General features: G+C 33.1%; 1 long non-coding RNA gene across 1 annotated transcript; it reads left to right on the top strand.

The window, feature by feature from the left end:
* Positions 1-17,142: 17,142 nt before the first annotated feature.
* Positions 17,143-63,767, top strand: LOC134474221 (uncharacterized). The gene is made up of 3 exons (XR_010044922.1): positions 17,143-17,270; positions 19,259-19,295; positions 63,191-63,767. It is a non-coding gene; the product is annotated as an uncharacterized LOC134474221 (long non-coding RNA).
* The last annotated feature ends 8,322 nt before the right edge of the window (positions 63,768-72,089 follow it).

The raw sequence follows: 72,089 nt of genomic DNA, 5'->3' as shown, positions 1-72,089 counted from the left end.
ACACTGATTCTATGCTCAGGGGAGTGTGAGTCAGAAGTCCTAGTAAAGGAGAAAAGAAATTTCATTCATACCATATTCTTGAAATTTTTGCTCTACTGTCTTTGGTGAAGTGACTTCTGTTGTATTAACATATTCAGTTATTTTAAATGTCTAGCAATATGCAGAATAAAATGAAGTTTTTAGCACTGTGAAATTCCAGAACATGAACTGGAAGAAAAATCTGTTCAACTGGTTGAACCGAAATGCAGGTGGCAATTGGGATACTTCCATTGACAAAACTGTGTTGGTCAGCAAAACAGAGCTCAGTTTAGACAGGGTATAATTAGGGATAAATGCATTCCTGTCTTAAGCAGGCACAGATGTGTGCTTCTACCAGCAAACTCAGTATGGAGACTTTCATCCCTGCAAATAATACTATAATATTTACCTCACATACACACCATTTTTCTTAGCTGTTAACTTGATCTCTGACCTAAGAGACATTATTGCAGATATCAAATTAGTGTTGCTGTAGGTTTTGCTGTCTGTTTAGTTATTTCATTCATACATGATTGTTTTCTTTCTTTCTTCCTTCTTCCATAATGTATCCTAAAGATAATTTTTACTTCATTAATTCCTAAGTAACTTGTCATTGTATAAATTAAAAAAGAAATATATTGTATACTGAATTTCTTCATTTTGATATTGTACACATTCGATTTAGGATCTAAATTACAAATTTTTGACAAATCAATGAGCACATAGATTATCTCCCATTATGATAACTTCAAAAAAATGGCAAGGCTTCAGGAGGAAAATCATTAACTTCTCTGGCATCCTCTGAATTCTGTAATTCCGTTGCCCTATGTTCTGTGAATAACAGAACTTTCATCTCCTTTGAACAAATTTCAAACACTCTTTCATCCCCTCATACCAGGTTGAGTATAAATATTAGTGTAATACTAGTGATTCTATTTTTATTTTTATTTATTAACTATCCATTCAAAAATATCTAATTTCCATCAGGCCAAGGAATTCTTCAATTTTGCTTATTGCTACTCTCCTATAATACAGAACAGCATCAGACAAATAATCAGCACATAGTAAATTTTTTATTTCAATATATTGTTTATTATGTGTCTTTTCCATAAGTAGTTCAGGCAATTCCCTTATGCTATTTATAACTTTTTCAAATTTCCACAAATGTTTAAAATAACTGTTTTTCACAAAAGATAACTTTTCCTCTCTTTTTAAGGTTCCTAGCACATTTTTCCGTTCTATTGTGAATTAATCCCCTTGTCACATTCTCCATGAAATGATGCACTAGCTTTACCCGTGGAAATTGTTTGCCAAAAATAAGCAGTCCAAAATTCGAGTTTTAATCCCGTAACATTTTAGCTGTGTATATTTATGGTCATAACCGCTGCAAACTTTAGCTATAAAATGAGATTAAGTGATATTTAACTTACAGATACAGTATGAGATTTAGAGACACCCATATTCACAGAAACTGGCCATGTGCCAGAGAGTCAAAGCAAGAAAAGAATAGTTATTGTCATATATTTTATTATCCAGAAACATCTAAACGCTCTTGGTAAGAATAGTATTGAAATAATTGTCAATAATTACCTGTACAACTCACAGTATTTTTTTTAGGCTCTTTAACATTTTTACTTTTGCTTGTGGAAAGCATCTAGGGTAAAGACAGATCATTTCAATCTCACTTGCTTTGTTAGAGAGTGTTAGTCAATGTCGGAACTGGGTCCTCTCTGCTCTCTAAGGCTGGAACATCAAGGTGTCAAGTAAACTAGTGATACTTACTACAAATTTTATGCCATATTGTGTCTGAAACTTCAAATTTTGTTTCCCTCAGTTACCAACCTCCCTACGTCACTTCCAGCCTCTAGACTCCCACTTAAGAATTAAGAAATACCTCACACGGAAAGATAAACTGATGTTGAGTATTGTTTTAGTCACTTTTGTGACACTGGGACAAATTACTGACATCCACAACTTAAAGAAGGAGAGGTTTAGTTGGGTTAAGAGTTTCAAAAGTCTCATTCCATTCACGACTAGCCAATTCCAAAGGAGAAATGGCCAGGTGTGGCAGCATGGCACTGGAAATCTACTCAACCCTTATCAGCCAGGAAGCAGAGACAGAGGAGGAGGAGCCAGCAACAAGAACACATGCTTCCATGTCACCTTAGCGGGGTGCTCTTCTGACCAGGCCCTACCTCTTAGTAAAACATCAACTATGAACTCATGAGCTCATTAATCCACTAATGAGTATGGCCTCCCCTTGAAACAATCACCCGCAAGAGGCCCACTTTTGAATACTTGAGACACTGGGAGCAAATTTTAGGTCTAAATCATAGCAAATGTGTACACACATTCTCTTTCTCTGCAAGATCTCAACTTCTCAAGTCCTGGTGGACTTGATTTACTTATATTCTTTTAGAAAATTTTTGTAAAGAACATTCCCATAAGTCTTTTTTTTTTTTTTTCCTCAGTTGGAGAGAAAAGTTTATCTCTCACAGAAAGAAATTTATAATGAAGATAATTTAGAAATGATATTTTACATATCATCTCAAATTTAATGTTTTAGTAAATACTAAAACACATTTAACTTGTAATTTGGTAAATTTTACATAGCATAATCTAAGACTACTCGCCTGTTAACCTGAATGATTGTCACCAGTTATGATCCAAGCAATAAAATCTCCCCACAGTGTTATTATAATTGAATTTCAATTTCCATTTGCTGTAAAATATTCCATACTCTGCACAGGCTTGTTGAAAAATAAGAGAACATGGCAAGTGAATATAGGAAGGTTTGCAATAACACTCACCAGGTCATAGCTGAGGTTGGTGCAGAACAGAAAGTAGCTCTAACTTGATATTAGGTTGAAAGGCATCTTGTGGACAGGCTACTTTTAGTGCAGAACTACTTTGCCTGAATTACTTTGTTTACTTAATATGGCTGGCTGACCATGGTGCTGGGATTTCAGTCTCCATTAGCATGCACATGCATATAAAATTAGTCAACAGACCTAGCAACTTGCAAGATTGTCCGCTGAGAGACTGGGGTTAAACATCTGTCTGTAGTGCTGTTTCCTGAAAAGCTTATATAATAGCCAGTGGAGCTCAGAGTGGGTACTTAGTGGGAAGAGAGAGCAAGGCAGTCACTTGAGGGGAAGTGCTGGATTTCAGAGAACTGACAGCCTCACCATCCTATCCAGAGGTCACAACCTCACACTCAAAAAGCTTTTAAGGCTTCTTCCATCTGTGTTGCCTGACTGCCTTTTGAATTAAGCACTCATGACCAGGATGTTCTCAGCATATATTTTCCACAAAGTTTCTTTAATGCAGATGAAAGTCTCTCGTTCTTTCAGAAATATCCATCCCATTGATAACAACTCTAATTTTATTACACTGGGCTGACCTATTTGATTGGTTCACATTTTACTACTATTCAATTGAACCAGCAGAGGTTACATGTATATTCAGGATGAATGAAACCCGAGAGACCCCTCCCCTCCCTTTTACAATTTTGTAGTGTGTTAACAGGTAACAAGGAAACATTGAAAGAAGGTGAGCCCTGGATTCACTTCTGAACTATACTATGCAACTAACTGTGTGGCCGAATCTATTTCTTTGTCACTAATATACCACAATCTAGAGATGTCACTTTAGGTTTGTTGTTGGGATTATGTGGATTGTGTTCTATCTGGAAATAGTTATATAGAAGCTTCAAGAAATCAGTCTTAGTTTTTTTTTTTAATCATAACTAATATTCTTAAAGAAATTGAATTAACTGAATACATAAATAATTGATAGTAGGGAAAATAAACCTTTTAAAGGGGCCTAAATAACTTCCTCCATATGTCTTTTAAATGCTGCTCAGAAATTGTAGCAAAATGATAATCAGGCCATCTTAAGGCAGGTTATCTAGAATAGCAAAGATTTAGAGAGTTTCCCTGGAGTGAACAGATGTATCGCCAAGTATCAGTCATTTGGAAGTGAGTAATAGTCTGCTCTTATGGAGTCAAGTAGCAAGCTTTTTGTTCAACACAATCTATGCACCGAATGCTTAATGATGTTGTATTAGGGAAATAAAGAAGAGTGATCATGCTTTTATATACTAAGTTAATTTGTTATTAAATAATGGGCACATTTTTACCCTTAAAATTATGTCATATTATGTATGATATCAACAGAGTCTTTTTCTGGGAAATGAAAGTATATGAAGTCATGAACTTTAAATATTAGCAGTATTATGTTCCTGTCACTCATCCACCTTAGGCACATTAATGAAATCCTCAGAATATGTGTCATGTCATGCTTAAAATGAAAATTACAAGAGGAATTAACTTTGCAAAATAACTGCTTTCTCAAAGAAGGTACGAGAGATGGCACAATGTTCTGACAAATTTTTAACTTAGAAGTAAAGTAGCTAATTGGAATTAGGGGAGGCAGTCACAGTCAGGCATGATTGTGGATCTCCAGAATGACAGTGGATTCTGTAAACATGCACCCATAGTAGGCAGGATAATGTTCACCTGATGTATGCAAGTGAAAATCCCTAGGACCTGTGAATTTGTTTCTTCCCATGAATTTTGCAGATGCGATTAACCTAAAATTTTCTTCTGGAGGGAATTCCCTGGATTATCCATGAAATGATATAGGCAGAATATGTAGTGATATTATAATGGCTAGATGCATCTTTACTGACTGAATAGATAGGAGAAAGACCATAAACTAAGGAGTAAGAGAGGCTTCCATAAACTTAAAAACACAAGGCATTTACCACAAATAATGGAATGCAGCCATCATCTTAATTTTAGTCCATGAAATCATGTCGCTCTTGTAACCTACTGAATGATACGTTAATTAGTTTGGAATATTTTAAGCCATTGAATTTGTGGCTGTTTATTAGAGCAATAATAGAAAACTAATCCAATAGCTAACATGATTACCAACTTGCAAAGGATTTTTATAACTGTAGAAAGTTTTAAATTTATTGTATAAATGAATGAATGAATAATGAATGAAGGAATTACTGAAACCATTCCTATGAAGATTTCCAAGGAAAACACCTAAATGGCCCTGGCCTGTCACTCAGGACTGTGTCATCTTGAACACATAATTTAAATCACAACTATATTCTTTTTGGAGAATATTTATGTCACCGTTAACAGCTTACTTCTCTCCCATAACGTATTAGCACATTTTCTGTAGCAGAGATGTAATTCCAATACTGGCTTGCAAAAATAGCTTCTTATATGGAAAATGTATCAAAGTATTTTTTAATTTAAAATATTTTACCTTTGCTTCTATCTCGTAATACCCAGCACAGAGCGATGCCCAGATAGAAATACAGCAGATGGTGGGGGAAGGAATGAACAGAATGAAAGATAGAAACCAAAAGTTGACTGTGAGTTCCATTTGTCACTTCTGAATCAAATCCCTTTGTAAACTGAAACATATTTTCATACTGCAAAGAGTGAGGGAATGTTGGAGATTGCCAAACCCGCTGCTTTTCTATCCCTTCCTTTCCAAGTTATTTCTCTTTGTCTCATGACAGTATTTTCTCCTTGGTTGAACATACATGTATTGGAGTATATTAATACTATGTGAAATGATGCCTAAAACTCTACAGCTTTATGTGTCTAATATCTTTTCTGTTGTATGCTATAATCATCTGAAGCTTTTCCTTGGGATTGGCTTCCCATCAAGGATGATTTTTTTAGTAATAAGAATGAAGCTACACCCAGATACACCTCAGTGTATCTCCTCATGGTCATGGTGAAAACAATGTCTCACTTCTTTTCTTTATCCTGTTTGTGTTCCTGCTCCTCTATGTAGAGGTAACAGTCAGGGACAATGTGTCAGTATAGAGAAAATATACAAGACTTGACTACATGCTTACCCATGAGAGACACTAACACAACTCATATTTTATTATGAATCACTAATACAATAACTTGCTAAAATAGCTGGGCTTTGAAATTGTAGTTTACCTTTGTTCAAACAAGTTTATCTTGTTTAAACATACTACATCAACATGTTGATATTTTCCTAACTTTTCCCTAAATTCATCTTAATCTTATGCCCAAATGTAGAACACCATAAGTCCATCCCCAGGGGAGAAAACCTAAGGTCCTGTCTAGTACCAGTATCTACTCAAAATCCAACACCTTCTAGACTTGAATGACCCCCTTGACTTGGTCTGAATTGGGTTCCCTGTTTTCTGTTGAAACATAAAATAAGCAAGCAAAGTATTCCACCATAGACACAGTCTACAATATTGGGGTAAGAAAAGAGAAAAAACAATACTCACAAGCATTAATAAAGAAAGAGTAGATCTCTCCACAATTTTTCCTCTGTAGCAATTCTGAATTCCCATTGGGAAGATACGTGAAGACCTCGGGACTGAGGAGAACAGAAATTGTATTTTTGATCCTGACTCTACCCTTAATAAATTGTGTCTTATTTTTAATGATTCATGGAAATATTTGAGGCAAGAGTATGTCATCAGAGACTATACCATTAAACCAGCTCCTTGCACACAGTGGCGGACCAAAGAATATAGCACATATCAAATGTCAAATAGTTTTGTGTTAGTATGCCTAGATATTAGTAATTGTACATAAATTGCTAAACATAGTCACAATAGCACATTTTTCTTTCCTCCACTTTGTGTTTCTATCTTTTAATTATAGCTATGTTGAAGCTTTGAAGATTCAGTGGAAAAGCAATACAAGCAATAGTAAAGGAAAATACAAGTGATGATCTTTGTTGCAAAGTTGCATTTTCAGTTGTACATTGATACATTTGCTATATAATCAAATTTATCAAATTTGTCTATGCAGTCTGGTATTTACAGCTAATATACCACTCTGAAATCTCTGTCCTAATTTTCTGGCACACTGAAAACTTTCACCATGCATCTTTATAAAAACAGGAGTTTTTATCCTTGTTCCAGGAAACTGCTGGTCAGTTTTCTGACACTAGTATCCACTTCTCTTTTTCATTTTCTGTTTTATTTTAGAGAGAATAAAAGAAAAGAAAACAGAACAAAGTAGATCAGAAGAAAACAATGCAAGCAACATGGGATTTCAAAACAAGACAACAGGAAATTAACAGCGGCTACAACAATGTCTCCCCAGAATAGTTGTCCATATCTTTACACACAATGAATTCAAATAAAACAAAATAAAAGAATGAAAACATAACAGACCTTCAAAACAAGACAACACGGAAATCAACAATGGCTACCATATTGTCTCTTGGGCTCCTCAAAACAGCTGTCCATACCTTCACACATACTGAAATCCAGTAATAGAAAACAGACTGAAACCAATAAAAACAAAGAATAACAGCGTTATTGGACTTCAAAAAAAGATGACAGAAAATAAGCAAAGGCTACTATAATGTCTTATTTTCTTAAGAGTAGCTGTTCATATCATCCATCACACATAATAAAGTAAATCCTTGTAAATTCTTTAGAAGCTCTAGGCATGTATAAGCCTATGCATGTTCTTTTATCCTTTCTGTATTAGAGGGAGAACACAAGAAAAACAAAAAAAGAGGCAAATAAGTAACAATAACAAAGAGTTTCAAACAGTAATAACATAAGCTTTCAAAACAAGTTGGTTGGAACATAACTAATTTTTATTTTGTATAGTTATCTTTAAAAGTTAATCATGTTACCAGATATAAACACACAAAATTGATCTAGTCTTATGAATGTTAACTGTTTTGTTCCAAGAACTAATACAATCAGTAGCACAATTATGTTAGCTATCTTGTGTGTATATACAAATTTGTATCATTTTTCTTTTTCCTTCTTTTTTTTCTTCTTTTCCCTAAATTATTTTTTCACCAGTTTCTTACCCTTTTAAAATATTTATTGAAGATTTTGTAAATTATTTACTCGTTTTGCTTCTTATAATAGGGAGACAATGCAACATTTACACAAGTGAGTTTGATTTATTTCATTTATAAGTATGGTCTCAAGTCGCATCCATTTATCTATAAAAGCCTCAATGTGATCCTTCTTTATAGCTGAGTAGTATTCCATTGTATAAAATATTTTTATCCATTCCTCAGTTGATGGGCAAAAGGTTGTTTCCAAAATTTGGCTGTTACAAATTACATGGGTGCACATAAATCACTGTGGTATGATGTTTTCAGTTCTTCTGGGAATATGTCCAGAAGTGGAATAGTTTAGTGAAGTGGGACTTCCATTCCGAGCATTTTGAGGAACCTCCAGGCTGATTTCCACATCGCTTGCACCGGCCTACACTCCCACCAACAGTGCAGGAGATTTCGTTTTTCCCTGCAGCTTCCCCAGCATTTGTTGTTGGTAGTTTTCTTGATCCTGGCCATTCTTTCAGGAGTGAGATGGAATCTAAGTGTGGTTTTAATTTGCATTTCTCTAATAACCAATGATACTGAACATTTTTTCATGTATGATTGGGCCTTTGAATTTCAGGGCTATGATTTTTTAAAATTCTTTATCTGTCCTAGACAGAAATCCTTTGTGTGAGGGAGAGTTTACTAAGATTTTTTTCCCAATTCGTGGTTTTCTTTTCACTCTGTTGAGGAGGTCTTTTGACATGCATAAATTCACTTCTTTTTTTCTAGAATGTCTTATGAAAGAAGTTTCTTTTCTTTCTATTCTTAGACAAGTATGTATTTTGGGCTACCTTAAGCTCACCATATAGATCAGCTTGGCTTCATATCTGTGGCAATCTGCCTGCCTCATCCTCCCAAGTGCTGATATTAGAGGTATGAACCACCACATCTGGTTCGCACTATTTTTATGAACAGTATTTTACCAAACACAGTGAGTTTGAGAGGTATCTTGTGTGTATCAGATACAACAAAGCAGTTCTTAATTTGTTCCTGAACAGTATCTTGTAGTTTGGATATAATCTTTGTTTCCCCACTACCATGATGATGGACATTTGAGTGGTTTCCAGTTTTTGGCTCTCTTGACTATGACCTATGACCACTTGGTTGCAAGATTTTGTGGGAATATCCTTTATTTCTCTTTGATAAATATGGGAGCAATAAATATGGTAAGTGTATGTTTGACTTTACAAGAAACTGCCAACATGATTGTATGATTTTACATTCCCACCAGCAATTTATGAGTTTCAGTTATCCTCTCCAACACGTGATATCATCCATCTTTTTTGATTTCAACTATTCTAGAAAATATGTAGTAATTTTTCCGATGTTTATTTCCTTTCTGTGATGATTACACTATGTCTTTTTATGTGCATATATATCTCCTTTTATAAAGTGTCTCCTTGAATATTTTGTTTATCTGCTTTGTCTTGTTGAATTATAGAGTTCCACATATATACTTTGGGGGAGAAAAGGTCATTTGTCAAATATTTATGTTGCAAATGTTTTCTCTCAGTGAGGAACTTGCCTTTGAGTTCTCATAATGGAGTCCTGTATGGAGCAGAAGTTTTTGATTTAAATATTTCAGTGTATCAGTAAAGCGTTTCAGGACTTTTACTCATGTTTTACCAAAGATATCATTGCTCTTTACAAGGTTTAAAAGATTTTCTCTCATGATTTCACGTAGAAGCATGACTGCATTAGCCCTTATATTTCTGTCAATAGTCTGGTTCAGATTAGTTTGTGTGTGTGTGTACACTGTGTGTGTGTGTGTGTGTGTGTGTGTGTGTGTGTGTGTGTGTGTGTGTTTGGTTGAGAGCTAAGGGTTGACATTCACTATTTTTCATATTTTACATTTTCCTGAAAAGTTTTAAGTAAATTTGTTAAAAATTTTACCAAAAAGAAAAAAAATGTGAAATTTTTGTCAAGATTGCCTTACAGTGCTATTAAAGTTTTGGAATGAAGAAGATTTAGTCTTTCATTTGTTCGATTAATTTTAGTTGCTGAATTTTTAAAATATGTTTTTCAAGAGGGAGACGTTTAGGTGCTTTTTGACCTATAATTTTGACCTGGAAGATACTTTCTTATACTGCCTAGTTTTGAATCAGATTTATAGTGAATGTATATGAATGATAACAAGTTCTGTATCTTCTATTTTCTGGAACAGTTTTTTGTAGAATTGATATATTTCATCTCTACATACTAAATAGAATTTTCAGTGAAGCTGGCTTAATCTAAGATTTTTATTGGGAAGAAGTTTTGGTAGTTGTGTAACTTTCTATTTATTTTTGCCTGATTTCTGAGAGCTTGTTGAAGCAAGTCTTATGCTCCACTTACACTGCCAAACTATAAAAAAATTCTCAATATTTCTTTATTATTGCTTAATTGTTACAACAACTGTGAAGATAACACTTTTCTTTTCTTGAAATTAGTAATTTTTATTTTTCCTTGTTTATTTATCAATTGATAGATTTTCCCAAAGAACTAGATTCTGATTCACTGACTTTCTACATTTTTCATCTGGATATCTTAGCTTCTGTTTTTCAAATTATTTGACAACTCATTGAACAAAATTTGTTTATTTCTAATTTATTAAAGAAGAAAGCTTGATAATTACTTTGGATTCTTCCTTCTTTCTAAATATAAGAATTAAGAATTATAATTATAATCCTATACTTAGGCTTATCAATAGCCCTTATAATTAACAGTTTATTAAAAAAAAACTTTTAAAGTTTTCCTTATGATTTGTTATTTGACTCATGGGCCACTCTGAGATATGTAATTTAATTTACAGAAATATAAGGATTTGTCAGGTATTTATGGTCACAGATGTCTTACTTAATTCTGTTGCAGTCACAGAACAAACTTTTTATGATGTAGTTCCTTTTATCTTTAATGAGACCTTCTTTTTGGTCACAGTAAGGCTTATTTTGATGAAGTACTAATGGTTTATTTTCAGTGAGCACCTAAAATTTGTTCTTTATTGCTAAAAATTCTTACATTATTGGGCAAAATGTTCTATGGATATTATTAAATTAATTTGACTGATATTACATTATTTTAATTCTCTAAAATCTTTTTTATTGTTATTTAAACTCCAACCTTCCTATCTACTGGCAAGAGATGTTTGAATCTCCAATTATAATACTATGAAATACTATAATACAATGAAATAATTTCATTATACTTTTACATTTTTATTAGTTTGCATTCAGTATGTTTCAAAGAACATTTATATTTCTATATTATTTTGAGAAATTGATTGATTTATAAAGGTAAATATGCGTCTTTACATCTAGTCTTAAATTTTGTTTTGTATACTTTCTGAAATTAATCTAATCAATAGCTGCTTTTTGAGTAAGGTCATAGTATATTATATTTCATCATATTTATTGTAATCTTTTTTAGAGGGCTGGCAATGTAGCTTAGCATTATAGCATCTGGAAGGCAAATATGAGGTCCTGAGTTTGATTCTTGGTACAAAAAATTTTTTTAAAAAATTATTTTGTATGTTTAAACTCAAGATGTGTTCTTATAGACAGTACATAGCTGAGTTTAGCTTTAATATTTTTCAAAATTATTCTCGGTCTCATTTAGGTTATTTTTCCAGCTTTTTTCTTCATCTCTAGTTTTTTTTCCACATTTTTTCAGTGTTTTTAAATTCCAGCTTATTAGAACATGTGGGTAGTAGTGCACCATGTTTACATTCTCAATTGTTTGTACATGAACATAGAATAACATAACATAAACTTGACTTTTCTAAACATAACTTTTTAAAAAAATTTTGTGCTCAATTTTTTTTTCCCCTTGCAGGGTTTGAAGGGGCACGTGCTCTTTCTAATACTTCAAAAGATATTGATCCATTGGTTTTCAGGCAGTGAGTCTTAGTTTCTATGTTGTTTTTCAGCTGTGATAACTTATTGTTGAAAGCTAGACAACATTTATTTATACATGAGTTTTGTATGTTGATGTCTTGTTTTAGAACACTGGAGCTTGTCCTGAGATGCAATCAAATCTCTGAGAGTCAGTTAAATTACTTAGAATAATCTTTAAAACTCTTGGTTTTTGTTGGTAGTATCCAGAAAATACTCTTCACCTCAAATATCAGCTTTATCCTCCTCATGAGATATAGACTTCAAAGGTTTCTGTGTGATCCACTTTGCATTATGAGATCTCTGCTTTATGATTAATGGGAATGCAAATTTATTACCAGCCTCATTTTAGGTTCCAAAACGATTTGAGCTCTTTCCTAGTTATTTACCTGGCCTTTGGAAGTTTTCTTCACTCTGGCTCCGGTAAATACTGTGATGGAGACCTACAGTTTGCCTACATACTTCTGACACAGTGCTTGTCTGTTCTTTTGTCTGTCCTGCAAATTCTAGTAACCCCGGACTCTGTTAACTTTAAATTGATCTACTTGACAAAATGTTATGTTGGAGATTCTTTTCAGTGTTACTCATTGGTTTATTTTTCTTGGCATCCACATCTGGATAGTATTTGAAGCCATAATAAGAACGCTGTTTGTAGTGATACCACTCCTTTGTACGTGCTGACCTATTTGCATCTATGAATGTAAAGGTCAATGCATATTCCTTTAATACAATTTGTTCATTTTTCTAATTGCTTTTATAAAAATAAATTGAAAACTTGCTTCATTCTTGTTGGAAGGGATGTTTCTGGCATAGCTGTGTTTTAGTGTGACTTCTTTTATATAAGTCTTTACCATGACACTCACTGTTTCGGGATCAGAAGTACTTTCTGTTCTCACTATGACTTTAAATTTCCATAGACACTTTATTTTCTTTTATTTCTGCTTGCAACTTGAGTGATTCTTGCATTGCTAGCTTTCTTACAATAACTGCACAAAAGTGTGTAACAGTAGCCAACAGACACTAATACTTTCATACTCCTCAACTGCTTCCTCACAGCTGCTAGTTCATTGGACACGTGCTCTTTCTACAGCAAATTGTAGGCATGAGTTTTACCCAGTGCTTTGCTATTTCATAATATGGATCATCATCTCTTCAGGCTCTAATAACAGTTTTATTCTTTCCCTATTTCCTGTACGCTAAACTTTTGTCACATCATCTAGATTTATTTATTTATTTGTTTTCTTACAAAGCCTCTCTGTTGAGTTTCTCCGGGCATTGATAGGCAGTTGGCACTGAGAAACAGAGTGCTGTCGAAGTGCACCAAAAGTAGCACATGAATTCTCTGTCTACGCTACTAGGGAAAATTTATTCCTTCCCATGTTTGCATGCAAATGGTGCTGGAGAATTTCATTTACATGAACAGTCAGAAAATAAAGGCCCATTTGAATGTACTATGATCCCATCTTCATATATTGCTGGATTTCTTTTACTGATGGAGATATTTGCAAGAATACTTGACTTACCCATTCCCAGACTCTCCAGTGTATGGAGTAAATTCACAGCTCTGTTAATTGAGCAGCCAAATACTAGAGGAAAACTGCACTAAAACAAGCTGAAGGTTTTGGATTGGTCTGAATCCATCACAGCTTCTAAATATTTCACAGCTATTAGATTCAATGTTTTAACACCAGCAGATGAGAGTAGTAACAATTGTTTTCTCATAATTATTCAGCAAATCATGTCTCATGCTAAATTTGGTTGTAATGTCAGCATTCTAAAAACAATATTGATGGAGTACACCATACAATGAGGAGAGAGTGAAAGAGTGGCCAGGCTGTGTCATGAATAACCAGTCCCTCTACCCACTACTCATTCAGGGTAGCCTAGAAGCTTTGAAGCCCTGACAAATACATCAATAATGGGAGAAACAGTACATCTGATTGATGTGATTGATGGCTGCATTTGCATACCAGGGAGTGGGTCAGAAATGTTACAGTTGAGTGAATCTATTATTTTTAGGGATTGGTTAATCTTGGTGAGACTGCATCTATGATCAGGGACTAAAAGCAGCAAAAATGCTACTTGGGAACGCAGAATATTCTCTCTGTAGGGATGTTTTGTAATTTCATTGATCTTTGGTCTAGATCCCAGAAAGACTGACAGTTCACATATATAGCTGTTATAACTGCTTTAGTGTTACAGCGCTTTATTTGACTACTCTCTTTTTGAGCATTGTGACTATGAGGTGCGGCTTCTTCCTCAAATGTCAAACACGAATGACTTCAGAGACCTTAAAACCCATAATGAAATAAAGCATGAAGACATCTGAGGATTGTGTGAAGAATGAATATCAAGCATATACTCTGTGAAGAATTAATATCATGATATACTCTACTAAGTTTTCTCCTGGCCTTCCCCAGTGGCCCTTGCAGCTTATCACATGTCTAGTTTTGCATGGAGAAAATGTAATCACTGACATCATTTCTAAGATAAAATTAGACATTAGGTATGAACTATCACTAATAAGTAGAGGCTTAGTACTTTATTGTAGTTCACTGGTGAGAAACATAATTGATTGGTGATTACTTTAACAAACCGAAAGTGAATATCTGATGTGTTGTTTTTGATTTTGCTATGGGTGATGAAGAAAAATGAAAATAAAATCCCCTCACTATTGAAATTACATTCTTTTACACAAAAAGAAATTTCAAATGTAGACATGATTTATTATGTTAAGCATTAAGAAATAGCAAGGTAAACAAGCAAGTATAGAGCATAAAAATATGGTAACACAGAGTCAGGAAGGAGGTTGCAATTATAATAAGGGTAATTATGGTAAAAATCAAGTAAAGCCAGAGAGATGCTGGGGAGCTTTGTCTGTTGGTATCTTTAGGAAAAGAATTATGGGCAGAGAGATGAAGCAATGCAAAAGGCCACCCTCCTGGTGTTCCCTGAGGATATATGAACATGGCTATGTCTGAATCAACGCTGAGAGGGGAAATATTCAATAGTTAGATGTATGAATCAGGAAATAAAAAAAAAAAAAACCTAAAAGAAAGCCAGATGGCCTAATGTACCAACTTGCTTATCATCAGCACAGAGCTTTTATTGTAAGGCATGAAAATGTATGAAATTATCCAAGGCATAGGTCTAACTAACACAGAGAAATGATACTCTTATATCCAGGTTACCTAAGATTAAGGGCCTTCACATTTTCTAAGGTGCTAAGAACTCTGAATAGATCTGACTTGTGTCAGAGAAAGTGGTATGAAAATATGTTATGCAGACTTTTTTCCCCAGTTCCAGAATATATAATTGAAAGACATATAAGCAACTCGCAAAAAATCTCTGTATCAGATTGACACATAGAATAACTAATACGTAAGAACTAAGTTGAAGTCTCCATAGCAAACCCTGCTCCAAACCCAATTAAACAAAAGCAAAGTCCTATGTTGTGGGACAGATATGTCACATATCTTACGCTCAAAACTCAAAATCTGCCATTGGAACTTTAACAAAATTTCATGTAATGCTCTAATTTGGCCAGTGTGAAAAACTTCATAAAATAGTAACAGATTACCAAAAACTTAACAAGATATGTAGTGACACAAGCTCCAGCCATAATCTTAGATGTTGGTACAATGAACACAAAAATCTCTATTACCTGGTTTTCTTATTTTAAAATGAATATTTCATCTGATTAAGGAAAAAAAAAAAACTGCTAAGTGACTTGCTTGCTTTCCTTCCTGAAGGATTTCTTTTCTGCTTTATCTCTGAAATCAGTTTTTCTAATTTGCACCATTTTGGTCCACAGAGATCTTGCTTATCAAACTGAATATCATTATGTCATCCTGGTTTACCATACTGATGACCTCATGGTTACAGGAACTGTAATGGAATCTAAAAGCAACCACAATAAATGCTTTTGTAAGATATTTGCATTAATCCAGATGGGAGGTAAAACCCTTGCATCCAAGAATGCTTCATATGAGATAGCTGTGGCTTTCTTCATTCTATTCTGCTTGTTTGTTGTTACAGAGATCAAAATCAGGGCTTTACACATAGGAGGCTAATGAGCCACCACTGAGACATACACCTAGATGGCAGGTGCACTGTCAAGTATAGCACGTTAGCTAGATTGAATAGTAGAGAGACTAGCTACTCCTTAATAATAGATTAAATATAGATATTCATGTAAATGATATTTTGGGGGGAGGTAAAAGACTAATAGGGCATGATTTTCTGATTTCAAGGACTTAAAACTCAGTTCTAGAAAAATATTCATATCAGGATAATAGTACAGATATACTTCATATATTAAGCAATAAATTCAGTTTGGAGATCAGTAGTATTGACAGGGACAATCAATGAGGAACAACACCTAGAATTAAACTAAAAATTTTGAGACTTTAAAAAACATAGGAATTACTTTATAAGATGCCAAGAAAAAGAGAATGATGAAGTGTGCAGATGAATAATTCTGAATCTTAATATCAAGTCCATGTTGAAAGGAAAATGGGGAAAAAGCTAAATAATGCTAATTGAATTTACATCAGTATAATGATGCCAAAATAGTTTTTTACTTTACAGGCAGAAACTGGGTGTATGTCAAACTTAGAGGCCAAAATAATTTGTCAACTACTAATCTATAAAGCAAGAGAAATTTAAAAGCTCAAGTAATATAAGTTTAAAGAAGACAATGAGTTTTAATTGTTACAGAGACTTGATCTTGTTAAGCAAAATATGTTAATAAAAATAACACCATGGGCCTGGTGGTACTCTCCTGTAATCCCAGCTCAGGAGACTGAAGTAGAAATATAGCCATGAATTTTGGTAGTCTGGATCACGTAGTGAGTTCAAGCCAACCCTGAACTACATAGTGATACCCTGTCTCAAAAAACTAAACCAAACCAAAACAAAGGATAACACAATATAGTGTCACAACATACATATTGTATTTTAAAAACTAGCTACAAGAAAGTTTTTAGGAAGAATAACATTCATTTAGTTATGACAAATTTGCATAATTGTTTTATGTTTACGCATGTTCCATCAGCTTCTGGACCTATGTAATTTTGTTAATTTGAAGAGACTGACACATTTAACCTTATTAAAAACTGAACAAATATATACAAAAGAAAAAATAAAGATTGAACTGAGAATGAGGAGACACCTCAGAGGGCAAAATAGGCCACAGCTGAGGCCACATGAGACTTTCTGGGGATAGTTTTCCTTAATTAGCATCTTCTGGTTCTCCAAGGAGTCCTTGAACACCTCCCAACATCCTGCTCAGGTTTCCTCCATTGTCCACTCAGGTCCTTGCTTGTTCTAATTAAATACGGGCTGCCTAGCATCAGTTGGGCTGGCCTGCAGAGTTGCAGACTCTGCCAAGGATTTCAGTCCTCTTGGAACCCTAAAGATTGTGCCACTTGTCTCATTTCTTTGGGCCTTTGCTGTGCACCCTTTTGGGGGGACTGAGGATCTAGGCACAGACCCCAACAGGTAACAATAAAGATTAAGAAAATAAGATTTAAATGATTTTATCTATATATAAAATGCATAAATGTGCCAGGAAAACACCAGAAATGTGAAAATACCAGCTTGTGTGAATAAAAGAAATTCCAGTATTTTACCTATAAAATCAGATAATACATCTATAATAGTAAAGATAATAAAAAAGATTAGGAAATTAAATAATGTAGAATATATAGTAAAAACAGTAACAATAATGAATGCATATATCTTTTAAAATATAGCCTTGAAATATCTTAGAGGAATTCTAACAAAAGCAAAGACAACTATGATTATACATGATTGCAATTCCTAATTCTATTTTTATTTACTAAGTTTATTTGACCAGCATATTAAGAAAGCACAATGGATAATTTTCACATAAACTTGATTTTCTTGGGGTAATATTAATATATTGACTCATCTGGGCTATGTCAATGTATTGATTGATTAATCCAAAGTAACATTATAGTTAAGTAGACTAGCATTGGAAGGTACATCACAAATAAATTGGCTTCTTAGCAGATTGAACAATTGAAACCAAAGGACTTTGGCTCATGAATTGATAGCAAAATTAAGAGATATTTTAGAGGATATTTGTAGAACATTGTTTTAAGATCCATGTTACAATGTTCAGATTATTCAGAATTTATCATTTTAAGCTAGAAGATACAATGCTTATTAAACTTGAAGGTAATCATATAAAGCTCCAAATCCTTCAATGCTTCATTTATGCTTTCATTAATTCAGCATTAGTTAATGATTACTGTTTAATAGTTTCACCATCCAAGTGATTGAAAACCTGCAAAGATAAAGTTTAGTAAAATTCCTAATATATTTTTATGGCTAAGATCGTACATTAAAATATCATACTATACAACTTAGGAACAATGGCTTATACTATGGTTTGTATCTAGATGTCCCCCAAAGCCTCATGTAGTCATGGGGAGTGGGCTTTTGAGGCAGCTGAATCTAGCGTTTGTTGATTGGTTCATTGTCTCAGTGCTGAGATCGCAAGTGTGAGTGCTACACTCACCCTAGAGTAGGTAGTCTATGTACAATGTAAGGGAGGACAAGAGACTCATTCCTGTCTTTGTTCTTGTTATTTCTGCTGTATTCCACCATTCCACCAGAGGTTGCCCCTCTGTCATGCCACCTTGCCTTTGAGACAGCTAATTATGTACTGGGACCTCCACAAACTGTAAACTAAATAAATCTTACCCATATCAACTTTGATTGTTGGGTATTTTGTCTGAACAATGATAGAAAATAACTAAGACAGCCTAGCAGCCTATTTTTAGAAATGTTAAATGTTGTGACTCTGAACTCAATTTCAACTAATAATCTGTACAGATACTAGAAAACTCCATCTAAGTATAAATTAAATAGATTAAACCGAGAAAAAAAATATCTCTTTATAGGTACATAAAAAGTCAAAAGATAATTATAAAGTGGCAAAATATAATAAAACTCTTACAACTTTTCAAAAATTCAAACATTTCATATAAAATACATAAAATATTCAAAGAATAATTTTTTATTTCATAAACAGTGTCAAATATGTGTCTATATATATGTATAAATTAGTAATAGCCAAAAATAATCCAGAAAAGTTTTTAAATATCATATATAAATTTGAAAGTATTCAATATGTTAAAATATTACTCTGATGATTAACTAGGAAAGGAAGGAAAAATTAATGCATTTATATTTGCAGACCACAGTTAAGTAAAGCAATGTTTTATTAACATTTGCTATTATCCTTATATTTTATCATTGTCATTTGTTTAAAGAACTCATATGAAGTCTACCAAAACAGGTTGTAAGTCATGCTTTGGGAATTCCTAATTATGGGATTGGTAAACAAAAGTGAAGGTATATGTTTTGAAAAATACTTACAAAAATGTTTCCTGGGCTTTACAGTTCAAATCTGTAGCTTTAAGGTTTATTAATAGCTACTTTCCTTCTCCTGTTTTTAGGACAGAAACTCAAGGACTTGGCTTGGTAGCTCTAAAGGTGAGTAAGTTATTAATAGAGAAATATAATTAATAAAATAATGAGAGCTCTGTATACAGTCTGGCTGCATAATGATAAACATCAGGAAATTACTTAAGCATCACATAAAAGACATTTTTACAGGTATACATTATGCTGTATATAATTGATTACACATTATTATACTGATATAAAAGCTCAGGTTATTTTAAAATATCTATAAAACAAAAATATACACCCCTAAAATAAGTCATTATTCTAATTCATGTGTATTTTGCTAAATAATAAATGGATCAGAACATATCCTGGCCTTTTTCAATTTAATGTGGTATTAGAAATTCATGCAATATCTCTTAGGGTTTGAAAGTGTAAATGATACAGTGGAAAACAAAGGAATGAAAACAGTATTTCTGAAGATGATTACCACATGGAAGTCTTGCAGAACACTACAAAAAATGCAAATAATTAAGATTGCACAAATTCAATGTGTAGATAATGACAATGTAGAAGACTGATGGAAATAATAGGAAGAACATTTGCATTAATCTAAAACATAGAGTTACCAAGAACTAGGAATTAATGTAACTGAAAACAGGAAATGTATTTTTTTAAATCTTTTCTTTGTAATCAGAGAGAATAGAAAAAATAAATAATTGATTACACCTATTTTGTCTTTTTCTTTATAAGAGTGGTGATTAAGGCCCTTATAAAGTGTTTTAAATAATTTGACAAGTTGTTAATAAAGTTGAAATTTTACAAGTTTGTTGATTTAATCAAGGATGAACATATTTTAAAATGTCATGACATATTTATTATGTAAACTTTATAAAATGTAAAAGTTTGTAATCATCAAGCTTTAGGAATAATATTAAAAACCTTTAAAATGATCAGAAAAAAAATTAAATTGACTACAAGAATCTCAACTGTGATTAAAAAAATACAGGATTAGATTTGTAGCACAATGGTAAAATAGTGCTTGCCTAGTTTGTAAACAGCCCTGGGTACAATCTTCAACTAAAAAAAAAGAAAATAATGTGAAAAATAATATATGTTCCCATGGGTTCTGTTTAAAGGCTAATTAATTTAGCCATTCTATATTTCACATGATGCAATAAATGACAAGGGACTGCACTTAAATATAATCAGTATGTGAGGTTAAAGAAAAACTACCCAAATGTAATATTTATTCTAAACCCAAAGAAGGCAGAACAGTGATAAATGGAATGATGCCATCAATATTATGATAAATAGATTTACATATATTGTGCATAAATTTTAAACAGTAAAAATTGTTCAGAAGATATGTTCTGAAGCCAGGAAGAGCGAACTTTGCTACAATGACTGAAATAACATTTAATTATCTGAAATGCAAGGCCCTCTGGAGGGTGGCAATCCAGAATTGGCACAGTTCAATAATGATGCCAAGAATATTTCTGAACTCCATTGTCTGCAGGTGGTTGCTTTTTTGATCACAGACCCATCGAAATGCTGTTTCCGGATGGCTGGGACAAATCCATAGTTCATGCCATTCAAAAACAGTAATCATGGATGATGTTCAGGAAATGTGCTTTTTCCTTTAATATTGCTATTGTTCTTTGTGTTTTTATCAGAAATAGAAAATAACGATTCCCTGAAATTTCTTCAAGAAACTCAATTCTAGGCTTCATGACAAGAAATGAGTGATATGACCACTTGCAGTGGCAAAAATCTCACTGAAGTATGCCATCAACTCAGTCATTATTAATCCTTGAAGTGGAGCATAAAAGGTTTCTAAACACAAGCAGCATGTGTTAGCAAGGAAAACAGAGCAGAGTGATTGTAGGTTAGCAACCAGAAGTGTGCAGTTGAAGCCAATAATTTTAACACAGGGCATAGTGAATATTACATGACAACAAGCAAATCAATGGGTAGATATAAGCAAAATCTACCCGCTAAACGTATCCTTTATGGTGGAGTTAAATTACATGCATATGTCCATGTGTATGTTCATTTATTCATTCATGCAGTAATTGAGTTTTCTATACGTTAGTAATCATCTTAGTCTGTTTCTTAAAACTATTATAAAATACACAAGGACACATTGTTTATAAAAGATACAGTATGTGACTTCTGGTTTCTGAAACAAAGTAGTTCTAGGGTATGTGGTACTATCACTCAGGATCTGGTAAGGCCCTTTGTGCTTCATCTTAACATGGTACAGAACATTGTATAGCAAGACACTGCAAGATTGCTAGCTGGGATCTCTTACTCTTGTTAGAAAACCACTGCCATCATCCTAGACAGCACCACACCTGTGACCTCATCTAGTCCACTTACCTTGCAAATACTCCTCTTCCAAATATCATTAGCATTGATTTAGGGATTAATTTTCAAGCATACAAAATTTTAGGGCACACTCTCAAACCACTGCAAAGATTGTACTTAATTGTAGGTATACATATAGTGATTGAAATGATTCCATTCTAATATCTAAAATTTTATGATTATCTAAAAGCACACAACATCTAGGAACTTTAGTCTACTTCTACACTATTGTTGCATGCTATTTAAAATGAATAGACAGGTGTTTCTCAGAGATGAATGCTGCAACATATAGTAATATCTGCAAAACTATAAAGCACATTTTTATGAATTTTTCAATGTTTTTTAAAGTTTTATTTTCTTGAAATGGGTGTGATAGTTTATTGAAACAATGAAGGCACCAAAATATCTGACAGCAAGTGAACGCTAATCAAACTATGCATTCCCCATGCATTGAAATGTAATGTTGTGATTTAAAAAGGTAAGGCTTTGGGGCAATAAGCTCACATAAATTGCATGAAATAATAGGCGAAAAAGCACGTGAAAAGAATATATTGAAATCTGTTACAATCCTTCTTAGCTGTTATAGATCTAAGCTCATCCAGTTGTACTTAAGATATAACCTCTTTCTTCCTGGATCATCAATACTTTATTTTCTGAATAATCTCTTCTCATTTCTTTGGATTTTTCCCCCGTTTAGAATTGGGATTTTAGAATTAATTCTGATGTGACTTATTGTTGTGCTTTATCCGATTAGTCATGTGTGCGTCGATCTCTAGTTTATCAGCAATTTGTAAGGGAAGATACTATGTGTCATTTATGTCTGTCTCTCTTCCTAGGACCTGAGACACAACACATTATTCTTGCGTCCTCAGATATCTGTTAATATGTGTATTGCAAGGAAAATAATCCTGAAACATTTGGCTGAATGAATCTTGTAAACACTTAGTAAACACTGCCTGACACAATAAATGGATCTGTGTAGAACTATAATCATATGATTATAACATTTCATTGTAAGATGTTTAATACAATTTAACATTATTACATATATTTCTCAAATAAAATATACATTTTAATTATTTTACATTGAAGATGCAATTAAAATGTAGAATCAGACTAAATTTTACAAAGCTATGGGAATCTTTCGTATGACAGCTCTCCTTAGTTGATTTATCTGGCCTTCCAAGTGGGATTTACTGAACTCAGTGTCATACTGAACTTAGCATTACTTGATTTAACTAGCAGATAATTTTGAACCCAGGTGCAATCCATGTCACTTATTATTACTAATTAGCACTTCCTTTCTACTCCAGAAGCAACTACTACTTACAATTTTCTTTGTTTCATTTTTTACTTTACTCATCTATTTCCATGAAAATAGGACAAGGATGGAAGATTGTGGTCACACATTAAAGGATAAAGGACAGAGGTTCCAATTTTTTTTTTTTTTTTTTGTACTGGGATCGAACTCATGACTCTAGGCTTGCCAGGAAGGTGCCTATGCCACAGAGCTGAATCCCCGGCTTCAGTGCTATTTTTGCCCTTTTGATTGGTTACTAACAAATTAAGGTTCCCTGCTCCTATGTCTACCTTACAAAAGGAATTATTTTATTTAAATATATGAAAAGCAAATACGCTGAACCTTCTACTTGAGTTAACATCAGGCTTAAAAATAGGAAAGAACACTGAACCACAGAATGTTCAAATAAGAATGTCATTAGTCTTTGAAATATCTGTTCCAAAGTGTTACTCACAAGGCCAGCACACTTCTATTTTTGGTCATTTTGTAGAGTTTTGATATTTTATCTAATGAAGACAGTTATCTAGATTGCCTTAAAAGAATTATTGATTCTTAGACACTGCTCGCAAAGACAGAAATATATTAAAATTCTTTGATGTTACATAAATCATTATGCCTTCATTACATGTATTTCTACAAGTTCCCATGAAAAATCAAGTTTTGGCTGTTTTTGTGGTCCAGAAATGTTGCTGGGTAGAGGGGAGTGGGGTTGATAGAAAAGGGTACAAATGGTTTAGGTTTGACTCCCCATATTTTTGTTGGACCTGAACAGCAAAGTGAAGTATGTTCTTCTTTTCAAAACATACAGACTTATGAAAATATAAGGTTAACAGCTACTCAGCTGTCAGGTACCTAGCTAGATTCAAGTCTTAAGATGAGAAATCAACCTGTTTAAATAGATATAGATTGAAGGAAACCCATTGGTTTTAGTATTTGTTGATAAAGTTAAAAAAAAACCCAAATAACATGCTCTCAAAGTATTTTTCCTAGGCTATTCTCTGCTTAAAATGTGGGACAATTAATTTTCAGTGTGATATCATGAAAAGGAAATATACCTTTTTTAGAAGCAGTCTAATGGAAGAATTAAACATCCTAACTCAAACTTCTCCAGGTGAGAGGAAGCATAACATTTGATTTTTGTTGTCAAATTCTACTTGTAAATGTGTGCAATAAATCTTACCCCAAATTTCTGGTCAACAATTTCTTCCCATCACCACACTGAGGGGATCAGTTTTCCCCCACATATTTCAAAATTTGAACCCGTTGAGGCCACCCAGGACCCAACCTAACTACAATAATATATTTTTTGTACTGCATAGAGAAAACAGGATGAGATCTCCTGCGGTTTCCATTTCCACCTATACAAAACGGTCCACTGCTGCTCCTGCTTGATTTTTCTTTCTTCATCAGCACTGTATATTGAGAATATTCGCTTTCACACCTCAGAACACATTTGCTTTAAGGTTCCTTGGTAGCTTTTCCCTAGTCAATAACATTTGCACAGTCGAATTCTGAAAATGATCATAAAATATCACGATACCAATGGCTGTTCCATTGAAAATATTTTGCTTTTGAAATTCTTTCGTTACTTTGATTGCTCAAAGTTAGTTGAGAGGTTGCAATGCAATCTAATTTAGTATACTGGGTATTAAACTAAAATGTGCAAAAGTATTTTTTTTTCATAACAGAGAATGATGTGTTTTTCTTCACTTAAACTGATAACTCATAATTGTTAATTAACATATGATAGGCTAACTTGTAAGTATACTAAAGTTAAATCTTCCCTTTAATATGACATTTTGATGCAAATTTAGATCTCTGTTTCTCAAATGACTGAAAAAAAAACTTGGTAAAAATAATAGTATTGAGTATTGTGAAGCTGAATCTCTCATTTATGTTTCTGTCTTTTCTGCTGGGATGGAAATAACACTCAAACCTCTCTAAAGCTTTCCTACTCCTTCTGCTCCTTCTGTGTATATTTTCTTGTGACACTGTAAGAAGTTTAACCAACCTGCTAATTAAAAAACATATTTGCATATTGTAATGTTCATATGTATGTGTTTGCATGTATGTGCATTGTGCGTAAACATCTTTATGTCATGATCACACCTCAAGTACTATTCATGTGGCTCCGCTCCCACCTGTTACTGTATGAGCAGCTGCTCTCCTTAAACAAGCCCTAATTCATGGGCATCCCCAGGGGTTAGCCCCATGGGAGGCCAAAACTCATTTCCTCCCTTCTATACCATATGCTAGCTGTTTCATTCTTATTCATCTTGTGGGGGAGATACTACAGAATAGAACAGGAAATCAACCGTTTGCATAGATTCATTATTGAATTTAGGGTCAGCTTCTGAGCTGCTCATGCTTCTGGAAAATGCCAAGTCCAGTACCCATGCTGCCGGTTTGCAGAGTGATAAGCTGTGTCTAACTGGCCTGTAGTATTGAGTTCCATTATGCCACAAGCTTTGGTATTATTTTACAATTATTACAAGCCAAAGCTATTATCAGTCACCTCAGTACACCTTGGGTTGTCCCCAGAAGTAAGAATTCTCAAATTCCTTTTATTAACCTCTAAAACTCTAGGTTTACATATGACTTCCTAGCATATATTGGGATTCAAGGTCCCTACCACGTATGAAGCACTGTATTGATTTTGGAACAGAAAGATCAATAGGAATAAATCTTGATCTCAAGAATTTTATTGCACAACATAGCGGAGAGATGTGTAAACCACTAGCATGTATCCATGACTGTAACAGAAAAATGTGGACTGTGTTATGAAAACACAGAGGACAAGGTATTTTATTCTACCTGGACAATAAAGTTTCTTACAGATGAGAAAATATTGGTCTAGATTTTCAATGGCTAGAGTAAATTCACCCAAGAGACAGAGGAGGAAAAGGGATCCCAAATGCAGAACTGCGTGAATAAGAAGAGCAATGCATAAATATTTATTCAAGTTCCCGTGTGTTTAACATAGAGGTTAAACTCTTAAATTTTCTATGAGTCAAGAAAGTACTGAAGTCAAGCTAGCAAGCTGTTAAAACATAGGAAGAGACTGCTCATAAAGACACATGTAGAAGACTCTTGCAATACTGTCTGTGAAAGAAGAGACTGATACTCATCTCTAGGAAATTAACATGTTAGAATGAACTGGCAAGGAGAGAGGTTTTTTATAATTTTAAAAGTATTAATTTTGATGTTAAATATTATTGTTGAAAAATTTGGTAACTAGCTTCATATTTAAGACTTTGAATCTTTGAAGGATGAAATTATTTAGGGAAAACAAAGATGCTGTTGAGCATTATCTGTTCTCCGGGTCATCAGCATGCAAGATGAAGTTTAAATATGTGTCCAGAGGGCTGTCATCTGAGGTGTTCATTGAGACACACTAGTTTCCTGTAGATCCAAAGAAACAGACCAATCAGGTCATACTCTCTTTCTTGGGTTTGGAATGCTTCACCACTGTCATTAGCAATCCTTTCTATTTTGCTTTTACATTTATGAGGTTCATTTTGACATCTTTTAATTCTTAATTTTCCATTTAGCTTCTGTCTAAAATTCTTCTTGGATCTATTAGTTTTGTTTTCTCAAACACGTTTTGCATATCTCCAGTTTCAAGTTTTTATAAAACTATTAAGGTGTTAGTTCTGAAATTCATACAGTCTGAAAATCTCTGAATCACCAACATATTGGGAGACTTGGTTACCCTGTTAACTGATTCTTCGTGTACCTGTCAATTCCACTGCTAAGTAACTGAAATAATTCAAAATCTCTGAAGACATGTTTTGGAATTTTAAGTTGCATTTTATTAAGGGCTCCATCTCTCTATTCAAATATCTTATGAGCTTGGTCTAGTTTTTCACCGGCTCAAAGAGTTTGTCTTAAGCTTTTAATATTTAATTATATTAAACTCTCAGTTGGAAAATACGTCAGTGTGTTGGAATCTGATAGGAGCTTGACTTTTGAAAAATATGTTACTTGTTTTTGTGGTCTCATGATTTTTTTTTTAAATGTTACATATCATGTGGAATAACAGAAACATTTTAACAGTGTTTACTGCTAGAAATGCTCATCCATCTTTCACAAGGTGAGTGGTGTACGACCTTTGAATTAGTCAGGGTTCTCGAGAGAACAGAATGAATTAGAGAGATGGAAGAGAAAATAGAAAAAGAGTGAACTTGGGATGCATTTTCTTTTTGAGGCACTTTGGTCTTTTCCATTAAATACTTCAATAGAGTGGGTTTGACTACCAACATTGTTTTATTTTTAAAATGTGTTTAAGTTTATTGGTACATTTTAGGTGTGTATTGTGATCACACTTATACAGATTTGTATATATATATATTTGTATATATATATATATATATATATATATATATATATATATAATATAACTCTCTTCTTTCTTTTCCATTCATCTACCCTCCCTTCAATCTTTCTTCCACTTATCTAAAGAAAACCTTTGTTTCCATGTTTTTCTTTCCCCTTCCTTCCTTTCCCTCTTTTCTCCCTAGTATCTTTTCCCATTTGAACATTTTTTCCTATTTCACAATATCTATTATACATTTTGATCCTTATTTACACTTTTGGTTTCTCATACACAGAAACAATGCAGTATTTGCAGATGTGTGCCCAATTTATGCCACTTAAGAGTGTAGTTTTGAGGTGCAGTGTCTCAAGCTCACCCTTTCCTGTAGCAGAAGAGTACTCCATTGTATTAAAGATGAAATCTGTTTTATCCACTCATTAGTTGATGGGCATCTGGCCTCTTTCCAACATTTGACTATTACCAACTGTGCTGCAATCAACATTGGATGTGCATCTATCTATCTATCTATCTATCTATCTATCTATCTGTCTGTCTAATTTGTGTCATATGATGCTTTTAATTCTTTCAGGACACTACAAGAAGGGAAATATCTAGATCAAATGGAACCTTTAGCTCTAGTTTTTTGAGGAATCTTCACAGTGATTTCCTCAATGGTCGCACCAGTCTACACTTCCACCAATAGGGTAGAAAGGTTCTTTTTCCCATAGCCCTGCCAGCATTTGTTATAGGTTGATATCTTGCTAATATCTATTCTTTCTAGGGTGAGATGGAATCTCAATGTTGTTTTAATTTGCATTTGTCAAGCAACCGATGATAGTGAACATTTTTCATATATTTATTTGCTATCTATACTTCTTTGAGAAGTGGCTATTTTAGATGCTTGTTTTTAAACTGATCTTTAATTGGGAATCTAAGTTTTTTGAATTCTTTATATATCTAGCTATTAATCCTTTGTCTGAGAAAAAGCTGAAAAGAATCTTTGCCATACTCTGGGTTGTTTCTTTGTTCTGTTAGTAGTTTGTTTCTTTTGCTGTGTAAAAACTTTCTAATCAGATAAGATCCCAGTTGTTGATTATTTATGATATTTCTTGTGTGATTGGGGAACTGTTCATAAAGTCTTTTCCTGCACCAATATATTAAATGTTCTACATATTCTCTCTTCCAGTGGGTTTAGTATTTATATCTTGATATTTAAAACTTTGATCCATTTTGATTTTATGTTAGCACATGTTGGAAGATATGGGGAAATCTGATTTAAAGATTAACCACATCTAAAATTTACCTTTATAGAAATATCCTGACTGGTGTTTAATTGATCAACTTACTCTGTAGCCTAGGTATATTCACACATTAGATTAATCACTATTGGCTTGACCTAATCTATGTCTTGACATAATTTAGTAAGCTTTTGAGTTTGTTTATTATTTAATTGTTGATACAATTAACTGTGGTGAACTTCAGGTTAGTGTTCAGTGTAGAAGTAGGGTATTATTTTGTTCCTCCATCCTCTTCTTCCCTCATCCTTGAATGTCTGAACTGCAAGGATTTGGTTCTCATTCTTGCTTTCCTCCCTTCAGTCTAGTATTCTTTGATGTCATGATTTTGTAAACACTGATCATTTTCTGTCTTACTCTACCTGAAGTTTTAATGAAGCTTTACAGCAGGTCCAGGCATTTGCTTATGGGGTGCAGGGCTTAGGAAAATGCATTGTATTTTGTGCCTGCAGCTGTATATCTTCTATCACCTTTTCCGTGTCATCTTCCAGGTAACCAATGAAGGCCTGCCTTACCTTAATTCCTTCTCCTCAGAGCCTGGAAGAGGTGTGTCAGAAAAAAAAATGTGATTAGATTATTTTTGGTCATTTGTTTTATAAGAATAATTGCCCATCTTTGCACCACACTATCCCTGTCTGCCTTGCAAAAGAAAACACATCATTTTAAATATAAAAGTCATATATTCAAATTGTATTTAGATTTTATTGGTGTGAGGAAGGAAGGAGTACTTTTATAATGCCCTTATTCTTATACAGAAGCAGGAAGTTTACTTTCTAATCCCTCCATAATGAGATATTCTGTTGAACATCTAATGGGTTTGTTTGTCGCTTATTTCTTTTGTACCTCAGAAATGAAACTGAAGTTATGACCAACGTAGATGTTAAAAATGCTTATTAATGGATTCAGTATTAAAAATAATTTTGTTTTCTATGTGTGAGGCTTGTTTTACCTCTCCTTGATCATATAATATCCGAAACTTATGTTCTGTTTTGAAGTAAAATAAACACCTGTCTTCTGTTTACATTGTCTTTGACCATCTAATCCATTGCATTTGTCTTACAGAAACTTACAGCTTAATGACCATTACCCTTGATAGCTAATCTCTTATGGCCCAATTTCATTGTACCTCTGTGGATTCCCTTGATTTTCTTCAGTTTTATGATCCAAACATCCTTTCTCTTCAAAGCTCTTTAGTAGAACAGGAAATTTTCATTATTTGCAGTGAGATGTAGTGTGAGCAGCAATCACAGCTTGTGCTGTTGACGATTTTTTATACTATTACTATTAGGAGTAATAAACATTGATTAAATGCCTATAGTGCAAAAAACTCATAAAGATACTGAATCTACTGGCATCTCTTCACATGATGTTTCCATCTTTAAAAAATGACAGGTAACCTCCCTCTAAGAAATACATAGCACTACGCAAATTGGTTTTACGGAGCTATAAACCATAAGTTGTGATGGAAAGTAGGTATTAGCTAATCCAATATCCCCTGGTGCTTTTGGATTCTTAAGTGATATATATAGCCGGACAAAGAGAAAAATGATTTTACTCTCCTCTTGCTATGCAAGTAGAAAGATAGATAAAAGTTTATCAAGGTTTTGAGAAGCAATTCAGAAGATCAGGGCACAAGGAATGTCCACCGGATACCTTTTTGTCTCCAATTCTATAGTCAGTTTTTATTTAAGATATGGTAGAGAAAACCAACTATGATAAAGGTTACTGAATTTTGTGAGTGTAAACTCCTCATTCCAATGTTTTTACAATAAGTGTTAGACTGAAATCATTTTATTTATAGGTGGTGTCAAGGTACCAATATATAATTTAAAAACTAATATACACTTATTACAATATAAATTCATTCCCACCAAACATCATTAAGGAAACCAGTGTGGAGATTCCTCGAAATACTAAAACTGGAAATTCCATTTGACCAGCCAATCCCCTTCTAGATGTCTTTTAAAAGAGCTAAATTCATTACTGTGCATACTCATATTTATAGCAGCCTAGTTCATAATATCTAAAACTTAGAAAGAGCCAATATGTACATCAACAGATACATGTACAAAAAGAATGTGTTTACAAACAATAGAGGACTAGTGGGTCACAAAGAAAAATAAATGAGTTATTTTTAGAAAATCAATACACTTTGAGATAGTAAGTGAACTAAATCAAACACACACTCATATATTGCATGTTTTTTTTTAAATTAGAAACCCCAAATATAAATAATGAGGGAAATAAAAGATAGATAGTAGGGAACAGAGATATATGTTTTTTCTAAAGGAAAGAAAATCAAGAGACAGACAGGGAAGCAATAAAGGAATGAGTATGTGTTATGTGCATGCACCAACTCCCCATGAGGAGTGCAAACATTAGGAACTATAAATATGTAAAAAGTACAAATTCTTAAAAAATTATTTAGGTACTATATTGAAATACAAAAAAAAATCACATTGCAAGCTAGAGTTCTGCAACCTACAGTTCAGAGTCAGGATGATGACAATATTGATCATATATCAGGTTCCTGACTGAAAGCCTATTCCAAAATTGCTTCCCGGCTGCTGAGGATTTGTAGGTATCCTGGTGTTCCTTAGCCCGTAAATGGATTTTTCCCTGATGTAACTGTGTTCAGATTTCCCCTTTTGGGAAAAGCATAGCAATAATTTTGGATTAAGGGCCCACTTCTAGTTCAGTATGATCTCATCTTAATGAATTGCATGAAACTAAATGCTACTTCTTAATTAAGATCCCATTCTTAGGGACTAAGAATTAATATGAATTTTTGAGGTGGGAGGCACAATTGAACTCACACATATATAAGTAATAAAAAAAGCTTTTAAAAAAATTTCAGATTCACTAGTTCTGAGAATTATGAAAAATGAACCAATTGATGAAGAAGTATAACAAAAATTTCTAGCCATTTGAGAAGCTGAGACAAGGAGATCACAAAGCTCCAGCCTGCTGAGTTACACAGTAATACCATGTCAAAAATTAGAGGAGAAGATAAATTATAATGAAATTTAAAGTTATAAATAATCCTAATAAAATGGGAGAGCTATATGTTGAATTATGAGATTGCGTTACTGTATAATGATTTACTATGCAATGATTGTGAAATTTCAAATATAAGAGCACTCATCTTATGCTTGTACTGAAGTCAATGCAAGATACATGCAAATAGAATAAAAGTTTTAAGGATGATTACAAGAGTTTTCCATTATATAATGTAAAATAAACAGTGGTGTAAATAATTCAGAACAACAAATCAAGACAGCACATTTAAGGGAATGACAACAGATTTATCTTCAACATAAAGAGATGAAAAATATATGACTATGCTTTTCTTCAGGATATAACTTGGTCCTTTCTATTTTACCTCTGACTCTGTAACCTGCACCTGGGGCATTCCCACAAGTCAACTGGGAAGAAAATGCAACTCATAATGATGGTTTGATGATGCACATATTTTACTCATGAAATATTATTTTTGTTCTTTTGCTTTACCTCTTCTAAATTTTACTCCCATTTTCTTCAGAAATATTTTTGACTATAAGCCCAACATATGCTGTCTTCGGAGGAGAGAAAGCAAAGTTATGTAAAAGTGCATTAGAAAAGCAAATATGCAGATATATTTGTTATTCATATACAATATTAAGCAAATAATTTTACCAGAATTCTCTAATATCATCTAGTACATAAATGTATTGTAGAATAAGAATCATTTACAATAAAACAAGTCTTTAAAAATCATACCTAGATAGTAAGCAGCACATATACCTACTTTTACTTGAGTTGACCAGACTTCTTACCTTTGTAAAACTGCATGGCTTCCAACATTAATTTTTTTTTTCAGATTTATGTATTTTTACTAATGAACGCATTTTAAAATATGTTGCTCTTCAAAAATTGTGGAGGTAAAGAACAAAATATTCTATTACAGAATAGCAAGAAGATTTCTGCCTTTTAAGAATTTCAAGATAGATTAAAGCAAAATGAAACTTCTTAGGTTCTGATAAATAAGTATTAAGTGTGCATCCAATCAGTGAGTATTTTGAAGATTTTCTACTGTTTGCTACACCCAAAAATCTATTGAATGTATTTTAGCTTACATCTGTTGCGTGAAGGAGAGTGAGATAAGGAAATCTATGCTTCTAGATAAACACTATTAATAATGCAGGCATAAAAAGTATCTTTTGAGATATTGCTTATTTTTTTAATTTAAACTATTCACTGCATTTTATTTTATTATTATTTTATATTTTATATATTTTTTGGTGCCATGGATCGGACTCATGACCTCATGCTTGACTGGCAGGTGTTTATGCCACTGAGTTAAATCCCAGACCCTTGTGTGCATTTTAATGCAATCAAAATTATGTTAATGAGTTGGTCAGTATGCTTACATAATGAAAAATAGACTGGTCCCTTTGACTGGTCCTTTGTAAAAGACAATAGCCAATGCCCTGTACACAATTTATAGTATTTGCTTCAATTCACAATCATGTTCTCTTAATATTAAGCTCATTTTCATAATATCTTGCAACATTCAACAGGTAACTTTGTATCTTTACAAACAAAATGAGAAATATCTTATTTGATTTTCCTATATTGCTAAATAAACAAACAGTCAAGGATTGCTGTGGAAAACTAAATTCTTACTTTTATAATTAGATAGAACCACTTGGCTGGGCCTCAACTGAGAGGGAAGTTGTAAAAATGTAATTTTCTTTATTATGGGTGCATTGAAATATTATGGTAACTTTCATTCTACTAAATTCTTCACTTATCTATTATTTATTTTTAGTTAAATTATAATAATTATATAGACCCAGATACAGAAAAAGAAGTATATTTTATCAAATGGTGAAAACAAATGTGCATGTAGAAGCATTTTGGCATATTTTTTACTTGGTTTTCAGACTTCTTTACTGCATATAAATAAATTTAATTATTTCCTGAATGTAGCAGGCACAGGTCAACAACCACTTATCTGTAATTCTCAAACACTCATATTCTGAAAAATAAAATTTTATAATACAGCAACTCCTTAAGGACAAAACTTGACCTTTTGTAAAGTTATCAGGTGATAAAACCCAAAGTCATCCCACTAAGCATAATGATCGAATCTTTCATTTTACAAATGTTAATATTTAGATTCCTTGTCAGTTAGAAAGGTTTAAAGTGGATTTATTGTTGTACACTTATACAACCTCAAGAATTTTACATTGATAAATCTAGCCCCAAGAGATTGCAATGAGAAATTGTGTATCTGTATTTTTTCCCTTTCTTCATTAAACAAAATCTTATACAACTTTTAAAACACTTCAGAGGAATCTAGCTCAGATGCTGTTTTGATTTTCTAAACATATAAAATGATCTTACAGTGATCCATTTTGTGGATACACAGACTGGTATCTTTTGAAATACTAAAACTATTTCTTCCTGTAAGAAGACTTACAATTTGCAACTAACCTTATTGAAGTTCACATACTAAGGCTGAGGTCCACTAATTTTGGTAGGGCCAGTCTTAATTTTTGTGGGTGAAAGTCATGGATTTTGTTATCATGTGGGCTATTGGAAAGTTTTGTGACATCAGAATCACTCATTAAGTGTAAGTGTCTCTATGACTTGAAAACATAATCCATTTGCCATAGTGATACATAGACATGGGGAGCTGAGGCACTGAGGGGTCAGACGAGATTTTGGCTTTTAAAATTGAAAAGTTCTGTGGTAGATGAGGCAGGTCTCCTGGGAGACAATTTCATTATATTCTTGACGTTAGCTGTGTTTGTCTCCTGGACAAAATTTTCATTTTCCTGGTTTCATTCCATTGGTACTAAGAATATCCCTTGTATGACTCTAAATAATTCAATATTTTAGCTCTTGGTAATGGGCTCCTTACACTCCTATTTCCTGCTCTCAAATTATCCAATAAAACCTTTAGCCTAAATTTGCTATTCTTTAATATCGTTTAATTTTATTCTCTGGACCTCGGTCTTCAATTCATTCACCTTTTACTACCCAGTTTCTCTACTACATGTGGTCAGAACTACTTAATGAAAATAATATAACATTTTTTAAACACAAAAGTAGGATAAGAAGCAGCAATTCATATTTTTTTTTTTTTTTTGCTAACAGTCCTGGGACATTACAGGTTGTTTCTGCCAACAGCCATCTACTCTCCAATTCCCACTAAGACAAATAAAACCTAATAAAAACAATGACTACAATAATGAAGAGCAAGGAAAGAAATGTAGCTTTTTAAAATTTCACTGCAGCAAATACCACAATGACTATTCTATAATTAATGAACATTTGACATCGTGTTATTTTCTTTGTTTTTCTTTGCTTGATCTTTCAAATCACATATTTTAAAGAATTTTATTTTAAGCATTTGAAAATACTTGTTTGTATAGTTGGTGTGTTTTGCTCTTACCATATTTACAGCATGAGGGAAATGTACTGACTCTGTGTGTGTGTGTGTGTGTGTGTGTGTGTGTTTGTCTCTGTTTTTGGTGTACCTGGTCCTTAATAAGTTATTGTGCAAAATACAGTGAAGGTGACATGGATTCTATATCTAATGCAACTTGCAGTGTTGTGAAGAAAACAAGTGTATGCAAAAATAAGAAAGCATACTATGGTCTATGGTCTATCTACATATATGCAGAGAGGGGGCAAGATGAGGGTAGAGAAGGGAGAGAGAGAGAGGGAGAGACAGAGAGAGAGAGAGAGAGAGAGAGAGAGAGAGAGAGAGAGAGAGAGAGAGAGAGAGGAAGGGAATGAGTAGGGCAGGAAATGGGACTGGAAGAGATAAGTATAAACTGCCATCAGACTTCCTAATAGAAATTATTGTAGTGTCACCTGAGGCTCACTTCCTATTAAAGTGGCTACAGTTGGAGCCATTTCGTATTTGTTATTATTGTCCTCATGGAATGTACTTCATTCATGCTGCAGAATTCGAGCTATCCTCATTACTAGATTTGACCCCTGTGTAAATATGTGCTAGCAATTCTGAGCCTAAATTTTAATTCCTTGTCCTTCAAGTTTTGTCCTAAAACACTAGATTTAGCAAGTGAAGAATTCTGAGATCAGCTCGGGAAGGAGGAGGCAGGCAAGGAAAAGGAACCACGAACCAGCTTGCTGCATCTTCTAGTGACATTTTGGCCCACTCATCTCTTTGGAAAATTCCAGATGACAGTGGCTACAAGAGTGATGCCAGGGAAAACCCACAGAATTGCCCAGATAAACCCTGAACCTAATGCTAATTTTTTTACAGCACTGTATTTTGGGGTGGTTTATTATACAACAAAGATAGCTGACACAGACAACACATACATGTAGACCAGACAAAGGACATCTTTTTTTTTTTTTTTTTTTTTAATGGAGTGAATACATCTAAGGGTTTGTATGGTAATCCAGTGTTGTCACCTTCCCTGGAAGGATTTAGTACTACAGCCAGACCCATGGTACTGTAGGCGAAACCAAGGAGATCACAGTCAAGCCCTCTCTGTGTAATCATCAAATGACTACTTAAGTCTTAAGATATTTGACTCTTTAACTTAAAGAAGATATTACAACTTTTGAGAATAGTCAAGAAAAATATCAACAAAACCACATTGCTTCTAGAAACATCAAATACTGATATATAATATTTGAGATTTCTTTGAATTTAAATTATATTTGTATCAAACTAATAAATGCCCACACATTTCATTCCTGCTCATTACCGATTTTCATGTTTAAGAGAGAGCAACTCTCAAGTCTGTTACCTTTTGTAACTATTTTCCCATCTTTAAGTAGCAGACTTAAAAATAATATAGTTTTAATTTTTTAAATTGTATATTATCTCTTCCTATCATGAGCAAAGAGAATTTAATATGCATTCATATTAAACCACTTCAGGTCCACACACTTTCTTTTTCCCTTTGCTCCTAATGTATTACTTCAGATTAAAATGTTCATTGCTATATTATAATTATTATCATATAAATATTCTTGAGAGTAAATCCATGCAATGTTGACTTTCATTCTTTTAATCTTTTTTATTTTTTTTAAGTTAATAATTGCTTCCATTATTCATTTTCCTAGTCTTCAGGGTCATAATTACTAATTTATTGCCAAATTCTCCTCCAGACTTATAAGACTTGTCACATAATGATAAAACACAACTGGGAATCAACATACTCAACTTTTTTCTTTTGTAGACATGTAGTTTAAGACTTACCCAGTGTGAACTTATTTCTCTCCAGACATAATGGACAACTGTTATCTTTGGCATTGGACTTTTCAAGCCATAATCCTGGGAATGTCTTTCTTCTCTGCTATATTGGATCTATGGTTTCTTAATTCTCCAGCTGTCTTTCTTTTCTTGAATTCATACCTTTTTATGTTAGGTCTTATTCTCCAATAACTTTCTAATGAAGTGCTAATGGCAATAGAATGGTGATGCTTTTAAATCAGTAATGTTATACCCCCCAGTTTTATGACCAGTAGAGATGGTCTGTGCATAGTCTAAACAACTCTGTGGGCAATTGTGAAGTGAAAGTAAATTTAAAAACACTTTCTGATTTTTTCATCCATTGTCATGTTAGAGTGTACTTCTCACTGAGTAAAACACTCTATGCCCAACATTTTCCGTTGGGATTTCAAAAGCATTTTCTCAATGTTACCTAATTTCAACTGTTCATATTGTCTAAATTGGAAAATTTTAGTAATTGGAATTATTTAGAATAAAAGAATTCTAACATTTTCAGGTGCTTCAATGTGATATAAATTTCTTTTTATTAATCGATCAGTTTATTGCTGGAATTTATATTGTTTTTTTTTCTATTTTGAATAGTCATACCTTTTTATATCTAGGACATTACGCTTACTTGTTTTTTTTTTTTTGATGTGTAGTTTGTCCTTCTGATTTTATCAGCTGTCTCTTTTGAGGATTTTTAAAAGGCCTATTTTGGAAATGTTCTCTCATTGCATTTTTTTTCTCCTCACATTCAATTGTCTTTTAAAAAAAGTCAGCGTTTCATGAAGGATGTTGGAAAGTTTTTCCCATTTGTATAAGCCATTTCATTTCTCTTTTTTTATGAAATATCACCTTACCATTTTTGATTATTTTCCATTCAGTTTTGGACAGTTTTCTTCTTGATATTTAGGGTTTTTCATCTGTCAAGGCCTTGTAATACAGGCAGCAAAGTATTTATAAAATATATTATCTTTCCATTTTATTCACATTTTTAAGTCACGTAAATTTTTTCAATTTGTTTTGATTAACTATTTCAATCTTACAATTTATGAATTTGGGATTTTTCTTTATTTTATATATTAAACATTTCCCTGGTTAAAATATTAAAGTTTTACATATTAAGATTTTATTTTATTCCTGTTATGTGAGTGAATTTTCCTTTCTGGAAATAATTGTGGCGTTATACATGAAGTACAATTTATAATTATTAATATTAATATGATGATAATTATTCTAATTAGCAAATTGGAACACTTATGTGACATATGGCAGGCAGACATTGTCCAGATGAATTTAACAATTTTTACAAAAAGTTCTCTGAATTATCACCCCTGGTGTACAGAGGAAGAAGCTAAGGCAAAAAGTTTGCAGCTTACGGCTCACTCTGTAAATGTGACAGCTGTGACTTAACACTCAAGTTCTCTTGCTACAACTGTCACGAGTTTAAGCACTATGGAATTTTGTATTATAAAACTAACCTCTCTGACAATTTACATTTGTCCTTCTCAAGTTTCCTTGGTGACCATTAGTTTGACTTCACCTTGAGTTTCAGAAGTTCAGATTGTAGAATTTACTACCGTAATTCAAAAATTTTCCATGGGTTAGAATGAAGTTTTCCTTTGCACCAACACTGTCTATCTTTACAAGAGAAGCCACAGAGTCCTTGAAAATTTGGATCAAATTGTGGCTGGGCAAACATTTCTTACATGTTTCAAAGCATTAGCAATACACAAATTGATCAACCATCCCAAGAGGTTTCAGTTCTGGGAGGCAGAGGCTTCTCCAATCGCATATCTTAGGTCTATAAATAATGGAGAAGGAGGCATATCATGGTAAGGGAAAAAGTAACAGAACTGCATAGTTATTTCTGAGAAGTGCAGTTATTTAATCTGTAAAAGAAAGTAGGAGCTTTTAAATGCTTTGTACTCAAGCCAGAGTTCTTATAGCCCCTTAATTATTTATGAATTACTGGATCTTAATACTGCGTTCATACTTTTGTGAACAATCACTCACCTAATCATCATTTAATTATTTTATTTTATATTCAATTTTTTTATGCTGCTCCAATTTCCTTGAAGTTTGTTTCAAAGACAATTAATAACATTGCAAATTACTCCCTTATCCCCAAGGCATGTGCTAAGAGTTAAGAATCTTGAAATTGCTCAAAGAAAGAAAAGGCTGTTCAGTGCTGTTAGATAAACAGGTGGATTCTTTCATGGGCCCTTGGTTAGGCTGCTCTTTTCTAAGGAAAACAAAGTGTTAGAGTTGTCAAAACATTCAGTATTAGTGATATCTAGAAAGTGTTAATCTGCAATTAAGTAAGTGCACTTATTAGTTAAGTAAGTGCTATTTTTGGAGCATTGAATATTCCTGTTTGGTTGTTTGTTAATTTGTCTATCAAAAAGAATACCTTTAAAAAATCTACTTGCACTCACATTGATTATGTAGGTTTGACAGTGCTGAGCAATAGGGAAATCACAGAGCGTGATGCAGATGGCCGACAAGTGCGCGGATAACATTATTTCAGCAAAAAATTAGCTGAAAATCTAAAGAAAGAATAAATGACATATACTGTACAATGCAGACTAGTTCCCTATTTATCTTTCTTTATTCTGGAAGTTAACAGTTTATTTCTCTGTGAGACCACCTATGTATGAACATATCTCCAAGATGGTCTCAAATGTTTCTGAAAATATCTGGGAAAGAATTTGTCCATTTTCTGAGAACATGAAATAGGGAACCTCTGAGCAGAGATGGGTTCCAGTTGAGCCTCAGTCCTCAAACGGCTGTGCCATTTCTAATGTTATTCTTTTTGTACTTACATATGATTCTCATCCAGACAGCATTCTGAGTAGGAAAGAAAAGAAAAAAGGGACAATTTGTCTGTTGATACAATGCTCAGGCAGCATTTGATGGATCCTGGCCTTGGAAAAGATTTGAAACTGCATTAGTTTGTGACAAATGTGAATTACCATCTTTCTGTGTCAAGTTGTTCACATCTTTTGATAACACAGTAGACGACGTGTTCTTAGAGCATTTATCATGGCACTTAAACCACTCTGAAAGAAAACACTTGTACCCTTAGAGAGAGCTTCCATTACCAAGTTATCTGATATTCATCTTGCCCTAAGTGCAACCTCTAAAGATAAAGTCTAATTTATATTATCAATTTTTCCTAATCACTCTGTTCAACAATAACTGGAAATGACTCCAAGGAGTAGAAGAGTATGATGATCAAAAAAGAGCTTTTGTATTTTAAAATTGCACACATTTTTTCTCATGCTCATGGTTTATATTTGCTACCACAAACTGTAACCAAATGTATGCATCAGTAATATTACTCAAGGAATTTGTTGATTAAATGTTAGCTTCTTTACAGACCTGATTGTTTATTATACTAAAATGTGCCATGAAGGAAATCAAAATGTAAAAATTTATAAAAGTATCTTGATACTTGTGATTATTTTATTAACTAAATTGACTTTGAATGGACACATACATGATTTTGTTTCTCTTGTCAGATGTGGGTCAAAGAATGAAAAGTAACTTGTGGTGTTAGAAAATATAGTTTGGGAAATTAACTGAAGATCCTGATTTTTCCAACAAACCCAACATGTCTTCATTCATAGAGAAATAAACAATGCTGGGGCCTGGAAGATCTTGTGATGTGATGTGAATTACTTTAGTTTGTTATTCTTTTTCAATCAAAAAAAAACTTGACTGTAATGAAATAGTGCTTAATTACAGTGCTCTGTAAAGCAAACCACAAACACTGCAACAAAAATCTGAGGAATAATTCATGATTATGGTGATTCCAATCCTTTCATGAAACCCTTTATTTATTAAGTTGATCCTTATGGAAACACTATGTTTTTGGCCAAAGAATATTAAAATTTGAATACAGTCTCTAGTGTTTACCAGAAAGTCTGCATGGAGAGATAAGACTTCTATTGCTAAGTAGTTTGACTGTAGAAAGTATTTGAATGATACAGTAGGCACTGATGAATCCGAATTCCTATCTCCTTGGATTCTATTTCAACATATCACACAGATATGGCTTATAGTTTCCTGAAATGCTAGGTGTACCTGTAGCTGCAGGGCTGACATATTCACATGATGGGCCCTGAGGCAAAAAACAAAAAACAAAAACACAACTTTTTTTCCAAATACTGATCATCTTTCCAGTAGAGCTCCTATCTTTTCTGCTTCTTAGGAGCTTTTTGCTGTCACTTACAGTGATTGCCTCTTCTTAATACTCAACAACTTCCTGTTCTGATTCTATGATGGGAAGACAGGAGAGGTGTACCTCATGAGGCATTTGGGAAGTATAATTGTGGTTTTAAAGTTAGTTTTTCATAGAAAATGAATTTTTTTAACAAATGTAATGATTCACAAGAAAAACCAAATCAAACTGGAGTCACTCTTCCTGGTCATTAAAATTATTTTGCAGTTGGTTAGGGCTCACTTCTAATCCTAGCACTCTGCGAGGGATAAACATGAAGAAAGAAAATTCAAAACCAGCCTGAATAATTTATCAATCTAGCAAGACACTGTCTAAAAATAAAATAATAATAATAAAAGACTGGTGGCATAGTTCAGAGCAAAGGCCCTGGGTTCAATCTTTACCACCAAAAAGTTTCAGAATATGATCTGTAATCATTTATATTTTATGGTTCATCAATGATGTACACATTTATTTGCAATTGATTTTCTTTGTCACAATTTGCATGATGAAACTCAAATGTCACTTCTATTTTTTTTTTAACTCTGTTAAACAAATTCTTATTCAGCCTTGTTAATTCTGTGGGTGATAGTAAAAGCTTGGGAAAAGGTTTCCTCTTTTTGTTGCAAATTGTTTTGTCTCATTTTAGGTAAGTACTTATGAAGTTGAACTCTAAAGACAGAAGTGCATGTAGTCTGAAGGTATTATGTAATGGATCTTATTCAGGTCAAATATTTCAGGCCCCTAGCTTTAAGTTGCATTAAATTCCTGTTTTTGGTGATCTGTGTTCTTTTAGAGAAATGTACCTTAGCTATAGATAGTTGAAATTAAGGAGGAAGATGGATTTTCAATAGACTGTTGGTTTTTATTTGAACTGAATCTCATAGGAAAAAAAAAATGGATTTCAACAAAGATTGTGCAAAGAAATTCCTGCTATTTATATTAGTTCAAAGGGTTAGGGTTAGGGTTAACCCTAACTCTTTAATGTCCAGTTCAACACAATATGACAATGAATAACATGTTCCCAGGTTTGTATTCTTAGATTGATAAAATAATTATGAGGATGTATTAATTTAGGTTTTATAGATTTGCAGAACCAACAGGAAAATATATGTATATGTGAATGTATGACTGAGATGAGATTGGCTGAAGCAATTAGTAAGGATAAGAGTCCCCAAATCTGCTTTCAGCAAACTGGCAACCCAGGAAAATCAATGTAACATTTCCGATTTGAGTTTGAATATCTGAGAATAAAGATAAGTGTTCAACTGAATTGTAACTCATAGTCAAAGGAGAAGACAATGTCAGTTATGGTTTGTGTTTGGATGGCCCCACAAAGCCTCATGCAGTCCTAGGGCTAGCCTTTTCAGAGGCAGCTGAATCTAAAGTTTGTGAATAGTCCATTGTCTAGTGCTTGGATTGGGGGTATGAGTGCTACATTAGCCCTAGGACACACTCTAAGAAAGGAAAAAAGGCTTGTTCCTCTCTTTTGCTTTCCTGCTTTTGGAAACTTCCACCACTATGACCTGTTGCCTCTCTGTAATGTCACCCTGCCTTGGAGCCAGATCATTATAGACTGAAACATCTACAAACTGTGAGCTAAATAAACCTTCTCCTGTTAATTTTGAGTATTGAGTAGTTTGTCTCAACAATGAGAGAAAAATAACTAGGACCATGTCTCAGCTTAAAGAAAAGGAAAACTAAGTTTTTCTTTCTCTACTCAAGACTTCACGAAGCTGAATAAGATCTACTCACACTGGGGAGAGTGGTCCACTTTGTTTTGCTGAAAGATTCAAGAGTTAATCCCATCCACAATCATCCTTATTCAGAATAATTTCAAACCGAGATTCTGGGTACTACGGCCTTGTTAAGAGGACATGTAAAATTAATCATCAAGCAGAAAGTAGCTATAGTCAAGGTTTAAGTCTATTTTAAAGTTTATTCAGTTTTCTTCCATAATATCTGTAGATTGAAAATTCATTCATATTGCTATGGAAAATTATTTGTCTCTGATTAAATCAACTCACCACACATTTATTGGGCTCTTGAAAAATTGATGCTAAACTGTAGGGAAAACTGAGTGGGGCAAAGATCTTAATGTAATTTGGTATAGAAAAACAGATGCATCCTGGTTGCTGTAGAAAACAGAATATAATAATGGTATGATAAACTGTTCCCAAAGGAATAAATGAGAATAAACAAATGACATTTTGCTGATTTTAGGAATATGTCAAATAAAGATCTGAATTAGAAAAAATCAAAAGGAAGGTCTGAAAATGGTTGAAGCCTTGTTATTATATATAATCACTCATTATCACTGAAGCAAATTTGTTTCTGCAGCCAAGAATATAAGCAGAATGAATGAATACGAGCCATGAATCTCACCCAGGATTTCTACTGAACACTTTCAGGATGCCTGAACTACTTCATTTAAAACCCAAGGAATGTCCTGAAAAGTGGAATCATCATAAGGATATTTTTCATCTTCTTATACAGTTCTGGCCTCAAAAATATAGTCATTCCAAGGGTGAGGTTGAATGTCACTGAATAGAAAAAGAATCTTGCAGTATAACTCAAAAATTTCCCTACACAAAATATTCTCATCACCAAGTTAACCTTGCCCCATGTAACTGTGAACCCGGCACAGTGTCAAATATGCCTTTTGATTCAACAATTTATGTAATGAGCAGTAAAATAGTACTCTAGACAAAAACCAATTTTAATTATTAACTTTTTTGTGGTCCTGGAAATTGAATCTATGACTTTGCACTGATTTGCATCACCAACTGTTTTTAATATTTGTTTGTATGTGTGAGACAGGGTTGAGACAGTCACTGAGTTTTCCAGACTAAGATCAAACTTGTGATCCTTCTATCTCAGCTACCTATAAGTGCTAAAAATATTATCTTTCATACTAGGTGGAAAATTACTGGATAGACTTTCTTATTATTCTTTATATAGAAATAAAACTGTACTCATCAACAGTCCTGTAATAATGTGTAATCTTTATTGATTTTTTCATAATTCTGATACTTGAAAAGGAATAGTTTTTAGAGGTATGTGCAAAATGGGAGGATGAATATAAAAATGGAATTTTTTATCAAGATAATAAGAAATAGGAAAGATGTAAGTGCTTTTTACAACAAAATAATCTAAATGTGGACAACTAAGTTTTCTGCTAAAATAATGATATGTGTGATTCATACAGTACCTAGTGTGAGAAAAAAAATCTGTGTTAGACAGGTCAACATGTGGGAGAGGCTATACACTATAAAAGAGTCTGAGGTTAGTATAAAAATCTTTTTAACACAGATAATAAAGCTCATAGTATTCTCAGTATACTACACTGATCTCGTAGCATGACTTTTATAACAGTTCATATAGTATTTCACTATATATCTTTTACATCTCTGCAACCCTTTGTATTCTTCCTCTATGCATCCCTTATCCTCAATAGATTCTTTCTTGTACCCTTACAGTGGATTTTAGATAGACTATTTTTTTCTGGTTTCTATCTCTGCCAGTCGTTAACTTACTCTCTGTAAAATTCAAATCCCATTGTGTTTTCTCAGTATTGCAATATTATAGAACAACCTTAACAATGATATTTTTCTTGCTAAGAGGTAGAATAATATAGATTATAGAAAGATAAAGAAGGCTTCTCCTTCTGACTCAAATCCTAATTTTTGTGGATTTTTAATCCCCAAAAAACACAATAGTGCTTGGTCAGTAATAAAGAAAAAGAAAATTAAACAAGAGATTTATGTCATAGAGGGACTAATATTTTTTTATTGGGCCTGACTGGTAAAACTATGTTATCAGGAACCAGGGGGAATAACTTTTCCTTAATATAAATGATAATTTCATTAAAATATAAATATTTCAGCAAATGAGATATCTGTACCTATAACTTCTCAGATAAAACTGTGCCTCAATAAATAAAAAAATCTATTCTCGAACATCAACAAGAATAAGAACATCAACAAGAATAAGCGAACATTAATGAAGGAACAATGTGGCCCAATTCAAATATCAGAAGAGCAGTGTGAGGGAGATAATTTTGAGGATTCTTTGACCCTAGGATTTTTTTCTCGATTTCGTAGAATCACGATCCAATCGAACATACTCTGCCTTCTTAAATACCCACCTTTGCCCATGCATTCCATCATTACTCCTGTGCTGTTTCTCCTAGGAGCAATATGTGAGGCTGTGTCAGTTACACTGTTGAGTTAATGAATCTGAAGTGAATGGGACGCAAGCTGGTACTCCTAATTTTCAGTTTTAATCACCAGAAAATGCACAGCTGCTTGATGGAAAATAGAAGAGTTTAATACAAACATCTTCGTGTCAACATTTCAGTTTTCCCTCATTACCTCGTTTCCTGAACAAATACTTCACGTTCTCCAATGCTTAGTAGACAATAAATCAGGGATGTGGCTCATTTAACAGCCACCTTGCAAAGGATTTATTTTCTCTGAGGCTTCAGAAGTTGAGCCAATACTCACTCAATCTTCTATATTCACCCCTAAAATTAAAGAAAATGCATAAGCTATGAAACACACTGTCTTGGGGAAAAATAATATGCAGCATATAAAAATCACTGATAAACCAACGACACACTCCTCCAGTCAGATAGACTGTTTCTGCTCTGCTGAGGACTATGCATTCCCTTTCAGTAATATAAATCTATCTCCTTTGGTCTAAAGGATGATTTATTCTCCAGAGCGCAGTAAAAATCTTGGAGTTTAAAGTCTGGAGAGTTCTGTAAACTCCAAACAGGAATTCACACACTGGAACTGGCCAGTGGTCCATCTCGTTGAGCACCCTGCTTCCTACTGAGTCTAATGATGAATGACTTAGGAGAAGGCCATTAAACTCACCATGATGCCCTTAATTGAGAAATACAGTCATGCCAACTAAATTTCTCCTTGACTCTGGTATCCAGTTAGTGTATTCCATGGTGCTCAAAGCAAGATAACTATTTATCTCAATATTACTGCTACAGAGAGACTTATATTTTTTTTACAAGAACACACTATTAAATTTCTCATTGAAATTTCTCATCTTAATTGAATCTTATTAACATCTGTGGATTAGCAATTCACTGTAGAGAGAATGAGTAATCACAGGCCAGCTTTTAACTTTGTTTAAAAACTTCCAACCAAATATATGTAAAACTGTGATATCTCCTATGTGAACTTCTTAATGTAACAATTGTAAAGAATGCGACCCACTAGAAGTGAACATATTAAGAGATCTCTATAATTAGTCATAGGACACATTATTTGGTTATTAAGCTACTAGGAGAGAAAGTTCAGTTCATGACTTGAGAATGTGTCAAGACCTCTCTATGTTATTTGTTTAAACCTTTTGAGATCCCCACATTTCTTTACCAAGAGAAAATTGCCATTGTGTTAGGCTACATTAATATGAAATATGCTTAACAAAATCCTGGCTTGGAAACTATTAACAATGTGTTAACTGGTTTTCAAGACAGTGTAGACAGTATATTTTATCTTTTATTGTTTTTTACAACAGGGGTGCAAACTTTGCTGACAGTGTTAAGCTTTTAGGAGAAGGGCTATAAGTAAACACTATGTCGTAGATGTCTGGACTCAGGTCATTGTCATCACCTACAGAATGCTGAGCAATGAAAGTGAAACCAGAAATTCACATTAAGACCCAGTGCTTCTCTAGGTTAACTGCTCCTCAGGCTCTTTGAAAGCAGGCATTTCCATGTGTTGGCAGACTAAGGAGAATATTATGTCAAACGTGCTTTCACTCTATTTTTTAAAAAAAATATATAATTTATTTGAATCTATGCATGGACTAATAGAGAGAAGGACTAGAAAAAAACACTAATCCCTGAGTGATTCTGTGCACTGTCTTATTTTGTCTCATTTTGTTTTGCTTTTACAAAGACAAGTTGATGAATCACCTATTGTCTTAGTCACTTTTGTCCTTACTGAGACACAATCCTGCACACCAACCATTCAAAGGAAAGGGAGGTCTATTTTGAGTCATGTTTCAGTCTGTGTTTATCTGGCTCCGAGTCACAATGACACAGCAGAGTTTCATGGTGGAGGAGAGCTGAGGAGAGTTGTTCATGGCACAATAGCCAGGATTCAGAGCGAGTGTTAAGACAGAAGAGAGAAAGAGATAAACCTTTCCAGGTCATACTTCCACATCTTCTGTCCAGAAGTTACTTCCTAACAGCAAATCAGCTATAATCTCTTCAGTGAATTAATACATTGATGATTATCATGTACTCACAATCCAGTCACCACCTCAAAAAACAACTATGTCCCTATCAGGCTGTGGGTAGCATCTAGATATAAACGTTAACATCTTCTTTAAGTGAGAAGTCGTAAATCAGTTCCAGGTAATAGTCAAATACAAAAGCTTTTCTCACTGAACAATAATATATTAACAAAAATATATGTATGTGTCTGACTAATGTGACTGAAGTGGAGTTTATTTAGATAACACGGAATGAATGTCAAGAGCACAGGACTTACACATGGTCACCCTTAAACGGAACACTTGTCCCAGACGGTCACTGCTATTTGGAATAAAAGAAATGCCATCTATTCTCTACTAATGTACCCCATTGGGATAGCATAAAGTACAGGGAATTTGGACATATTTATATGCCATTCATATTGTTTCTATTATTATTACATTTTATAATTTTTTAAATTGATATCGGGGATCGAACTCACAACTGCCTGTTTGCAAGGCATGTGCTTATGCCACTGAGCTAAATCCCCAGACACATTTTAAAATTTGTAAAATACATGATAACATGCAAGTAAGTAAATATTATGAGCAGAGCTGGTTCTAAAATTAAGCTAAGTTTTGAGAAGTGATGAAGACTAAATTTTTAGAATTAGAGAGTGAGAAATAGAACTTCAATAATGAAATTATGTGCACAAAATGATTTTTCAGGTGATGATAAATAGTATGCACTTCGGTGGTCTTATGAGACTACAGTTGAAAAACTCTTGTAACCTAGTTACACTGGAGTTACATGTTTTGTCAATTGCATGAGCAAAACTACTGGATTTGCCAGTCTTGCGAAATATAGCATATATGAATGTATGTATCACAAAGCCCTTGATAATGATAGTAAATCATGATTTCTGAGGCTAGTTTCTATATCTCCTACACTATCCCACATCAAGTGATTCAATTAGATGCTCTAGCTTTGTTTAAGTGAACTCTATGACATTCACATGGCAACAAACTTCTCAGATTATAGAGCTGTCATTAAATGACACATACCTATAAAGTATTGCTTTTATATAGCACATTTCATTATCCATCTGATTCAAAAATCACAAATTGTATATGAATTATTGTTATAAATTTTTGATAAGTACTTTATTCTCTACCTATTGAGTCCATGTGAAAATGCCTTGAGCACAATTTGTATTATTGCAAAACAATGTCAGACTAGCATAAAGATCCCAGTCATGTCTCTCCCTGCATGAATAGACATAGCAGGCACACGTGACTGCTATTGCCCCTACTCAGTGCCTTCAGGATTGCCATCAGATTTTTAAGGGGATCCCATTTTCTCCATGCATATACATATGTGTATAGGAGGGCTGCTAGAGGCAAACAGGTAGAAGTTAATTTGTGTCTTCCTTAAACTTTGGCTTGAAAAATATCTGGCAAATCACCTCTGTTCCATGCACCTGCAGGAAAACATATAAGTTTGTAAATGTGCAGGCTGACAAGCACCTAACAAACATTTGAAATCCACTTGTGCTCTTGTGCTGCCATGATTTGTGAGATGACTCTAGGACTCCTGGTGGGATGCACACTTACACAAAATCCGTGTAGTTGGGAACAGAATTTGGAATTCTGCCTTATTTCTCTCTTGAACATGTTCATACCCCATTTATACCTCTTCTGCTTTAGAAGACAGCTCTCTGATTGTTTTGATCAATCTTTAAATACTTTGTTTTAAATTTTCATATTCAATTTCAGAAAACTTTACAAGAGCACCCCAATATAAAACTCTCTAAGAAATAAAAAACTGTTTAAATTTTTGGTACCTTATATATCAAACAATGTTCTTGTATGTAACACCATTTTGCAAATCCAAATTTGGCAAGAATATCTCTTGAGTTTCATATCAGAATTTACATACATTTGAATACTAAACTATTGAATATTTTACATGGGTTTAATAGTTATTTTTACTTTTTGTGAATTTTATGCTGTCTTTTTATTATTACCATTATGGCTTATCTTAATGCTATTTCTGAGCATGCCTATGTTAAATAGTAGCTTTCATTTTCACATGATGCAAATATTATTTCTAGTTTTATAATTTTACCCTAATAGAATTAAATCTGATTCTTAGAAATAAAATCTATAATTCTCATCTTTTAAATTTTTATGTTTTTCTGCTTTTTGATCACTGTTAGAGATTTGAAAAAAGTATTTTATTTAATATTTAATCATAAGTATTCAATTACTAAAATCCATACGAACATGTGTTGTAAGATGATGTTTCCAATTGTATTTATTTTTATTACTATTGTCCATTTGTTTATTATTGTTTTCCAAAACTTATTCTACAGTCAATTTTTAGTGGTCTCCTAATCTAATAACCTTACTTTAAGAAGGAAAATATTTTAAAGAAATAATTCAATAAGGACTCGTTCTGAGATACTTTATTTACCAGAAGCATAAATATAACTGCAATTGCAAATCAGTTTTTTTAATACTTATAACGTGTTTATGTTTTTATTCATGTTTGTCTGTCTACATTCTTCTTGTCCTTTCAACCGGTGCTCTGCATACCTAAAAACATTATTTTCAGCACTAGTTATCTGACATTTTATAAAAGTGAAATTGTGTTACAGAGAATTAGATGCTATCATGAAATAAAGATAGAAATAAATTGATGATGATAGAAGTTGGTGATATTTATATCAACTTATCTGTTTGCATTTATACTTCACATACTTTAACACCAGACTCTAAGCTCCAAAAGGACAGAGACTGAGAAAGTCCTGTTCACTGCTTTCTTCCTAGGATCTGGGACAATGTTTGTAGACATTTGGCAAGTATTTAGCAAATATTATTCAACTGACTCAGATCTTCCAACCAGTGCATAAATAAAGATATTTAATATTATCACCATTTTACTGCTTGTGAAGAGAGACTCACATGGGTTTCATGTTTCACCAAATGTACAGGGCAGACTCCAAATAGGATGAAATCTAGATTCACGAAAATTGTTCCTGAAACACTACTTTCATTTCATCTACTCTTGCTGTCAAAGAACAAAAATTTGTAGGAATTTTTTTTTAACCAATTACTTACACCTAGTCAGCGAGTACATAGCACATTCACCAAGTTTAATTAGGATTAAGGGAATAGCGAGCTATGCAACTGGAGTCAGAAATCAAACCCAAATCTAATTGCAACCATGTGTTTCCCTTTAATCTGTTCTCCTGGCAAGGAAAATGGGATAAAACTGAAACATAAATTCTGTACATTACCTAATGTTCACTGTGACTGTGAGTATATTTTGTATATGAACTCTGTGTTGTGTGTGTGTGTGTGTGTGTGTGTGTGTGTGTGTGTGCAAGAGAGAAAAAGGAAAGGATTTGGAATATGTCTCTGAATTCCTTTCTAATAAGTTATTTATGTGTCAGAGTTACACAGATTTGTCTAATAAAACCGGTGAACATTTACAGATTATTTAACATTTTATAACTGTTTATCTAAGTAAACTTGGTTTCTCATGTGTCTGGACAAGGATAAGATTAAATATATCTCTATGTCTAAAGGCACAATATAATGTTCATCTATTCAGTTGGTGAGAAGTTTTGTCCTTCATTTGAGATGATATTAGCCTTTGAAAAAAGAAGCATACCTTATGTCATATATCCCAGAAACATTATGAGATCTTAATTAGTTCTTGTTTAATTAAATATCTAGAAATGTGACAGCAAGTGTTTTTAAATTTCTGAACAATAATAACAATGTCTAAATACTTAACACTTTTTCTAATGAGAAATGAGACTTATCATTACACTTTTATAAAATGTAAAAGCAAGGATCCCTTCCAAGTTGTATGAAAATTCCAAAGAAACTCTCAATATATTGTTACTCATACTATTTTGACTTGTGGGTGAAACCACACGTTCCCTGTCAAATCTCAGATCTTGCTGTAAAAATTTTCATGTTGCTTGTATTCAACACATACTTTTTTTTGCTAAGTGAATGCTTAAAAACATGATAAGATTCTATAGCTTTCCCCAGAATTACAAAGAGGAAAGGACAGTCATCTGAGGTGCACAATTGTAATAGGTATCTGTTTATAAAGGGACATATTGTTTATTGCTGTGTGGACCAATAGTCAGTAAGAAATTGTATGTCAAGTTCTAAGAGGAGTATGCTGTGCTAGTATTTGTAAGGATTTATTCACACGCATATCTACAGCATCCTTGCAGGCTTGTAAAATATGAATAAATACATTTCGTGGTTCATCCCTTAATTAAGTAATTCTGTGTATCATGAAGTCCAGCATTCAGACGCAAGTTCATGAGAGATATTTGGAAACATCAATGCTAGCAAAGCAAATAAAATCTGTAATTTAAAACAGGATTCCGAAGGAAAAAACCCAAACCCTATGCTGTCTTCACATGCAAGTATATGACCCACGTAGCCACTGAAAGATAATCTGCCAGGAAACATAGCTAGATTAGCACCCCACTGGATGTTCTCTGCATTTTCATATATAGGAATGCTATTGATTTTGGAGTGCTGATTTTGTATTCATCTATACTACTGAATTTGGTTATTAAATCTATAAGTCTTCTGATGAAGTTTTGGGGTCATCTGTGTAGAGTATTATTTTATCTACAAATAATAATTTAACTTCTTCCTTCCCAATTCTTACTTTTTCTTTTTCTTTTTTTTTTCTCTTGTCTAATATTTCCTGAACTATATCTAGTAGGCATGATACTAGACATCCTTGTCTTATTCCTGAATTTAGAGCAAAAGCTTTCAAATTTTGATTATTTAATGTGAAATTGGCTGTTGGTTTGTCATGGATAGCTTTTAACAGAGATAAATATCATCTGTTCCAAATTTCTGTACTTTTTATTGTGAATGGACTTTGGACTTTGTCAAATGATTTTTTCTGTGTCTAGCGATGTGTTAATATAGTGTATTCTCTTTATTGTTTTGCATATGTTGAACCATTCCTAAATTCCTGGTATGAATCCTACTTTGTCATGGTGTATATCTTCTTGACGAGTTCTTGCATTCTATTTGCCAGTATCTTACTGAGGATTTTCTGTTGAAGTTCATTAGCGATATTGGGCTGTAGTTTTTGGTTGAGTCCTTTTCTGGCTTTGTTATTAGGGTAATATTTGATTCCAACAATGATTTTAAAAGTTTTGTTTCTCCTTCTGTTTTATGAAAGAGTTTCAGTATTAGCATTATGGGCATTAGGTCTTCTCTAAATTTCTTGTAGAGTTCAACAGTGAATTAATCAAGGTCAGGGCTTTTGTTTACTGGTAAGTGTCTAATCATATTTTCAGTTTCATTGACTGATATCAGGTTGTTTAGAATTTTTATAGCTTCTTGATTCAGTTTTGGCAATTTATATGTGCCTAGAAATCTGTCCATTTTTTCTGTGTTTTCCATCTCAGAGAGAGAGAATACAGACTCTTAAACCAGGTATTCATGATACTTTGAATTTCTGCAGGATCCACTGCGATTTTTCCAGTTTCAGTCCTAATAGCTTGAATTTGAGACTATTCTTTGCTCTTTTTGATATGTTTATCAATTTTAATCTTTTAAGAACTAACTCTTTAATTCATTGATCACTGTAATTTTTTTAGTCTCTATTGCATTACTTTCTGTTCCAACCTTTATGATTTCATCTTTTGCATAAGTTAGACTTGTTCTTTTTCTAGAAGTTTGAGGTTTTATGCTAAGTTATTTATTTGAGCTTGTTCTGCTTCCCTGATGTGAGAATTCATCACTGTAACTTTCCCATATAGGACTGCTTTCATTGCACCCTGTAGTTCTGATATGTAGTATCAGCATTATTGCTAAATGATAGTGTTTCATTTTTTCTTAATTTTCACTGTGACCCATTGGTTGTTAGGGAGGCTATTGTTTAATCTCCATGTGTTGATGTAGATTTTTGGTTTCTTTTGCTATTGATTTCCATTTTTATTGCACTGTGGCCAAGTAATCTGAATGCTATCATTTCTATTCCTTTAAATGTATTTTATGTCTTATGTGCTAATATGGGATCTATTTTGAAGAATATTCCTGTGAAACAGAGAAAAATGGGCTTTCTGAATTTGTGGGTTACAATACTCTGTAGATATCTACTAAGTCAATTTGTCCACAGGTATGTTTTAATTATGATTTTTGTTGATTCTTAATTCAGTTGATCTAATTGTGAAAGTGGAATATTAAGGTCCTCCATTATATTTGTGTTAATTTTCCTCTGCATTATATTTTTTTAGGTAGTTGGGTGCACAGAAATTTGGTACATATACATTTATGACTGTTACATTTTCCTTTTTTAAGGCTTTCTTTACAAGTATATAATGGCTGCTATTTCTTTATCTTGAATTATCTCCTTTATTCAGGATACAATGACACCCTGTCACTTGTGATCAGTCTTGGCTCAAAGTTCATGTTGTCTACAAATGTAATAGCTAATCTTTCTTTTTTCTGGGTTCTGATGGCATGAAGTATTGTTTTCCAATATTTGATTTTGAGGCTATGAATTTATTTTTGAGTTAAATGTCTTTATTTTATCAATTTTAAAACAAAAGTAATGGAAAATGATACAGAATTTTAAAACAAAATAATAGGAAATTAACTATGTTTAATACATTGTATATTGTTATTTTCAAAGTAATTGTTGAGATTACTAGGTATAGGCATGGAAAAATGATCAAATAATGAAAACATACACCATTCTTTTTGAATAACAGAATTTCTGTTATTTTGAAATAACAGAAATTAGTAATATAATTATCTGTAACATTTTTGATTCATTTCTGTTATTTTTTGCTGAAATTTTGTCTAGTGGATCTATCTCTTTGAAACAATGGGGTGTTAAGTTCTCCCATTACAATTGTGTTATTGTACATTTGATTTTTCATGTCTATTATTATTTGTTTTGTATAGTTGGATGCACTTGTATTTTGGTGCATGTATTTTTATGATTGTTATCTCTTCTTAATTTTTCCCTAATAAATGCTGTGAAATTCTATATTTCTTTTGATCATATTTACTTTCAAGTTCACATTGTCTGCAAACAGACTAGCAGCACCAGCTTTTTTCTGGGTTCCTGTTGCATGGAATATTGTTTTTCATCCTTTGACTTTTGATCTATGAGTTTCCTTTTAGTTAAACGTATTTCTTGTATATAGCATATTGTTGTTTCTTGCTTCTTGATCCATTCTGCTAATCTGTTTCTTTGACTGGTGAATTGAGATGATGTATATTGACGTTATAACTGATAGGTATTAACTTATCTTTGTCATATTATTTTCAGTTTTTTGTTTCTCTGGTTTTCCATATGTTTAGCTGTTTATACTGCTGGTTGGTTTATTTCTGCTATTGTTCTTGGAAATCTGGTCATTTTTATTTCTATCTAGAATGCCTTTCAGTACTCTCTGTAGGGTTGGTTTGATGGTCATAAGCTTCTTCAGTTGTTCTTTATCATGGAACTATCTTAAATTTTCATTAATTATGAATGATAGTTTTGCAAGATATATTAATCTGCATTGGAAGTTGTTTTCTTTCAGGATTTCTAAACTCTTTCTGACTTGAGGTTTGTATTGAGAAGTCTGCTGTATTTATGATGGGCTTTCCTTTATAGTTGATTTGTTTGTTTTCTCTAACATCTTTTAGTATTGTTTTTGTGCTGACTTCTGGGATCTTGATTATTATATGCCTGGGTGTAGGTCCATTTTGGTTATGATTTTTTTGATTTCTTATATGCCTCACTTATCAGGTGACAGATTCTGTTCCCATGCTTGGAAATTTTTCTGCAAAGCTATTTTCTGCAAATAGCTTTTTTTAAAAAAATGTCATTTTATTGCTTTTTAATTGACACCTAAGACTCTTATATTGCTTTACTTTTCATTGCCTTTCAGGTTTGAACTGCTCTTTCCTGATCCCTTGGTAGTTTTCAGAGATTTTTCCTTTCATGATCACTTGCTGTGATTTTTGTCTTCAAGGTCTTGGAGTCTATCTACAATTTTGTTCAAGCATTGTTTTCCATTTCTCAGTTGAAAGTTTAATTTCCTGGAGATCTCTTTGATCTGTATCATGTATTCTATTTCTTTCTTATATTGTTTATTTAAGGTTCCCATTATTTTCCTATGCTCTTTTTTTTTTTTTAATCTATGTATTCCCTAGCTAGGCTGAGCAATTCCTTCATTATTGTTATTTCTTTATTCCTCTAAGGCCTCATGGATTTGTTCTTTACTTGCTATATTTTCAGAAATTTCAAGTATGTGTCTTGCAATTTATTCTATGTCTATGTCTCCTATACTGGCTCAGGATGTGTTGAAGACCTGAGATTGAATTTTGCTTTTTTGTCTTGTCATTCTGAACTCTTAGTTCATTTTTTGGGTTCTGCTAGTTATGTGTGTCTGTTGTGTATATCTTAGTTAAGATGCTACTGTGTGACTGGCAGTCCCTCAGTTACTAGTTTCCACAGTGCATGGGAGGTACCGGTTACCTGAATTTCTCCTCTTGAACCTGTTGGGTGAGTTCAAGATTTATCTTGAGTTGATTACCCTAGGAGATTTGATGGAAACCATCCCTTAGCTCATATTGTTAATACTGCTTCAGACTATTCCATCCCACTGTCCATGCATCTGTCCATGCTGTGTGTCCCAGCCAGGTCCCTACTGTGAACCAGTACTCTCACAGGCCTGATAGGGCCCTCTGGCTGGAGTCAGGGTTCATCAGTGCTTTTGCAGGCCCACTCTAAATGTGTTTCTTGCATGTAACTTATTGTTGGATCTTTTTCTTGATCCATTTTGCCAGTCATTTCCTTTAATTGGTAAACTGAGCCCATTTACATTGATCATCATAATACATATGTATTGACTTATCTTTCTTATAGTGCTTTCGTGTTGTTGCTTTCCAGTTTGTCCCCCATGTTTAGGTGCTTGCCTTGCCTGGAGCTTAATTCTATTAGTGTTCTTGTGTTTGTGGTTTACATGTTCTCTTTCTAATATTTTTTTTAGCTTTTCTTTGTCATAGAAGTATCATATTTCTCCATCAATTTTGATAGATAGTTTTGGAGAATACATCAATCTAGGTTGGAAGTCATTTTCTTTTATGGTTTAAAATACACACTCAAAGCCCGTCTTGATTTGAGAGTTTCTTATGTGAAGACTGCTATGATTCTGATGGGTTTTTCTTTATAGATGTTTTACTTCTTTTCTTTAACGGCTTGTAATATTATGTTCTTGTGCTGAGTTTATAGAATCTTATTATTATACACTGTGGTGTAGATTTATTTTTAGTCATGACTGTTTGGATTTCTACACGCCTCATTTATTTGTGTGTAAAATTCTTTATCTATGTTTGGGAACTTTTCTGACATTATTTCTGTGAAGAGATTTTTTATGGCATTTGTACTGTCTCAAGCTTTCTCACTGACTCCAATTAATTTATATTGCTTTTTGCTTCATGTTGTTGCTGTCAGAATGATTTTTCATAGTCTCTTGCTATTTTTAAGACAACTTTCTTTTCATGGTCACTGTCCACAAGCTGTCTTCTATGTCTATATTCTAACTTTGCCTTTGTTCAATCTGTTGTGTGCACTTTCAATGGAGATTTTAATTTCTTGGATTCCTGTTTGTATGTGTTTCATGTATTTCATTTCTTTCCTATGTTGGACATTGGTGGTTTTCCTCATTTTTCTGAACCGTTCTACTTTTTATATGTATGTGCTCTATCTAATGTCTTCCATTTTGATCACTTTTGTTTTGTATATGGAAAGTGATATTTTCTATAGCTTCTGCTTTTTTTTTTTATTTCTGTTGCTGTTATTTCAGAAAGTTCTGATGCTCGTCTTCCAGTTTTCTCTTTTTCATTGTACTCTGGTTTGCTGAGGGTCAAGGATTTCATTTTGTTTCTGTAACTTGCATTTTCTATTTTCTTTTTTAAATTTTATTTTGTTTGCTGTGTTCACACTTGACATTTTCTTTTTGCAGATAGATTTATCACTAGTATCAAGGCTTCTCTAGGGAATGTCTGTTGCTGAAGGGTGTTTTCTAGATGTAGGTGGTTCCTTATCTTTATGTCAGTCCCAAGAACCTATCTTTTCAATGTATTAAAGTAGAGAAGTTGGTAACTATTTGGATCAGAACCCAGTTCTTTGGTACTGCACTATGATGATGACTACAATGCTATATAATCACAGTGTTACCATATGAAGGAGAAAAATGGATTATAACATTTATGGCATCCTTGCTAAAGAAGTACATTTAGCAATAACAATAGCATCAAGTATTACCTGTATACTGGCAAATTCTGGTAACTATTAATCTGATACCTTCAAGCATAGAGTGAATTCTACAGTTATATAACTCAATCTAAAATATACCAAGAACTTGTATATAATGATTTTCCCTTAGTGGAGTAATTTTACCCTATGGGGAAGTGAAGAATTATTAAGAGGGATAGGAGACAAAATTTAGAGATGAATGAGATCTAATATAATAAAAACAATGCTGGAGGGCAAGAAATGATTCCCTAAGTTTTGGGAAATTGGAGGACACAGGAGAGTAAGAATGAAAGAGAAAGTGAAGGAGAATTGAAGGGAGCCAGAAGAGAAGTGATAATGTTCACTCACATGAAAATATAAAATTAAAACATCGGTGAGGAAAGGGAGAAAGAAGAGAAGAAAATAAAAAGAAAGGTAGAAAACTTAGATAAAGAAAAAAGAAGGAAGAAACAAAGAAGGAAAAAAACAAAGTCAAACAAAACAAAACACTGAACCAAGTAGAACAAGAATAACCAATGATACAAACAAAGAAAAATACATGAAATTCCTCTTGTCTCCACAGTTCTTTGGTAGTATCTACATCAGAAATATTCTTTGTGTTTGAGTCAATTTTCAGTGGGATTTTATTGGGGATAGAGCAGATCTTGGCCTCTGGATATGGGAGCTAGGATTGGTTTTCTTTGCTCAAGTTCTCTGAGAGCCCTTTGATACAGGATGGTGTCCTCACCACATCCTGCACTGTGTGATTGTGTGCCAGATCACAGTGCTGGGTCACCTCGCTTAACAACTGCTGGCTCTTTTTCTTGCTGCTGCATTGATCTTTTTCACACCAGTAGTCCCCACTGTCAGTGTGTCCACAGGCACTGGGACGACCTACTGCTGCTGGTCCTACCTGGACTGGCATGTACCTTTCCTGTATTTTTACAGTAATTTGATCTTTATTTGGTTACCCAGATATATTTTTATCCTTTGTAATTCTGGTGTAGTTTTCTTTACTTATTCCACATTCTCACCACTATTCTAGTATGTGGTACAAAGCTTCATTTGGAGAAGTAAGACACATGATGAGTGGAACAAACTAGTGAAGCCTGTGATGAAGGTTAAATGAATGTCATTTCCATGAATGAAATCATACTGAGGACTCTAAAGATAAGACCAATCTTTTGTTCTTTCTTCCTTTCTTTCATTCTTTCTTTCTTTCATACTTTTTCATTCTATCATTGTTCTTCATATCTGCCTTCTTTCCTTTTAACTTCCTTCTCTTTTTCTTTTTTATCTTTCCTCCTTTGTTTCTTTTTTCTTTGATACTTTCATCTTAATTGTTCTTCCTTTTCCCTTCTTCTTTTTTTTGTTTCCTTCCTTCTTCCATTTTTTTCTTTTTTTCCTAGCTTTTCTTCCCCATCCCTCTACTTTCCTTTTAATTTTTTCCTACTTATGAAAAGGTAAAACGTATTTATTTTTTAGGACATTGCTATCAAGAGAGGAGGTATAACTATGGAAAGAAACTGTAACAAAAAGTCTGTAATTATGGTTTCTGGCCAAAAGCTACGATTCATGCACATTTACTCTTGTAATACAAGGTGAAATTTTCTTTCATAGAAGTCTGTTTTTTCTTCCATTGTTCAATAATATTTTCCTTGAAATATATTTCACAATTTCTGAGAAGGCCACTTACCTTTTCAAAGTAGCACTAGAAAAAAAAAAAAATCTAGAGCCAGGGATTTAGCTCAGTGGCATAAGTGTCTGCCTGGGAAGCACAAGGTTGTGGATTCCTTCGCCACCCAAAAAAGAAATTATTTATAATTGCTTGAATCCTATGTTGAATGTGTGGTTGCTCTGAGGAATAATTATGGGCTGTAAGTACATTTGTTTATTTCAAAGATTCATTATATAGTAGGTGTTTTTCAACTATTTAATCTCTAATTTTTTTCTTTTTTTCTGTACTTTTCACATATACTAGTGCAGGACATTGATGTAAAAAAGTATTAATATTAAACCTCATTAAGATAAACTGCAAATTAAAAAGAATGATTTTTAAAAATTTTTGTGTCTAGAAGGCTGTGCTCCAATTTTTATTAGATATATGATTTCACAAAGTATAATACTTGGATGACGTGAATTTAAATGTAGCTCCATGATAACTTCAAAACACATACAAGGAGCAAAACTTGAGACTGTCAGATATCATCAAGGAGGAAATGCTTGATACTCGTTCTTATTAAAATCCAGAGAACAGCAGGTAATGAGTAAAAAAGTGTACAGAAAAAATTTTGATAGGTAAAAGGAAATAATAAAAAAGAATTGAAATGTTCCTCAGAGACAATAAAGACTTGGGCCTTCCCCTTGGTTTTTAGTTCAGATAACCGAAAGAAATTAGAAGTGTGTCAGGTTTCAATCATTCAGGAATTCTTTCAATTACAGATTTAATTAAGATTTTAAAGAAAAGTATATACTCTCTAAAGCTGTAAAATTTAAGATATCCTTGATCCCTATAGTGCTTTATATATACTAAGTTGAGAATTAGGAAAAAAAGGAAGCTAACATAGAAATAGAAACAAAAAAAATAAAAGCCATAGAAATAGACACATTTTCATTAGTTATGAACTTTAAAATAATTGTTTAAAAGGTAAAAAAAAATACACACACAACATGAAGTTTTGGAGAATGCTATTATATGTGTGTGTGTGTGTGTGTGTGTGTGTGTGTGTGTTAAAACGTAAAAATATTGAAATTGAAGGCTATAATAACGAAAATGTTTTATCTAAATGAACTATACAAATTAAAAGCAACCAAAGAGAGAATTATTTCCTTGGAAGTTAGCTTATTTAACATCATATTCAAACCGACAAAGGAGAAAATTAATAACTACAATAAATAGCTTGAACGTAGTACATAACTGTCTGTTCACTGATGTTTAATATGAGACTGTAACACTTAAGAATCATCTTTAGCTCCATTCCTTTTCTATTTGTCTTGCTCCTTCTACCACATTTGCAATTACTAAATTCACTGAAGCCATGAAACTTTGAAAATCATTCGTGAGGACTGGATTGACTTCTTCCAAACTCCTGTTGATGTTGACTTTTGACCTCTTTCAGTGAATCACAGATGTTCTTACTGGCATTTAGATTGATGAGATTTTTTTCCCAGAAAGTTTTCAATTTACCTGCCCAGATCCATTAAAAAAATCACTATGGCTGTTCTAGCCTTACATAATGTACTTTTAGATAATGATACTTCAAAGTCAAAATCCTTCTTGGTCTGTGACTTGCAAAATGGATTTATGTTCACTGATAAAAGACAAAACAAAACTGCACCCCATTGCACTCCATTGCACATCTCCATCAAATTCTCAAGTGAGCAAGTACATTGATAATCAAGATTCAGCAATCTATGTTGTAAATAGATGTTTAGTCTTTTAAGCTTTGTTTTTCCATTTTTAGAGTAGACACAACATAGATTCAGTATAGACCTAAGGGTTATCATTTCTCAGAATACTGAGTGAGAATTGGCGTTATCTGAAACTCAACATCTTGATTAGCATTAACAAGACTGTCTACCTGTCTTTTGAAGCATTGACTTCTCTTCTCTGACTATGGAAATGCTATGTGGCTTTGCCTCTGTTTGCACCCTTAGTCTGTCTTATCTATCTGGAAACTTGGTTATTCAGTGAAGTCACCTTTATCTATGAGCTTAGCTAAATCTTCCAGATACCTTGATGTTGTTTCTACATCTGCACTTAGGCCTTCATCTTGCATCTTGTTAGAAATAGCTTCTTTCCTTAATATGTACAAACCTATATCTGCAGGCTTCAGATTTTTGTTGTTCAGTTTCCGCATCCCTCTCAAGCTTCTTAAGATTGAAGATACTATTTGAGCATTACTAAGGATTATTGTTTCGGCTTAAAGGAATATTAATGGTTTATTTGACTATTCATCCAGTCTAGCTTTCTCCATATCCATTTGTTTTCTTTTTATTCCTCCAGCATCTTTCTCTTTTCATTTACAATGAAGTTAACTGTTTAATTCATGAGTTTATACACTATTTTTTTGCTCTCTTACATGCTGACATTCTCTCTGTAAAATTTAGTCACAAAAAAATTCATTAGTGATTTCTTAACATTTAGGAAAGAATATCAATATTAAACAGCATATTCCAGTTGATAAAAAAACTGCAAACAATTCCCAAATTATTTTATGATTCAGAAAATTCATGCTATTAAAACATACAGCTTTGAAAAAATTCTTCATAGTCTAAATTTTCCCATCATTTCTTAAAAAAAAAAAAAAAACTATAAACTAGTTGAACGCAGAAGTGTACGCAATAGAAAATAGTCATTTTACCAGTTTATCCCACAAATGAAGGTTAAATAAATTGGCCTACATAGTCTTCCAAAATATCTGTATACTGAATAATCTCCTAATATATTTGAATGTATATGTTCTGGATGAGCACTAATTACATGAAATAAAAATACAAGCAAAATGATGCGGAACAGCATTACTGATGATAACCCAAAGTAGCAGTAATATAACAGTCCATCAAAAGCTGTTTTACATATTAAGAACAGTATACAATGAAAACTACATTCATGAGATAATACATATAAATCTTAGGGATAGAAATTTGTTTATGAAAATTCCTTATAGGATACTGCTTCATTTGTCATGTATAATGAAGATAGAAAAATTGATGCACATTAAAAATAATAGTTTTTGAGGCTAATGCTTGGGTTGGGAATGAGGCAATGAGGCAATCCTTGGTATCAAGGACCGATCTCACAACCTTGCTGTTGACAAATAGACACTTCTGTCACTGAGCTAAATCCCGGGCTCTGAGGCAATCTTCTTTTAAACCAGTTAAATTTCATTTTCCAATCTGTATAGCATTCATACAGATGTGTTTACTTTTCCATAATTACTAAACTATACTCTTATGGCTTACAAACTTTCCTCTTTGCTGCATTTTTAAAATAAAAGAAATTGAAACACCTATGCTTTCTGATGCAAAGAAACTATATTCTGAAAGCTCATCAGAGTTTTCTTTAAAGTGCAAAAGTCACATACCAGGTACTTCTGACCGCAACTGACCAATTAGAAAATAGCAAATTACCTACTTGTGCTTTACAGAGAATTTGTGGATAATTGGAAAAGATCCAGTATTGTAAAAATTTGCAAATTTGGCTATAGGTATTTAGCCTGAGGGATGTAAATGACTTTGGCAAAATTTTGAGTAAGATGTTCAACCACTTGAGCATGGGCTGTATAATCAGTCTGGGAAGGCTGGGAATACTTAGCGGAAAGAAATAGAAGTGAAAAGTAAGCAAAGATAATCCTTTGTCAGTAGACTATGACCTCTCTCAGATTGAAGTCTTAACCAAGTTACCTCATTGACGCAAAGATGGAACAATAAATAATAACTCATATCTATTTATACACTAACCAGAAATTCTACTTTGCAGCCAGTAGCTCTGCCTTTTCAGATAATTAGAAATCCCCACAGTCTCATTCTTATATGAATATTTTCAGTTCATACTACATAACTACATTTCACCTCTCTATCCATTGATAACTTGACAAAATTACCTCTGGGTTTAATTCAGGTTCTTTAATTACTTCAGGATCAATTTTAATGTTTTTACTTATATACTTTCTGGGTACTTTAGTATTCTAGAATGCTAATATTTTTCCTTTTGCAGTAATTTCAGATAGCTTCAAGCAGTCTACTAAAGAGACTTCTGCAGTACACGAAAGACTTTGCTTTGTGAACGCATCTGTCTCTCCTCACTCTCCTAGAACAGAAGCTGCTTTCCCACGTCACCCTCCCACCAATGCCTGGACACTGCCTGGCCTATCTGGCGACTTGCCAACAAGAAAGAAGACCCTTGACTGAATTGCACAGGCAGACCATCTGAGCAATAAATATTCTTTCCACAGAAAAAAATATTAAATTATGATCTCTTTTCTGAAGTTCTTGGGAAAGAAAATTAATGTACTAGGCTGTAAAAGCTGTCCAGATGCAGTGATTTGGAATTCTCTATTCAAGGACAAGGAACACTCCAGGAGTCCACCTAGACCAGGGTCCTAGAGGAGCCTGGAACGACACAGCTGGGAGAACAAATGTAGAATGAAATACTAGAGCCAGTAATGTCTAATCATTCTATCAAAACAACTATGTTTATTTCACATTTTTACTCAAATAAATTCAGGTTGAATTGCATTTTTAATTATAGAATTTTCTACTAGAAATGCATTAATTTGTCTTCTTGAAGTTGTTTCACAGGTAATTTTTCCTATGATTCATAAAGTAAAACATGTATTTATATTTTATTAATATGAAATCTTTAAAATAAATTAAAATTTAAAATAAATTAAATTAAAAATAAATGTCTCTTTTGATGTTATTAAAAATCAGTGTGAATATTTCTGTGCACATTATAGAGACACATGATTGATAAACACAGAGAAGGAAGGTGGATCTCTGCAAAGGACTGCAAGTTTAAAGCAAAAATAGAATCAGAAGGAGGAAAGTAGCAGGTCACAGGTGAGACTGAAAAAATTGCAATGAATCTGAGTGATGGGAAATAGAAAACAATATATCTGAAGAAATATAGGAAATGCAGTGAAGTCATTCAGTTACAAACTGATCTGATCTCATGGAGAGATTAATAATAGAGTCTGGAAATATTCTGATGTTCATAAAGACGGCAGTGAGGTGTATGGAAAATACATGGCACATTATTTTAAAAACCAGTCATGAAACAATACAGTTCTGGCTCTACTGGAATAGCTGGTTTCCAAATGTATAACAGAAACTTGTAATATTACAAATAATGATTTCTAAAGCAATTTCTTTAACAAAGCAAAGTGTTTATCTATGTGTCTTCTTCAAAACTATCCCCTTCTTTAAAATGCAGAAGGTCATTGAGTTTTTCTACTTAAATAAAAGAGAGTGTGTTTTAGTTTGTTACTGCACTTTTGTTAATTGCATGCTTAATGAATCTCCACAGGAGTGTCACCATGAAGGAGGCAGGATTATGTTCCTCAAAGAGATGTTTTCCAAGCTTCTACTGTCATCTAACCCCAGATGACCCAAGGCTCCAGCTGAGTGGACTTTGGAGCAATTCAACAAGCCTCTGTGCCTCTCATTTTAGTGTAAAACTAGATAAAACAGTAAAGGTGTTTGAAGCTGCACTTTTGATACTAAATTTCATATCAATCAAAGAAGATTTCATGAAGAATAAATAAATTATTTATACTTTTAATTTATTGTAAACCTATTCACGATATTTGCTACTACCTTTTTTAAAGGGAGGACGCCATAACTGTATTAGCTGGAGAAGTACAAGAAAATTCATGGATTTGTTAGAACCAAAGATATGATAGGCTTCATACACCTTGGTTATGTAAGTCTATCCAGGTGTATTCTTAACGTGAGTTCTGAAGATTAGTATAAATCTATGAGCACTTCTATTATTACTACAGATTATTTTAAACTCAGTTAACAGATAACTTCAGCACTGTTAATGAGGGCAGAGAGAAGGAATGACTCACAGATTTTGTTAACTGGGGAGCAGACCAATATGATTTATCAACATATATGAATTCTCTAATGTGTGCAGTAAAATCTTTTCATTACATTATAACAGGAGTAGTAACTCGAAGTTAGCATTACAAAGAAATGATTTTTGGATATAACTTTAATGAAAATATGTCACTTGTAATTATAACATCTTTATGATTCTCTGTGTGCTTAACAGTGGCCCTTTCCCTTAAGCATATAAATATGCCATCTGAAAGTATCCTCCAATTACTACTTTACCTGCCAATATTTTAATCATATTAAAAGAAAAATGAATAAATTGTAGCTTTACAACATCAGTTTCACTAGTAGAGCCCTGTGATTTTTCTTTTTTCTTCTTCTTCAAAAGAAAGTATTTTAAAATAGTAAAAATTTGACTTTATAAATATTGAACTTATCTAAATATCTACAGAGTAGTAATGTTTGGGGAATGAATACAGGCTAGTAAAAAATTTTAAGAGGCCTTTGGAATCCTACCAGGAAATAAAATTGTTGGAAATGCACCACCTTCTTGAAATGTCAGTGAAGAAATGACTCCATGCATTTGTGTCGGAATTGCTAGGTTTTAAGAACCCTGTAACTGTTGTGGAATATGTGCTCACTGAATTCCAACTAGTTTATAGTTTCAGTTATTCAAAAAGAAACTAAATTCAAGAAGGTGATGGGCCATATCTATTTATAGTTACGGCTCACATGCATTCCCCTTTACAGGTAAAGCACTTAGCTCACTTAGTTCTGCTAGGGGCATGGTATATCCCGTGTGGAACGCTTGTCCTGTGTGTGAACTTGGTAGGCTGAGCAATCGAAGACACAGAGCCTGTCTGCGATGCACATGCATCTAGGAGCTACCATCAAAGTTTAATGTGATCTAGGGAATACTAACCCCCATAGATGAAGACTTTCATCCCTTTCAGCTTTGTTCTAACATAAATTATGCTATCACTACTTTATTAGAGGACCGTTATGTGGTTTCCCATGTTGGCAGGATGTTTTATCTCTGTCACTAGACATTTCCAAACTAGAAACCTAGAATAGAGTGTTTTTTTAATTTGACTCTTTTTATTTTATAGAGGTGTGTAATATCTGTTTAGCTCAGATCATTAAATAAGTCATTAACACTTGGTTGATTATAAAAGCTTTAGTATTTCTATGTATATATGTTTCAATATCTAAAATATATACATAAAACAGACACATGTATAAATAAAAATACATGCATACACATATTTTTCTTCCTGTTCATGGAAATGTTTAATTATTAATCTTAACATATCACTACCAGTGATTTGCCATTTGTTTGTCAATTTGTTCTTTAAGTAGAGTTCAAGTGACATGCAGCTGATCTTAGAATGGACACCTTCATATGAGACTTTGGTATGAAGAGAGACTGGCAAATTTATTTGGCAGTAGTTTTGAGACCTATCCCACTAAGAAAGTTAGGAGGTTGAACTGAGCACAGACAAAAGCTCACCTAGAATTTTGCTGTGGCTGAGATTATATTTGTCCTGTAAAAAGCTCTGGAGTCACTTCTGGTGAGGTTACAGCAGGGAGTTGGAGGAAGGGAAGGTAAGCCTGGGCCAAGCTGATTCTGTGACCAAGAACAGTCCCAGGCATCAATATGTCAATGCATCTGTGATCTAATAGCAAGTGTTAATCTTGACAAAATGATGTCACATGTCACACAGAGCCAGTTTTTACTACAGAGCACTCTGGCTTTGATCCATTCATTCCTTTACACCAAAGTTAGGACAGTAGCTGGTTGGCAGTATGTAACTAATGAGTCACGGCTGAAAGAATGCAAGTCACTTTTCAAAAATCTGATGAATTATAGCTTATTAAAGCATCAAATCCAGACAGATGATCTCTGAATAACAGTATAGACAAATAAGGGAGAAAAAGTATGGAAATATTCACCTTAATGTAACAAAATATAGATGTAGCATTATGTTTAACTAAACACTGAGTAATTGTAAGGTCAGAGGAGATGGTCTTTCCAATATATTTTAGGTATATAATAAGGAAGTACTTTGGAAAGTATTAATGACATGTTAAAGGTACTCACACTACTAAATGAGAAAAGCAATAATAATTCAGTTTCCGTATCTGTGGGTTCTTAATCTCTGGACTCAAACATACATTGAAAAAAAAATTGAAAACTATTGCATCTATACTGGACATGTAGGGTCATATTTTTGTGGTCTTTATTCCCCTAAATAAAATAATAAAAAATGTTTATATAGCATTTGCCCTGTAGCATTATTATAGGCAATAAGAGAATGATTTAAAATATAGAAATGTGTGTATATATGCAAATACTATGCATATGCTATATTTCAACTTATGGGTTAAGTTATAATGGTTTTGATTTGTAAAGATTCATTTTGTATTTCTGGATAAAACTTCCAAAATATTTGTCTGTAGATTCACTAATTTAGCCATTCTATTAAACACTGACTCTCTACGACTACTTTAATGTTTGTTGCTTTAGATGCGTATTAAAATTGTAATGTCACATGAAAGAATATAATGACCCTAGGGCAAGCATGAAGTGCAAATATGTTAAGAATTGCGTGTGTATTGTGAAGAGAAGGATAAATCATCAGGCTGGTCAAATTTCTCCCAAAAATATGTAATGCCTAAAGAAAACAGAGCAACATAAAGGAGAAATCCTGCTAGAAATTAAGGAATTATTTCCTGCATGATCGCTTATAAAGATGGACATTTGAAGATAAACTCCAGCCAAAAAAGCTACCTGGGGGAACCATCTATAGAGTAACTGGTATTGGACATTTGAAAGATGTTTTCATGTGAGACTAATAGTAAAACACAAGCAAGGTTAGGTTTCAAAAAGGGAAGTAGATGTTTGAAAATATAAAATAACACAAAGTGTCAAGGAAAAGGAAAAAAGTTAGAAGACTGAGTCAGTTCATTGTTTACATTTTCTATCACAGCTAAGTCAAGTGTAGACTCACAAATATTTTAAAGAGCCAAGAAAGCTAAAATGGGAAATGGGAAACAGGAGGAGAGAAAATCGAGGGAAGAGGAGGATAAATTAATGTATCAATCTTTACTTTAGGTTAGTGAAAGGAGAAAAGCATGTTTTTATACAGTAACCTCTTTGTGATATTATTATATAAAGTATAAATATAAAAGCCACAAAAATCATTCTATTATAGGGCCTATGCACACACAATAAACACACAGATCGATGGAAATTGACCACATTGTAAGATTTAGTTATTAAAAGTGTGAAAATAAAAATGATTACCCAAAATACAACTGAAAATCTCAAAAATAGAAAATACAGTCTCCCTATGTATATTCATGGAACATTAATAAACACAACCACATATTGGCTTGTTAAAATTTCTTTTTAACATTTCAAAAATTAAAGTTAGCAAAACATTTTAATAATAATGTCAAAAATCTCCCTTGATTAATAACAAAACTAAAGACATAATATCCTCCCACATAGAAATTAATTTATTAATACTTTTTATTAAACTATTCTTAACAAGAAAATACAATTATAAATAACAAAACTTAATAAATCAAAAACATAGATAAAACACCACTCTTTAGAACTAATAACATCAAAGACAATTAGTGCTCCAAGTGAAATTCATCATCTTGAATAATTGTGTTAATTATAAAACTAAAAATTAATGTACATTCCATTCAAAAATTATACAGCAATGACAAAAACTTGAAGAGAGCATAATGAATAGAATCAATAAATATGTGGCATGAATGAGTGAGCAAAAACAAAACTAGGCAATTATATTTATAAAATGTTTGTATTTTCAATAAAAGTAGCAATGAAAAGTTTGAAACAAACCTATTTAAGAAAACAGAATATTCAAACATAATTGTTCTGGTTTGTGTTCAGATGCCCCCATCCCAAGCCTCATGCAATCTTAGAAGTGGCTAAATCTAGTGTTTGTGATTGGTTTGTTGTCAAGCGCTGGGATTGGTGATGTGAGTGCTGTACTCACCCAGGGGAGGGGACAACACACAGTGTAAGAGTAGGAAAAAGGTGTGTCTTTCCTCTTTTGTTTGGTTCACTCTTTCTGTTTGCAGTGGCCATGATCAACTCTCCCACCACGCCACCTTGCTGCTTGCAGCCAGCTGAGTATGGACTGAAACCCCCAAAACTGTAAGAAATAAACCTTCCCTTGCTTCACTTTAGGTGTCAGGTATTTTGTCTTAACAGGAAAAAAGAAACCAAGACAATAATAAATTAAAAATAGAAAACATGTATTAATTTGTGTAATTAAAAGCCTAAATGGCATGACACTAGCACATGAAATTTTAAACACTGAGCAAAACTGGATATGTTTTTAACAAAATGTATTTTTCCAAAATTCTTCATATAAATGATTTTAAATGTGTTGTGCCATCAAAGGCGTGTAAGCTCAACAGATATATCTAAGAGAACTATTCTCAACCACCATAGCCAACCCTTCCACAAAGAAACTTTACCAAATATTTGCAGTGGGATAATTTCAAAAATGTTGGGAAAATTTCAGAACACACTAAAAGATTATAGAAAAAATGAAAAAAATGGAGAATGTCTAAGGTTTGTAGATGAAACAAACAACATTGGTTGCAGCATTCTGCATATTGCAAGAAATTTCACTTATCTCTATTAATAAAAATAACACAGTAAATAGTAGCAAAATAAAATCATGATATCTGGAGGAGGGAGGATTACTCCAGGAATTCTAGTATATGTTAATATTAGGAGACTTACAGTAATACAAAAATACAGCAAAGGAGAAAATGCAGCAATCACTGTTATGTGAAGCCAATCATTCCTGAAATAGGAATGATACATATGTGTCCCTGTTATGTCTGGATGGCCACAATGAATAGTAACATTAAATGTGTTACATGAAAATATTTTTAAAAAACTAAAGTGTAAACATTTCAATGAAATAAAACTATCTTTTATGAAAAAGTATTTTAATACTCAAATGGATAAACTGAATGCATAGGACTCCTGGATTCTGCTCTTATACGAAAGGAACCTGGAAGTCATTGTTTCAAGGAGAAAAATGGAATAAAAGAGTCACTCAACTCTGGACAGCCAGGTAAACTCAGAGACCTGCAACAGGATGTGCTTACTTGAATGATTGCTGAGGGTAGGACTGAGAATGAAGAAAATAAATATTAAAAAAAGTAAAATTAAAGGATAGACCTGATGACAAGCCTCTGTGCCTTCACTATCTCATACACAGCTTATTCCTCCAGATTTTCTGCTAAGATCAGTCATCTGTAAATTGAGTTACTTGTTTATGATGGTTATGGAGATATTCATTGTACTTGTCAATGTTTGAAAAAAATTGTGAAATTAATCAGATTCATATGTATGAACATCATATTGTCTCCATGGTGTGAGAACTGCACAATAGACATTGTGAAATGGGAAGAAATTGTTCAAAAGGATAAAGGAAATAGGATGAGTGAAATGGGGACAGGGCTGTAGAGAAAAGGGAAAAAATGCATGTTAGTTAAATTATTGGTATCTCTTACTTTATTAAAAAGGAAGCTTTGTGCTAAAATTCATTGGAGAAATTCTTATTCCCATATCTTGTGACCTGACTAACTTCTTTAAAAATAACAATGTGCAACATATTAACTTTTGTTATTTTCCTATTAATTTGTAGTGAAATTTTGTTTAATCTTTTTCCATAAAATAGAAATAATTATTCTGTGATCACAGAGTGGTATTAATAATGATGACAATGTATAATAGTCACTTGCTTCTTTTCCTAATAAATTGATTCGTCTATCTTTTTTTGTAGACCACTCCTTCAAGTTTATAAATGACAATTCAAGTTAGCATAATACTTGAGTCTTATTTTAATTTTTTTCTGCTTAATGTAATGATCCAACTGTGTGATGGCTGATATATCATTCTATGCATTTATACTTTTGTGGTAGAATGAGGGGTTTTTTGTACATACAGAATTGGCTTTCTTTGAATCCGTGCCTGAATTTTTGACTGTCTTCTTAGGGGTGATTTATTACAAAACATGAATGAAGATTTTCTAGTTGTATAAATTTTCCTCATGCTAGATAAGACTTTTATAGGGTTTAGAATTACCGTGGCAAATTCTTATGTATATATGTGATGTTATCACACTACAGACAAAAGACAACAAGAGTTGGTGAATCAGTGCTTCCTTCAATTGGTTCACGGCTTTTTCACCAGGATTTGAATTTAATCCAAATTGATTTCTGTATACTTTTCATCAATGGAACTAGATGATTCTTACAAAACCGAAAGAGGCACAGAGATACTCAAAATGAGACATTTTTTGTGTGTGAGGCCTAATGTTGAGCAGTTTGACTCTTAGTAACCACAAATCCTGTTACTCCCTTTGACGTCCTGTTTGTTGATGTTATAAATGACTAAAAATTGAAATTGTTAGAGAAAATCCTGAAAAAAATGTCTCCTACATGATCTTACAAGATTACACGAACCTGCATTTCTGGAAACTGTGTAGACTGACTTCTCAGTGAGTAATAATTGTCTAGGATGGAATATCTACGAAAAGTTTCAACGTATTCATGAAATAATAGAAAATTAGTTTTGTATAACTTGTAAAGGATTACTAAATCAACAAAGTGCATAGATATTACTAACTTATTCCCTATGTTCAACAAAATTTGAAGTTTACACACCTAAAATACATAACAAAACAAAATACAACAGATTAAAGAATACTAAAATTAGATATCCAAAGGAAAAAAAAAAACAATAAAAACTCAACTGTACTGGCAAAAATTTCCAGCAGCTGTTTGATTGTTCTTGGTAGTTTCTGGTTTTGAAAGATAATTAATAGCAAAGTACCAAACTTTATGGAGGGCACTGTCATGCTTAGTAAGGTCTCTCAGTGAGCACTATCCACTAACATTTCTTAGCGACATTCATTTTATTGACTGTTCAGGACTTTATACACAAATCTATCATGTTAGAATTTAAAACACATTTAATGAGATGTAATATT

Source organism: Cavia porcellus, unplaced genomic scaffold (assembly GCF_034190915.1).
Source record: "Cavia porcellus strain 051 isolate PalLab524CR breed Dunkin Hartley unplaced genomic scaffold, mCavPor4.1 scaffold_31, whole genome shotgun sequence".
Classification (NCBI taxonomy): Eukaryota; Metazoa; Chordata; class Mammalia; order Rodentia; family Caviidae; genus Cavia; species Cavia porcellus.
Note: the sequence above shows the minus strand (reverse complement) of the source record. Positions and strands in the feature narration are given on the sequence as shown.